Below are 72,089 nucleotides of genomic sequence, written 5' to 3'. Positions count from 1 at the left end.
CTAATCTTTTGAACCGCATGTTGAATTAGAAGTGGAAGAATATACCACCTCATATTCTTCCTTGATTTCTATAATGCTAGGATGAGATATTTTCTAGTCTTATTTTGATAATAGTGGCTCAAAGGTACTGTGATAACTCCAGCATGTGAGGCTGACTGTCATGCCATGCTAATCAAGTGATTGCTTTTTGTGTACTATAATGTGTAACCCTGCTCAATATGTAGATTACACTGTTGTGGCTGATTAAATAGTGTTTTAAAATATCCTGGCTTAGTATTTGTATGAACTATCATAAGATTATTTCCAAACTAGCTTGGTGTCATCCCAGCTTATGTTGAAAACTATCTTTATTTTACTACCATTGAGAAAATCTATTGAAAGGTGTCGAATAAATTAGATGTTTTTCTAAAAAGTCAATGAGCTTCACGTTTTTGTCACCTTAGGCCTGAAATTGTGAATGGAAGTCAACTGCAATTTAAACTTAGCTCTAGCAGAATATGCTAGTATGCATAGTTTTTGTAAGTTATGCACCAATATAATTTAGCTTATGTTATAATTGAAGGAACTCAGAAAACATGCTTAATACTGTAATTCTTTTATCAAATCAAAAGCATCTGAAACATTAAAAATGATGACTATTCAATATTTGGCATTCCCAATAGTTAAACTATCTTTTGATAATACAGGTGAAACTTGAACAATTGGAATATCGTGCAAAAGTTCATTTATTTCAGTAATGCAATTTAAAAGGTGAAATTAATATATGAGATAGACTCATTACATGCAAAGCAAGATAGTTCAAGCCATGATTTGTCATAATTGTGGTGATTATGGCTTACAGCTCATGAAAACCCCAAATTCACAATCTCAGAAAATTAGAATATTACATGCAATCAATAAAACAAGGATTGTACATAGAACATTATCGGACCTCTGAAAAGTATAAACATGCATATATATACTCAGCACTTGGTTTGGGCCCCTTTTGCGGCAATTACTGCCTCAATGCTGCGTGGCATGGAAGCTATCAGCCTGTGGCACTGCTGAGGTGTTATGGAAAACCAGGATGCTTCAATGGCGGCCTTCAGCTCTTCTGCATTGTTCGGTCTCATGTCTCATCTTTCTCTTGGCAATGTCCCATAGATTCTCTATGGGGATCAGGTCAGGCAAGTTTGCTGGCCAATCAAGCACAGTAATCCCACGGTCATTGAACTAGGTTTTGGTGCTTTTGGCAGTGTGGGCAGATGCCAAGTCCTGCTGGAAAATGAAGTCAGCATCCCCATAAAACTTGTCTGCAGAAGGAAACATGAAGTGCTCCAAAATCTCCAGGTAGATGGCTGTGTTGACCCTGGACTTAATGAAGCACGGTGGACCAACACCAGCAGATGACATGGCTCCCCAAATCAACACAGACCTGTGGAAAATTCACACTGGACTTAAAGCATCTTGCAGTGTGTGCCTCTCCCTTCTTCCTACATACTCTGGTCCTTGGTTTCCAAATGAGTTGCAAAAGTTGCTCTCATCAGAAAAGAGGACTTTGGACCAGAGCAACAGACCAGATCTGTTTTTCTTTAGCCCAGGTAAGACGCTTCTGACATTGTTTGTTGTTCAGGAGCGGCTTGACAAGAGGAATACGACAATTGAAGCCCATGTCCAGGATTCGTCTGTGTGTGGTGGCTCTTGATGCACTGACTCCAGCCTCGGTCCACCACTTGTGAAATGGCCTTTTCCTGACAATCCTCTCCAGGCTGCGGTCATCCCTGCTGCTTGTGCACCTTTTTCTTCCACACTTTTCCCTTCCACACAACTTTCTATTAATGTGCTTTGATACAGCACTTTGGGAACATCCAAATTCTTTTGCAATTACCTTTTGAGGCTTTCCCTCCTTGTGGAGGGTGTCAATGATGGTTTTCTGCACAACTGTCAGGTCAGCAGTCTTTCCCATGATTGTGATTCCTACTGAACCAGACTGAGAGACCACTTAAAGGCTCAGGAACCCTTTGCAGATGTTATGGCTTAATTAGATGATTAGAGTGGGACACTTTGAGCCTAGAATATTGTACCTTTTCACAATATTCTAATTTTCTGAGATTGTGGATTTGGGGTTTTCATGAGCTGTAAGCCATAATCATCACAATTATGACAAATTACAGCTTGAACTATCTTGCTTTGCATGTAATGAGTCTATCTTATATATTAGTTTCACCTTTTAAGTTGCATTACTGAAATAAATGAACTTTTGCACAATATTCTAATTTTTCGAGTTTCATGTATAGATTAGTTACAACTTGAGGGAACAACTCTAAACATGTATTGAATGAAGCAAATATAATTCACTGCCATAAAATATATTCCCATACAATGTATATAAAATCAATCTATAAATGCTTTCATGTATTACACTAAAATATGATTTTGTTTAATTATGGTCATTATGATTTTAAAAAACATAATTTACCTTGTGACTCAATGTGACATTGTATTCAGTCTCTCTTATTTAAATTCTAAGATATTCAGTAAATATCCATTCTTATTATTTATTATGTAACTACATTAAAAGTGTCCTGAAAAGTATTATATTTCAGTGTAGGAAGCAATATATCTTATTATTCAATCAACTTTTACATATTTCAGGTTATGCATAAATACTGTTGATTAATTATTTCAATTGCTGTACTTCTTGTGAAAAATGGTTTTAGCCTGATCTGTTATATAAAGTACCATATTAAAACACTTTGATACAAAGTTGAGAGATATAATGTATTTTTAGTAACTTAGCAGAGAAACAGCAGTTTGCTACCAAGTCTAATTTTGGTTCTTTCTTCTCCAGAGAATAAAAATGTACTCTTATTTTATTATAAGTACATTAAGTACTTCCATATTGGTTGATCCTAAAATTATTTTCAGGTGCATACATTTTAATTTATTTATTTAAGAAATGTATAAGGCCAGAAATGTACATGTTTTGAAATATAGGTATACTTTATATTTTTTACCTATAGATTACTTATGCTGACATTTACATAAAATGTATTTCTATATATATTTATATAGAATACACACACACAAACACACACACATATATATAATCTCCTATCTAACATTGAACTGTGTGCAGCTTTTCTGTCTTTTATATAAAGAGACGGATTTCAATAGTACTTCTACCTGCAAGAGTTGTTTTCACTAAAGTAAAGTAACAAAATGCAGTGCAGATGGCAGCAAATGTATCAGTATTCAACAGAAGATAAGCACACTTAAGAGAATGTAGCATCTGATAATAATTCACACATGACTTTTGACACAATAGGCAAACCCTGTTCTGAGTTAATATAGGAAATGGCATGTCTAGGAGCCCTGCCAGTTTCAAAAGTCCTCTTAGTTAGTATCTCACTTCTTCTATTGAGACATTCAGCTGAGGCTTGAAATGTGGCATTTAAGTTAGATTGAAAATGGCTTTGTGTTGTACAACATTGCCATGAAATCTGTATGTTTCTTATGACTACTCTACTTTTAGTTCATTGCTCTAGGACAGTGATGGTTAACCTTTTTGGCACCAAGTTCCAAAGCTGGAGTGCATATGCTGGAACGCTGGAACCTGAAAGAGAGCAACTGGTCCATGCGCATGCATGCAATGGAAGTCAGAAGAGCAGCTGGCAACAGCATGCATGCCCACAGAGAGGGCTCTGTGTGCCACCTCGGGCACATGTGCCATAGTTCGTCATCACGGCTTTAGGAGATTTATTTCTAAAAAGAATGGGAGAGAGGTACAACCCTAACATTTAGCTAAACATGACTAATTCCCCTTCACCTCCCATCCCAAGAAGCAGGGTCATCATTAGTTAATTTGTGGACAGAAGCTATCAAAAATTCCCATGGCTGTAGGCTATACAATACAATTTTTAAAAGGTAGCATTGTTAACAGTTGATGACAAATCACTTCCATATTGCTGTCAAGAAAACAGCATGGGCATGTAGGGACTGGGAAATGAATTTAATCTGAGGAAATTTTAATCTTTGTTTTTGGAAAACAAAGCTTTTTGTATCTAAGCACTTTACATTAATTAGAAAAAATTAGACTCCTGATTTTATACTGCCAATTGATAGATTAATCAGATTTAGCTGTCTGAGAGCAAGCAGCATGACCTAGATAGAGCTACACATGTTCATTTACATTTTTTTTAAAAGGCTTTTAGCCAATTTGGTAGTAGAATTATCACAAGATAGGCTGACTATTTGAAGTTCTTCGGTATTTTCTTTCCTCTTGTAATTGGGGAGATGGTTAGAATATTTCTAGAGCACAATCTTAATATTTATTTGAAAGTAAATCTCTGAAGCTTGTGTCAGCCTTTCCAACTAAATCCATCCATTGTTTTTTTTTTTTTTTTTTTTTCTTTAAAAAAAAACACAAATATGTCATCATTTGTCAATCATTAAAACATTGAAGTACAATTTTTTTTGTGTGTATACCCCTCCCTCCCTCCACCCCCCCACCCCCCCTCCTCCTTCCCCCCCCCCGACTTCCCAGAACCCGTACACGGTATAGAATTTTAACTAACACAGTCTAAAATCTATTGAGAAAAAAGAAATAAAGAAATTAATAACATTCTAGATTGACCTTAGCTTCTTCTTACTGAACTAACTTTAAACAATTTAAATCATTTCTGATCTTAAGCATAGGCTAACTGGAATTTCTTAGTCCCGTATTTATTTTGTATATAGTCAATCCATTTTTTCCAGTCTCGTTTATATCTCTCATTTGAATGATCTTTGAGATATGCCGATATTTTAGCCATTTCAGCTAAGTTTGTTACTTTCAATGTCCATTCTTGAATTGTAGGCAAGTCTTCCTTCTTCCAATATTGCGCCACCAACAGTCTTGCTGCAGTTATCAGGTGCAGAGTCAAATTGGTCTCTACCACTGTAAAGTCAGTACATATACCTAGTAAAAATAACTGAGGACTAAACTTTATCCTTCTTTTAAAAACATTTTGCATGACCCACCATATTTTTATCCAAAATGCTTTAACCTTTTGGCAGGTCCACCATATATGATAATATGTAGCATCGAGAGAACCACATCTCCAACATTTAGGCTGTACATTCGGATACATAGAAGCCAACTTTTTAGGATCTAAATGCCATCTATAGAACATCTTGTAAAAATTTTCTCTCAGATTTTGAGCTTGTGTAAATTTCACATTTCTTACCCAGATTCTTTCCCATGTATCCAACATTATTGGTTCCTCAATATTTTGAGCCCATTTTATCATACAATCTTTAACTAATTCTGTTTCCGAATCCATCTGTATTAATACATTATATATCCTCTTTATATGCATTAAGCTTTGATCTCTTATTTGTTTAAACAGATTATCCTCAACTTGAATAAAACCAATTTTTTGATCTATTTTCCACCTAGCCTGTAATTGCCCATACTGGAACCATGTTTGAATTACCTTCTCCTCTTTTAATACCTCTAAAGATTTTAATTGTAATACCCCCCTTTCCGAGGTAAGAAGCTGTCTGTAAGTAAATCTGTCCTGTTTTTGTGCTGTATTCATATTTTCAATTGCATGTCTAGGAATTGCCCACATGGGTATCTTGTCATTTAATTTATATTGGTATTTCTTCCAAACCCGCAATAAAGCATTTCTTAAAATATGACTTTTAAAGTTCTTATCCAATTTTTTGTTGAATAACAGGTAAGCGTGCCAACCAAATACCAGATCGTGTCCCTCAATGTTCAATATTCTATCATTGGTTAAATGAATCCAATCACTAATTACAGATAATACCACTGCATCATAATATAGTTTTAAATTAGGTAGTTTCAGTCCTCCTCTCTCACGTACATCTTGCATTATTTTCATCTTTACCCTCGGCTTCTTTCCTGCCCACACAAATTTGTTGATACCCTTCTGCCATTCTAAAAGGTTCGCATCTTTTTTAAGTATAGGTAACATTTGGAAAAGAAATAAAAATTTTGGTAAAATGTTCATTTTCACTGCCGCTATCCTGCCCAGCAAAGATAAGTGCAATTTCTCCCATTTTTTCATCTCTGTCTGTATGCTATGCCAAAGTGGTTCATAATTATGCTTATATAACTTCCCATTTGAAGTTAAAATGTTAACTCCAAGATATTTGACTTTTTTAACTACCTCACATCCTAGCATCACTCCTAATTCTTCCTTTTGTTTAATATTCATATTTATAGCTAATGTTTTGGTTTTTCCTAAGTTTATTTTAAAGCCAGACACTTGACCATATTGATTAATCGTATTCATTAAAACCATACTGGATTCCTGCGGTTGTTCCAATATTATGACCAAATCATCCGCAAAAGCGCGGACTCTATATTCTTGCTGCCTAATCTTGATCCCTTTTAAACCATCCAAGCCCCGTATTTTATTCAACAATACTTCCAAAGTTATAATAAACAATAATGGGGACAAAGGACAACCCTGTCTTGTACCTTTTCCAATTTGAATAGAGTCTGTTAAACTTCCATTGACTATGATTTGTGCTGTTTGCTGTTGGTATATTGCTTTAATTGACTGTAAAAAATTATCTCCTATCTGCATTTTTTGCAATATCTTCAACAGAAATTGCCAGTTAACTCGATCAAAGGCCTTCTCAGCATCCAAAAATATAAACGCAGCAGGGATCTGGTTGTTCTTTCCCAAATATTCTAATGCATTAATAATTAATCTGACATTACTTTTCATCTGTCTCCCTTGTATAAAACCTGTTTGGTCCGTATGTATCAATTGTTGAATGACCAACATTAACCTATTTGCTAATATTTTAGTAAAAATTTTATAATCTACATTCAGTAATGAAATGGGTCTATAATTTTTGGGTTGAGTAGTATCTTGATCTTCTTTGGGTATCAAAGATATAAACGCTGTCTTCCAAGATGGAGGGACTTTACCTTCCGTTTGAATCATATTAAATAATTCTCTAAGAGGTTCTACCATTTCTAACTGTAAGTTTTTATAGTAAACCGCTGTCAAGCCATCTGTACCTGGTGCTTTCCCTGGCTTTAATTGCTTAATTACCTGCAGGATTTCCCCCGAGGTTATTGGTTGATTCAATTTTTGCCTGTGTTCTTCTCTAACTGAAGGTATTTTCTCCTTGTCTAAATATTTGTCTATGTCTAAACCATTAATTTTATCCCCTTTATACAGTTCTGTAAAAAATTCCCAGAAAGCCTTTTGAATCTCTTCCTGTTGGAACACCTCCTTCCCTCTGTAAGTCATTTTAGATATATTTCGAGTTTTCCTTTTTTTCCTAATCTGATAAGCTAACCATCTGCCAGGTTTGTTTGCATTACAAAAAGTATTGTGTTTTGCATATAATAAATTAGTAGCTACCTGGTCAGAGATCAACATGTCAAATTGAGATTTTAATATGTTAATAGTTTCCTTAACCTTTGTATCGTCTGGTTTCCTTGTTAACTCCAGCTCTTTTCTCTTAATTTCCTCTTCCAGTTCTGTTCGTTTTAACCCTTGCTTATTTCTATGTGTTTTATTTATATTCATCAAAACTCCTCTCATATACGCTTTGCTTGCATCCCATACAAATTCCATAGATGTACCCTTATTCATATTCAAAACAAAATATTCAGATAGTAATTTTTTACAATCATTAATATAGTTTTCATATCTAAATAAATTTTCATTCAGTCTCCAAAACCTTCTTGCCTGCACTACCCTTCCCAACTCCATCCAAACTGGGTTATGGTCCGAAAGGACTCTAGCTGCAATCTTTGTTTTCTTGACCCTAGAAAGCAAATCATTAGTAGTTAGAATAAAATCAATCCTTGAAAGGGATTGATGCCTGTCCGAGAAGAAAGTGAAGTCATATTCCTCTGCATTTCTTTCTCGCCAGATATCTCTCAATTCAAAATCATCCATAATGTCAAAGAAGGATTTGGGTAACTTTGCTCGCATCTTGGTATTTAGGCGGGAAATCTTCTTATCTCTCTTAGTGTCTATCACTCCATTCCAGTCACCCAATAGTATACAGGAACTATAGTCCCACTGTACTAATTTAGCATGAAGATTTCTATAGAATCTATCTTGCTGTTGATTGGGTGCATAAATTCCCAAAAGTAATGTCTTTTTCCCTTCTAAGATCAAGTCTAAAGCAATATATCTTCCGAAGGGATCTGCTTCTATTAATTCAGCTTTCATATCTTTTCTTAAGTATACAACTATACCATTCTTCTTTTCCATAGCAGAAGCTGCAAAATGTTGACCAAGTTTTGAGTTGATCAGATATTTTTGATCAGTTGACTTGATATGAGTTTCTTGCAAACAAATTACATCGTTCTTAAACTGTTTAAGATAATGAAATATTTTCTTCCTCTTCTGTGGAGAGTTCAGTCCGTTGACATTCCATGTTAAAATCTTAGTTGTCATCTTTGGTTGGTTGAAGCATTTTTAGAGCTTCCTGCACGGCCTGTTTAACCTTAGGTTTAGCTCCTCCCACTGCTTCCAGATTTGTTGTTGTAGTTCCTTGATCGATGGCCGATAATTGTTGATACTGTTGCTTCTTAGCTTGTTTCTCCATACGTCTAGTAGTCATGCGGCTAGGTCTTGGTTCCATAGCACCTTGCACTTCTAGAGAAGAGAGATGCTCCATCTTGTCTGGTGGTTGTGTAGTTTGCTGTCTATCCTGTCCTTCTTGTGGTCTTTCTCTAGGTCCAGATGGTGCAGGGTGTCCAGCCTTCAATATATTATAATAAAAATCTCGGGCTTTCCATACAGAGTTGAGGCGGTACCTTTGCTTATCAAATGTAAATATGATGCCGAATGGTGCATCCCATCTATACTGTATCTGACGGTTTCTGAGTTCTTCGACCAAAAAAGCGTAGTCTCTTCTGGCTCTTAACATTTGAGGTGGTATCTCTTTCAAAACAGCCAGGTCTTGACCGCCAATTTGAAGCTTAGTGTTATAAGACGCTTGCAGTACCATATTTCTGAACTCTCTTGTAGTAAAATATATAACGATGTCTCGAGGAAGCTGCTTCTGCTTTGCCAGCCAGGAGTTAACGCGGTAAGCTTTGTCAATTTGCCAGCCTTGGTTGGTCCCTGGTCTTCCCATCAGGCGGTCAAAAGCTTCCGATAGGATCTGTTTCAGGTTCTCCTGTTTCTCCTCACGCAGCCCCCTTACTCTTAATGCAAGCTCCATTTGTCGGTACTGTATCATAATAATTTCTTTTTCAGCATTTTCCACTTTTTGTTCCACCACCTCTGTTTTCAATGTCAAGTTAGCATTGGCATCATTAAGAACCTCTAGATTATCTTCCACTCCAGAAATATGTTCTGTTAATACAGTTACAAGACTCAGCATGTCGTCTCTAATTTTATCAACCTTAGCCTCAAATTTCTCATACAACTCCTGTTTAAGTCCTTTTATTTCACTTTTAATTTCACTTTTAATTTCTTCTTTCATTTCTTTTATTTCCTCTTTTCTCTCCTCTCTATTATCTCTAAATTTATCTTCCATTTTAATTGTCTGTGCATTAAGAGCCTCGCTTAGATTACTCAGAAAAAATTCTTTCGTTAATACATCCCCAGCAGGGGGCGTAGGAAGCGGAGGCTGCAGCTTTGTGCCAGGCACTGAGGGTGTACCCCTGGAAGTAGAGGGTGAAGACTTCAAGTTAATATTTGGTTTTGAGGCCATTTCAAAATTTGTCTGCCTGCAGTTAATAAAACTCTATCGCCTAAATATGCAGCTTTAAGTAAAGAGGCTTTTATTTTGAAGTTTAAGGCTTGGCAAAACTTTCAGTGAGTAAACATTGTAACAAGACCGTTCAACAGATTCATCACCATTTAACTTCCAAATAACAAAGTTAATGAAGGAGTAAAATTCTTCTATTGTGAAACCAAAACATTTGATAAGCTATCTCTTTTGTTTTGAATTCTTTTGAAGTCTTGTGAGGATTAGCAAAAAGTGTTCGTTATTACCGGAGAAACCAGCCTGCTCGGCGCCATTTTAAAAGCCTCTGAGTAAATAATTTTTCGGAGGAGAAAAAGAGAAGAAACTAAAATGTTGATAAGCAATTATTGTCCTCGCAGTAAACGGATTCAGCTCGTGATAAGATTAAATCAAACAAAACTTAGAGCAGAGTGGGAGAGACCTACTTTGTCCTGCACAAGGCAGTTTGAAGTTCCCAGCACGGACAGCCGTTCTGCCTTGGGCTCGCCCCCCTTTCCTTGCAAGCACAAAAGCTGCAAAAATCGAAGAGCATTTGCCAGCAAAACAGTTTCTTCTTTCCCTCTTGCCTGAAGGATAAGAAAACCTGATAAGACGTCAGATGGAGGATCCTCTAAACAGGTACGTAGCCAGGAATTCGGAGGCAGCTGATTTTTTGCTGCCTTCACCAGTAGGCTCCTCCCAGGAAGTCCCCAAATCCATCCATTGTTGAAGCTATCATATCTTTTGGCTTAGTGTGTTGGAATAGCCACCAACCATTGTAGTATATTCATTAAAGCGTTAATGTGTAATGTACATGTGCAGCCATTATATAATATTTAAAATAATCACAAAGATTAGGTTTGGGTATGTCTGCTAATGCTGTACTTTAAAGAACTATTTAAGCAAAGCAAACTACAAAACTCCTTACTGTATGGGGCTCTCCATATACAATGTTTGCACCCCTCGGGATTGTGGAAGGGTGCAATGAACTTTGTCTCCACAGCAGTACAAAAGGAATTGCTAGAGAGACATTTTTGCAGCAATGACCCTTCAGATTTGGAAAGGGTTAAGTAGAATTCTCACCTTGCTTCACTCCTTTGTTTCTTGCCTTCTCCCTTTTCTGCTGATACTCAGACTTTTTGACATCCTGATAAGATCTGTCATTTATTTTAAAATGAGCAAGAAGAAAAATTTCAAACTATCCTCTTAGTAAATCAACACCAATAAGGGCTTATTTGCAAATAAATCATTACTTTTCAAATAGGAAGTTTAACTGTACAATGAAGTATTGTTGATTCTTAACATACTAAACTGTACAGCTCTGTGCAAGGCTGCCTTTGAAGATGACTGGGATCTTTAAAGCTGGTACAGAATGTAGCAGGCAAGCTGCTGGGAGTTATTTATATTATTTATAGAATGCCCCAATCAATTTAAAAAGCACAAATAAAACAAAAAGAAAATAATAATAAAAAACAATAAGAGCTAATTAGAACCAAGAGCATGTGCTGCTTTTATTGTCTTAGAACATTTTTATTTTCTAAGGGAGGGGAGGAGATCAAATATATCTCTTGGGGAGGCATGTTCCAAATCATGGCGCCTACTAGACAGGAAGCTTGGCATCTCAGCCGTATCCCAGTATTCTTTGTGGGAGGGATGGGATGCTTAACATGTTTATAGCAGACTGACAGATTTAACTTGAGGAAGACAGTGTCTTATGCATCTTGGTATTGCACCATTTATAACTATATAGGTCTTAACAGCACACTAATCTATTACTGGAAGCCTATAAGTGACCACTGCAGCAATCTTAACAATAGGTTCATTCTGAAATGGTGAAGTTATGTATCAGCATTCTGGCTGCCACAATTAGTTACAGGGTTCAAGTCATCTGTAGCACAGTTCCACATAATGTGTATTGTAGTAGTCTAGGTCCAGCCATATACAGGTAGTCCTTGACTTACAACAGTTCACTTAGTGACTGTTCAAAGTTACAACAGCACTGGAAAAAAGTGACTTATGACAATTTTCACACTTATGACCGTTGCAGCATCTCCATGGTCACATGATTTACATTTGGATGCTTGACAACTGACTGATATTTATGATGGTTGTAGTGTCCCGGGGGGGTCAGGTGGATTACCTTTTGTGATCTTCTGACGAGCAAAGTCATTGGGAAACCAGATTCACTTAACAGCCGTGTTATTAATTTAACAACAGCAGTCATTCACTTAACAAATATGGTGAGAAAAGTCATAAAATGGATCAAAACTCCTTTAACAAATTTCTCGCTTAACAACATAAATTTTGGGCTCAATTGTGGTTGTAAGAGAAGGACTGTCTGTAGTGATCAAATCTTGAGGGCATTTTGGTCTAAGTAGGTTCATACCTGATTCCACTAGCCATGGCCTCTACCTATTGTTTAAATAGGAGCTACAAGTCCAGAAGGATTCCCAGTTTGCAAAGTAAGTTCTTTGAGGAAGCATGATATTATCCAGAGAAATTACCAATGTGAATGTATTGCCCAGATGCTTATTAATGACCAGGAATTCCATAATCTAATTTTGGGGATTTAATTTAATCTTATTTCATCTCAGGCAGCCTCTATACTGGTTCAGATTTTCACATAATTTCTAGCTTGGATTGAGATGGCAATGTTTAGTTGAATGTCGCTGGCATACTGATACCTCACTCCAACAGAAGGGTGACTTCTTGAAGCAGTTTCATAAAGTTGTTAAAAAGCAAAGGACTTGCTATTAATTTGAGTACTGCCCTTCTAGAACTACTAATAGGAATTGGCTGCTTAAGCAGGAGTAGTTCCAATCATTATAGAACAATGCCTCAAACTTCCAACTTTACAGACAGTCCAGAAGATACCACATTCAATGATTCTGAATACTGTCAAGAAATCTAGCAGGACCAAGGGGGCACATTCAAGTTGCTACACAGGATTGACAATCATGCAGGGACTGTAGGAACAACTTCCCCCTGCATTCTATTAATCTCTGACTTCAAGAAATAATCATTGTAATCAATCAAATCAGACAAAACATGCCTACTGACTTAAAAACATTAGCAAATACCCTCTGGGATGTCTGGATCCAATGGATTATAGGGATGGAAAATTCTAGAGACTGTCACCCACAGAGAGGTCCAGGACATCCATGATTTATAGTGCAACTATGAAATGATTTTAACAAGTCAAAGGAAAGATGTCAATATCTTCCATCTTCAGAAAATGTCTCATCTCCTCTGAAGTAACAAGTAGTATAGCATGTACCTATCTAGGTGCATGGCATCACAATTGCTTGCAACCAACCTACAGTGGCCATGGAGGCCATTTATTCATAAGAATTACCGCAGCGCCACGTGTCCCTACACCCATAATACAATGTGTACGCAACCCCCCCTCAACCACTCCTGCGCATGCCACGCAGCGACCTCCCACGCCCCATTTTGGGCCTAGTAGGCCTTGCTGAAGCCTCCTGGGACCAAAGAGGGGGTACTGGGGGGCGCACCCCCCAGTGCATGCCTACACTGTTACAGGAGTTATGTTGGCCTTGTATGCAGCTTTATTCCTCTCTAGCATTCATTTCCATTGTTCAGTGATGCATTTCCTGCCTCTCTAGGATTTACCTCTATTTGCTCCTGTGAGGCACTTCCTATTCCTATGTATATAGATGGCTTGTATAGAGTTTTGCAGAGACTCGAAAATCAGCTGGCCATTAGCACATGCTTGGTGGAGCTCAGCTGGGGCTTGCGTGCCGGCAGAGAGGCCTACAGGTGGCATGCGTGCCATAGGTTTGCCATCACGGCTCTAGGGCATGGAAACTGAAGTCCTGGATACTCTAACTAGTTTCTATAAGAATACTGCTATACCACCAGCAACCTTGCCTTGTTTCTGTAGAACAGTTCCATGCAAAGACAGTCATACACAGTTACCTCTGAAGCAGTTTTCATCACTGCTAGAGTCTCATGCATGGCCATGGCAATCCATTCTCTTTGGCCTTGCCATCTCTGCTGCAGTACTTGAAATGGTTATATATTCACTTGGGCTACCCTCCAGTTATGCATGCTCATCTATTACCAAACCATTGATGCGGTCTTATTGTTCACAGACATGGCTTTATTAACAGAAACCTGAAACAACCTGGGGGCTGTTAAAGCACCCAGCCCCGTCTTAATTGTGACTGTTGTGGATTTTAAAATTGTTTGTATTGTCTTATTTATTCCCTCCCCTGTTTATTGTGAGCCACCCGGAGTCCTTCGGGAGTGGGCGGCATACAAAACCAATAAACCTAAACCATAAACCTAAAACCAAAGTGCCTAACAAACTGGCCACCTCTACCCAGGGTTGTGTTAAATGGCCTAGAAATAGGGTCTATAACTATGGGTGTCCAACCTTTTGACTTGCCTAGGCCACCGAGTGAATATGAATTATCTTGGGCCACATATAAAATATATGATATAGTTAATGTATATCAACAACAAGCTTCCTTTATTTTGTATGATCTTACGGGGCTGCATGCAGTTCATAGGCTGCAGGTTGGACATACCTGGACATACCAATAATGGAGGTCCACTATCTCTTGCAATACCTATTCAATAGTTCTCCCACTTTGCTTCCCTTGCCCATCATGGTGCTAAATTGGGCCCTCGTTGTATTTTTTCCAGAAGCCAACAGTGGTTCCAACCATCACATACTGTACTTCACCAGTCTTTGCCAACATATGCAAGGCATTTCTGTGGACCATGCCTGGTCAGATTCATTTAACTACTCACTCAACATCTTTCAATAGGCCAATTATTGCCACAACTTACATTACAGTCCTCCATTGAAAAATCCAATCCACTCTCCTTCCTTTCCTCCAGATCTTCCATATAATAGTATTCATTTGCCTGCCAGATTCTCCTGATCCCCTGCAGATCTCTCATTCAATCCTCTCATGGTTTCATCAAGAAAATATGCTCAGTCTGGTTTGATAGTCTTCAGCTTGTTTCATCTTCTCTAGCGGACTCAAAACCTCTGGCACACTTAAATTGGGCATCATTGAGCAGTGCCATCTCTAGAAACATCTATGCTCTCTTGCTACATCGAGTTGGCAAATGCTTCCTCCTGTGCCTTCTTCAAAATGATTCCACTCATCCTTTCAGAACATCTTGAAAAACCATTTTCAAAGCCCTATGCACTGATCTTTGAAACATCTTATCCTGACCTCCTATTGATGGCATTTTGCAATGACGTGAAAACTATTTGATGCAGGCAAACCTTTAAAGACTAATTCTGCCACTGTTTCTTCTTGAATGTCTTTTATATATTGGAGGGATATTATTTTATTCTGTTGGGGGGGGTTGTAATGTTTTATTGTTAAATTTTTGCACATTAGTAATATGGGCAATTAAAAATACTGTTAATATATAAATCATACAATCATTATATGATCTAAATATAGTTAATTACTTTATAGAGTTCTTAGCAATAAAGTTAATTTCTCGTTTTAAGAATCTGGCCAAAACATGATCCATTCTGTTCTCATAGCCTTTCTAAGACAAAACTGAATTTAATCTCTTGAATAATACTTCTAGCTTCAGTGTTGAGTCACTAATACAATACTTCTCACAGTCCATTATAGCAACTGTTAGAAAACACAATTTAGCGATAAACAGTATATGTGTGACATGGCCACACCTTAGTTGTGACCACTGGCTTGATTCTTCTTGAATATTGGTGCTGCATAACTCCAGAAAATCACAACATGGCAACAAAGCATGCAAAATCACTTTACTGCCATCTAGTTGTCATCCTGATTGTTGCAGTATAACAATATATGCAGCTCTAGAGTCTTCTGAAGTTTTAGATTTATTCATATGTTAATGTTGATTTAATGATATAGTGTACTTCATCAGTAAATACTAAAAAGTTAAATTGCAACTCATTTCAGATATATGGTAATTGTACAGAATTTCGCCAGCATAGATTCTTGTTCCAACTTGAAGAAAGATAAAAATGTTTTCTAGCTTTTCCGATGTTCACGCAATTACAATTCGTAGCATAGTACACGGAATTCTGGGAATTGTAGTTTCGATATATTCAGATTCCAGGCTTTTGCCGGTTTTGGTTGTAATATGGTTTTGAAATAAAAGCTTCTGCTCCTGTTCAACTTCAACAAGTAACCCACGCATCTAATCACAGAAACAATGTTCCCAATTTCAGATTACTCCACTGTTTCCTCTAATCTTGTAAACGAAGAGCAAAATGGCGGCAAAGGGATGCGAGAACTTTCGACGAGAATCGTCGCGCAAGTTTGGTTCAAGCGCCCGCCTTTCATTGAGGTCTGTCGCTTGTAAGAACTGTGAGGAAGGAGCACTTCCTGTTTCGCGATTTTCTCTCCAGGAAAAATGGTGCAGGGGGGGGGCAGTTCAGAATTATTCCTGGAGTTAATAAATAACACTTTCGCTTCATTTTGTAAGTACTTTAAAAGAACAGCTTTTTTGTTCTTTTTACTGTGCCGATTATTGTGCCATTTCAGAGCAGTCCGGTTTATTTTCTCAGGCTTTATATAAACCTGCAACTTCATTTCTGTGCAGTTTTTCTTTCTGGGACAACATTCTGCTGTTTTTACTTTTTTCTTTAAAATGTTATTGAGCTACATTTTGCAAGTAATGGCTTTCAGTTTGTGAGTTGATTGTTATTGCTGCATGCATAATTTTAAAGAGAGAAGAATAGAAATGTCTGAAAGCTGCTTAAATGATCGTCCAGAATAAAATGATTTGAGCGTGGCTGGTTCTTAAATTGGGTTCTGGATACAGTGGTCTAAAATATACTTAAGGCAAAATAAGGAAACCTGGAATTCTTCTCACTTCGTTAATAGAAGGGTATATGAGGAAAATCCCTTATGTTATCCTGGAGTCCATGAAAGAAGATAAGTCATGATTTATTTATTCTATTTGCATGGTTTCCCATCTCATCTAAGTGACTCTGTGGCTCACAACAGGAAAAAAATCCAATAAAACAAATTAAAAATCAATATACATATATATTTAAAAGCAAAAAATGTTACAAATGTAAACATGTTTAACTTATATGATTACCCAGACCATTTAAAAGCTTAATGCTTCTGCTATTTTTTCTCAGATTGCTATTTTTTCTTTTTTGTAATACTTTGTACTGCTTGCTATGTTTCTAATTGTAATTCTAAAGCCCCGTTAGAGCTTCTATTTACTGTTATTTTACAATCCTGCAGGTTTTGTTTGGGTAGTTTTCATAGAGTGGCTCATATCAATCTATGAAAAAGCTGAGCTCAGTTGGATGGTATTACATTGCAACATAAAACTGTCAGTTTTGAGAAAATTAGGATTAACTTCAGGAGTCATAGTCAAAAATATGTCAACCTTTCTTAGAATATACTGGGATGCTTCTAAGGCACTCCAGACACAATTAGACAGAATTTTAAAGGTTGTTGCTACAATAATACAGTGGTTGACATATTGAGGTTTCTGCCAGATAATAATTGGATTTGCACACTGTCCTAACCTGCCCAAGTTTTTGGAGCAAATGGGCAGATTTTGAAATCTGTGCATATTAAGGGTCCTCTTATAAATAATTGGGATGGGCATGATCAGACCAATCAGCCTGATATGGCAACTTCCCATTATTCCTGTAGTTCAGTGTTTCTTAACCTCAGCTACTTTTAAGATGTGTACATTTCAACTTCCAGAATTCCTCAGACAGCCATACTCTTAAAATGTTTTCTATTTAGCTTTACCTTGTCTTTTTTTAAAAAGGCAGGCCCACTGATGAAGTAGATAAACACACTTCCAAATAAAGCCCTGGATTGCAGTTGACTGTTCTTCATTTTTTAAAAATGTAAAAATTAAAAAATTGGGGGTCTATGTGTGACCCTAAACACCCTTAGAATACATGTTTGAAGTGGATGCTTTGTTTTGCAGCACAATTGTTTTACATTTTTTATATATTAAAGTATATTATATTCACCTAACAATTAACTAGGCTTGTACAACATTCTGTTATAGAACTAAACTACATGATTTTTGTAATTTGCAAACCTAGTCACTTTCTTTTGCTTCAGGATGTTTAAAACTTAACTTAAACTAAAGAAATAATCTTAAAACATGCCAGCTTAAAATGATAAACTGTAATCAATGACATCTTTATATTTTAGATTTGTCCTAGTCTTTACAACAGATGTCAATGGTCATGAAATATTAAAAAAGACAGTCGCCTGGGTCTTTTGCAATATGCCCTTCACAGAAACATGCGCACGGGCGCGCACACATCCTACAGTTCAAAAAACATCTAAGCCAGGTGTTGTACCCATTAATGGTAGAAGTTCTAGTCTCCAAAGATATGGCTACAAATGTCACATTTTGGTGGCATCTTTTCTATAGAAACATGGAACTGTTCCATTATGAAAAATCTTAGGCAAGCCTGTATTTTTTTCTCCACTAATGCCTCATTATAATCACTTTTATAAAAATAATTAGCCATATTTTACAAATGCATATTGATAGGATTCCAAAGTGATGTCTTCAAAGTTCGCTACTCACATTTCTTTTCTTTCTCAGGATGGATGCCAGAGACAAGCAGGTTCTGCGCTTCTTGCGCCTGGAGCTGTGTGCAGACCTGCTGGTTGAGGGTCTTATTATTCAATATCTTTATCAAGAAGAAATTCTAACAGACAATCATGTGCAAGAAATAAGGGCCCAAGTTACTAATCAACGGAAAACTTTGGTACTTCTTGACATCCTTCCAACAAGAGGGCCTAAGGCATTTGAAGCATTTCTAGAATCCTTACAAGAGTTTCCATGGGTGAGAGAAAAACTTGAATCAAAGCGCAATGAAGTTATGCTAATGACTTCTGTAGGTAAGATTTGTTTACATAATTAATAGTCTTACTATTATAAAATGTACAATGTAGTTCTTACTATCAAAAAACATACCAACATGTTTTTTGTAGTTCTAACATACATTAGAATTACCGTATTTTTCGCTCTGTAAGATGCTCCAGGCCATAAGATGCACCTAACTTTTGAGGAGGAAAACAAGAAAACAAAAAATGGTTTTGTTTCAGCCACGGTTTTGTCTAAACCTTTTAAGACTTATCTTCAGTTGCTTCTTGTAACATGCTGTTATACAGAATAACAGAACTGGAAGGGCCCTTGGAGATCTTCTAGTCCAACCCGCTGCTCAGGCAGGAAACCCTGCATCAGCGATGGCGAACCTTTTATGGCTCACGTGCCATGGGGGGGAGTGCATGGGGGTTGTGCTTGGGCATACCGCACCCCTAATGCAATGTGCGACCCCCCCAGTGGCGCATGTGTGCATGAGAGGCGCTTCCTCTCATTTTTCCATGTTTTTTTTCGCCCTCCCCAAACTCCAGAGGCTTTATAGGAGCCGGGGGAGGGGAAAAACAGTCTCCCCTGTCCCCCCAGAGGCTTTGGGGACTCTCAGGAGGCTTCCCTGAAGCATCCGAAGGGCAAAAAACGACCCTCCGAGCAAACCGGAAGTCACTTCCGGTTTGCTCAGAGGGTTGGTTTAAGCCCTCCGGAGGCTTCAGGGACCTTTAGGAAGCTTCCCTGAAGCCTCCAGAGGACTAAAAAGGACCCTATGAGCAAACCAGAAGTCACTTCCAGATTGCTCGTAGGGTGGTTTTTAGTCGTCCAGAGGCTTCAGGGAAGCCTCCTGAAGGTCCCTGAAGCTTCCAGAGGGCTTAAACCGACCCTCCGAGCAAACCGGAAGTCCATTCCCAAACTTCGAGTTTGCCCATAGGGCCATTTTTTTTGCACTCCGGAGGCTTCAGGGAAGCTCCTGAAGCCTCTGGAAGGCCTCCGGGAGGGGGGGGGGAGGCTCTTTTCATCCTCCTCAGGCTCCCATAAAGCCTCTGGAGCCTGGGAAGTGCAAAAAATGGTTTAAAAAAAGGCTGAACAGCGCCTCATGTGCCCTGACAAATGGCTCCGCGTGCCACAAGTTCACCATCCCGGTCCTATATCGTTTCAGCCAAAAGCTCTTGAAGCTACGGAAGAAATTTCTTATAGGTGAGGCTGTTCCCACAATGGATTTTTTCTCCTGGGACCTGGATCTATTCTGTTGCTGCTGCCACCTATCATTGTCATTGCCGCCACTTGCCTCCTGGAATACTACTGATCAGCTGTTCCAGATGGCGGGGATCGCCGCTGCTGGTTGCCGCCACCGCTGTTCGCCGCGCATGAACAATGAATATGAAGCTTCTTTCCTGCTTTGGATGCAAATAGTTTGAATATTTTTAATATGTACTCATTTGATCCATATTATGGTCATTTATTTAATTTCTGCTTTTCAAATCTTCAAATCTTGAATGTACATAGTTTGAGTGAAGAATTCCAGGAGCCATGAATCTAGTTTACTTACATGTCATTTAGCAAAACAGGTCACCAACTTGAAATTCTTTTGAATGAACTGCTATTTGCATCTTATCTGTAGAGTTGTGGTGGTTTAAAATGAGTTGGTGAGACTTGGTATCTGTCTTTGTTGACATTTAACAGGTCCTTAATGGTGAACACCTCAAGTGGTGCCAAGTTCACACTAGTCTTCTGATGAGCGAAAAGCATAGCAGGTTAGGAGATTCTGGATTCTGGAGATTAGGAGATTCTGGATCAGTAGAGACAGGAGTCAGAGGCTTTGAATTAATAATAACTGTGACTTGTGCCAACTAGGTAGTCAAAACATCATAACTGAGCTGAGTTCAGGATGCAGTGGGCAACACTTTGAGATTCCACCCATCATTCTTATAGTTGTAATGATGTTGACCATGAAATGTTAGTGGTGGTGTTTCTTCTGCCATTATTGCGATATACAAGTAAAATGATTAATACAGTGTTTTTTAAAACAATATTTTTATTAGAATTTTACAACACAATAAAAGTATAAACATGAAAAGAAAAAGGATAGCAAATAAGAAAAAAGTAAGAAATCAAATAAAAAAGAAAGGAAGCATAGAATTTTGACTTCCGCTGTTCTTTCTAGCCAGTAATTGCCATCTATTTCCCTACTCTATTAATCCTTTTAATCTCCATATTCCTCAGTCATCAGTTCTATCTTTTCTTCTTTCAGTTCCATCATGTCTTCTTTCAACAAAAAGTCCATGTAAGGCTTCTAGTCTTTTAAAATAGTTTTCCCCCTGACCAAATTAGTCACTTTTGCCATTTTTTTGCACTTATAAAATTAAGTCAATTCGTCTGTGATTATTTCATTATTTATTTATGATCATTTCATTTATTACTCTTCATCTCTGTGTGTCGAATATTCTTGCTGCTGTTATCATATAGTTTCCCATATTTCTTTTTAATTCAGCACTCAGAAAATCCAATAATAATTCTGATTTGATTGTAATATTAATTTGCAGTATCTTTTTTTATCATGATGTGAATTTGCGTCATTTGCGGTACCATTGGTATATCATTTATATTAAATAATGTTAACACCTTTCCCACATTTTCTCCAATATATTCATATTGTCAACCAAAGTTTATAGGCTGTAAAATTTTAATATAGTGCTGACTAGATATACTAACTGAATTTGGTCCACTCTTGTGTGGTTTGGCATTATTGCTGGCTTTCAATCTTGATGATTTTTGTACATGGTTGGGAGATAACAGCATTCCTTGATTTCTTTTTTTTGGCGATGCAGATTCTGCATATCCATTCTCAAATATATTTTCCATGAATTATCTTATACTGGAACTACATTTAGGAACTCCTTACTTTTTATTCTCTTGATCAGTGTCCTATGCATGCTGTAGGGCAGTGGTTCCCAATCTTTTTTATACCAGGGACCAGTTTCCGGGGAAACAATTTTTCCACAGACTGGTGGTGTTTGTGTGTGTGTGTGTGATTTGGTGTACTACCTTGACTCCATGCATGCACAACTGAAGCTTCCCTGGTTTGCACGGCCTGGTTCCTAATGGGCTGTGGACCAGTACCAGTCTGCATTCCAAGGTTCCAGGCCTCCTACTGTAGGACAGAAGGTATAACTTGAATCTATAGAGATTTCAAGGGGTCTGATCTTGGATAGGGAAAAAATATTCATTAAGCTTAAGCTGATTTACTGTATTTTTCGGAGTGTAAGAGAACCGGTGTATAAGACACACCAAGATTTTCAAGAGGTAAATGTTTTTAAAAAGGTTTCTCATTCTGCAGACCTGCCAAAGCCTCTGCACGCCTAAGTTTTTGTGAAAAACAGGGCATGCAGAGAGTTTAAGAGGCCTGCAAAGTGCTCCTGGGGCTGAGGGGCAAAAAGCCAATTTTTCGTGAAAATGGGCCTGTTTTTTGCCCAAAAGGGGCATGCATAGCCTTTAGGAGGCTTCTAGAGTGCTCCTGGGGAAGGCGGGGGTGGGTGGGGAAGAAATGAGCCTATTTACGCTTGTTTTTGTCCTCCCTAGCCCCCAGGAGCACTTTGCAGGCCTCCGAAACCCTCTGCACATCCATTTTTGCGAAGGGGGTGGGGTTTTGGGAGGCCAAAAATGCTGTATTCGGTGTATAAGATGCACCCAGATTTTCACCCTCTTTTTGAAGGGAAAAAGGTGTGTCTTACAATCCTAAAAAGATGATAGCTTGTCTTCTTATTGATTTCATGGCTTAATAAAAAAAAACTCACATATCCTGGTGCATATGCTCTCAGTGTACATAAAAGAAAAGATGCATTTGTCATGTATCATAAAGTACAACACTTAATGATAGTCATAGGGTACAAATAAGCAATCAAATCATACTAGGAAACAATGTAAATCATAAGGATATAAGCAACAATTTTAGACATACAGTCATAAGTGGGAGGAGATGGGTGATAGGAACAATGAGAAGATTAATAGTAATAGTAATACAGACTTAGCAAATAGTTTGACAGTGTTGAGGGAATTATTTATTTAACAGAGTGATGGTGTTTGGAAAAAACTATTCCTGTGTTTAGTTGTTCTGGTGTACTCTGCAGATTCCATAAATTTAATTTTTTTTTATGTATTTGGTAATTAATTTTATACAGTGTAGGGGGAAATCTGGCTTTGTAAGCCATGCTGTCTATGTGTACGCACGTTGTTCTTCATGTTCTGATCTTGAAGTGTGGTTAATACTGCTCAGCGGAAAATATAATGCCACTATTGTAGTTAGATTCACTTCTTGATGCATTCAATCCTGTTGCTTATGTATACATAACAGTTTTCTCGTTGGTTGGTTGCAGTTATACACCAATACAATTTAGTGATCAGTGTAAATCTTTACTATGTTATACTGAATGTATGTATCACCCCATATTAGCTATATTCTGTCTTGAGCATTGCAAATCCAATTTGGAATAGTATTTTCAGACGGATTCGCCCATTTTACTTTATTGAGAATCAAGCTTACATGGTATATTCGGTTCCACCACAAATACGCGGTAGACTAAAGCGCGCTCGACGAAAGCGCATACGTGACGTCATCACAGCGCGACGAAAACGGCACGCTGTGAGCGGTAAATTTAAAATTAACACGAAAACCTTACCCTAACCCCCCCCAAACCTAACCCTAAACCTAACCCTAAGCCTAACCCTTAACCTAACCCTAAACCTAACCCTTAACCTAACGCTAAACCTAACGCTAACCCTTAACCTAACCCTAAACCTAACCCTAACGCTTAACGTAACCCTAAACCTAACCTAAACCTAAACCTAACCCTTACCTTTATGTGAATCGGCTTGCTTTAATTTTATTTTAATTTTAATTTTATTTATTTTTAATTTTATTTGTCGCGCTGCTGATGACGTCACGTACGCGCTTTGATCGGGCGCGCTTTAGTGGACCGCGGTTTTGACGGGTCACGGGTATATTCCTTATGTATCAATACTTTTCAGATAAGTCACTGCTGAAGCATCTGAAAAGATACCAAATTAGTTTGTGTGCAATGTAGTGGGAGAAATGAAAGCATGAGCATAGCAAATGAAACCTAGAGCTGTTCAGAAACTTACAGAAAGTTTCCACATTTCCCTCAGTTCTTCTAAGCATTGATGATAGACTGTTATCAAAGGCATAACCTTCATTCTGTGTTCAGTTATGGTGTTACATGTATCAAATAAGCCAAGGTGGCGCAGTGGCTAAATGCAGCACTGCAGGCTACTTCAGCTGACTGCAATTCTGCAGTTCGGCTGTTCAAATCTCGCCGGCTCAGGGTTGACTCAGCCTTACATCCTTCCGAGGTGGGTAAAATGAGGACCCGGATTGTTGTTGGGCGCAATATGCTGACTGTAAACCGCTTAGAGAGGGCTGAAAGCCCTCTCTAGCAGTATATAAGTCTAACTGCTATTGCTATAAATAGTCAACACTATTTACAATCCGTGCAGATTCATTCTGTACAAGCTGAAGCTCCTGAATGGCCCACAAGGGCAGCCACATGTAGTATGCATTGCAGTAGTCCAAATGGGAGGTTGCAAGAGTATGAGTAAGAATGAGCAGAGCCTTCCTATCCATACATGGATGCAATTGGTGCACAGCTCAAAAGTGTGCAAAGGCCATCTTCACCACACTTACAACTTGCTCTACCAGCAGGAGACATAAGTCCAAAAGGCTTCCCAGATTGCACGCTAAGTCCGCCTGAGGCAATGTCACCCTATCCAGTATAAGAAGTGGAAAAACTTGGTACCAAAAGGCCCAAACACCCAGTCACTTAGTCTTGCTTGATTTGAGCCTAAGTCCTTACACTGCATCTAGGCCTCTTAAGTCTACAGCCTTTGAGGTAGGGTGTCCATGGCATCACTCAGGCAGCCCTGGGTAAAAATATAAAACTGGATAACATTAACATATGGATGATACCTCACCCCAAAGGTCAGATGAGTCACTCACATCTGTAACTTGCCCTGGGTGTTTGCAAATGGTTAGGAAATGCCAGCATTCTTTGACTTTGTTGTTTAGTGAGACAGATTCTGCACGCCCATTCACAAATGCATTTTTCATGAAAGTTACAAAATTATCCATCTCTGGCTTCTTCTCTACAGTGTAGTGAAGAAAGCTGGAAGAGAGAGCATTCTTCCTGTTGTAAGGAATTGGCATATGGGAGAATGAACTGGAAGTGAAGCCACCTGCTGTCAGAATAATATTTGAAGAACAACTTATCCATTGTTCATCCATTATCTTTAATAATTGTTAGTTGTATAATGGCCTTTTTCATGTCACAAGAGGCCCATGCTTATGCAGCTTCTACTTCAGGAAAACCTTGGCAGTTTCTCCATTTCTTATATGCATATTTGATTACGGGCATTGCTCTGCATAGATAGTCCTTGAATTACAACATTGGAAGTTATGTTGGTACTGAGTGAATGGTACATATATCCACAGTCCCTGAAGTGACAGGTTTTGTACCTTACGTGATCAGAATTCAGATGCTCGGCAGCCCATTTACACTTATGACCGAAAGGGCACTTCAGCTCTTCTCAACTTTCTATCTCCCATCATCTGTGGCCTTTTTACCCCCTATACTCTGCTGCCCCACATTGCACCAATCTCTTTCCCACCTTTCTTTCTGATCCTCTTTTTCCTGCTGCTGCTTGAGGCATGCCAAGACTGGCCCTTCACAAGACAGCTGAAGAGACGTGCACAAGAGTTTCTTCCTGAAGATGTGCACAGCAATTTCCTCATGAGACTGGGGAAGAAGGCCTCACATGGCCAACAGCCGCCTTGCAAATGTCCAGGCTGCGCATGCCTAGTCAGCAGTGGCAAATGTCCAGGCTGCGCATGCCTAGTCAGCAGTGGCAGCAAGAAGGTGGAAACTCAGGCAGCGGCAGGAGTGCAGGACAGCAGTGGCCTTGGAGTGTAGAGTGGCTGGGGCTTTGCGATTCTTTGCTGGGTTGAGTTTCGGGCTTCCTGGGACAGTTTTAGTTTTACATGTGGTTGGAACTTCCTGGGGCAGCTGGGGCTTTGCACTGCTCTGTTGAGCCAGGCTGGGGCTTCTAGAGGCGGCTGTGGGGAACTACTTGCATGGAGTTTGCAGTTAGCCTTTCAGGGACCCTCCTTATTCCTCCTTCCGCAAGGCATCCCATGCTCCTGACTTTATTGCACTGCGCCCTTCGCTTGGAGACCAAAAATCCTACTTAGATTTTGGCTCCCTCTCATCTCTGGGGGTTGGCTAAAAAACCTCAGCTCTGTGCCTGGTTGCATGAGGCCCTTTTGGCAGGTGACAGCAATTTGCAACCTTCCATACTGACTTTCCGATTCTGAGGCTGTCATAATTCCAGACCATCATTAAACAAATGGTCATAAATCGACGACTACCTGTACCAGTAAGCAAATAGTTGGAACATGCACAACAGATTTTCAATCCAACAAGAGATAACTTAAAGCTATATATTACAGACATTCTTTTGCTCTACTTTATTTGGATTATAACTGTTAGAACATATAAACACTAGTTACATATTTCCTTATCCTATGACCCCATTTTAATTCCATTATTACATTGTCCAAACCAGGTTAATTAAAACATCAGTATTTCTATTATGAGATTGGGTAGTTCCCTGCATTGCATACTTGGCTAAACAAGAAAAACATCAGAAAAAAATGTGTGATGCTCATAAACATCTTGATTTCAGGTTAACAAGTAGGCTTCAGAAAGACTGCAGTTATCAACAACAGAAGATTTCTAAGCAATTTCACCTCTGCTTGATCCATCTAGTGGGTTATGTTCACTATAAAAAACAGTTTCGTAGTGTTAGCCAATCAGGCGGCAAGATGACTTCCTAACTGAGGATTTATTTGGAGGAATACTGGCAAAGGCATAATAGCCTGAAAGCCTCTGCATAAAGTTTACAGTTTTTAAAAGAAGTTGTGGCTGTTGGCAGAAATGTTTAATTCTTTCTAGGAACAGCAAGTTATAATAACGCACTGTATGTTTCTGTAAAATGATAACCGTGCTGGGGAGTGGAGTTAAGTTTCCTGTGGGATGTTTTCTTTCTGTTTCTTTCCTTCTTCCCTTCCTCCCTTTGTTCTGCTCCTAAATACTAACTCTATTGATGTGAGTTTAGATTTAATGCTGAGAAAAAAGTGGATAGATCTGTTCATGATTAATGTTCCGATAGATAGATAGATAGATAGATAGATAGATAGATAGATAGATAGACAGACAGACAGACAGACAGACAGACAGACAGACAGACAAAGAGAGACAGAGAGAGAGAGAGAGAGAGAGATATAAAATCAATGCATATAGGAAAGTAGCAGTAGGAAAGCAGTTTTACCCTATTCTTCCCTGTTTTATTTTGTGAATTTGGATTAATTTATTCCTATAGCTATTTTTGTTTGAAGGGGTATTTGGTCAGATTTGACAGTTAATCTTGTTGGAAGAAATGTCTATCTGGGTTCAGTTCCAAGTGGGGAGAAAGACACTGGAAACATAGAAGATGCTTGGAAAGATGGTTTAATGGTGGACAGGAGATTCTGGGCAAAAAAGCACATGGGTGGGGAAGAGGGAGATATTTATACCCTCTCTTGGTCCCTGTCTTGGCACTTCCTGCTCCTGTGTAAGAAATGTATTCTGATTGGTTGTCAGATTCCCATGGGACCATGTAGGGGTAACTTGAATCCCAAGCTTGGTTGAATCTTGCTGGGTGATGTAATCTCCCCAGATGCCATGTGATGAGTTCTGTTGCTAGATGAGTAGAGGGCTAATCCTACCTTTGTTGGATCTCAATAGACCTAGCAATCTCTTTATTTCTTAAGTGCTGACATCTGCTATAAGCTATTGAGGAGGGTGGGGGCTACTAAGAGTGCTTCCTGCATTAAAAACATGTTTCTCAATTTCTCATCCAGGGAAATATAATATTCTGCCTTTTTAATATTTCCTAGAATATTTCATTCTTCTAGGAGAGGGGCGGGTGTTACTTTCCTACAATTTTTTGAGAGATAATCCTAAATCAGAAGTGGGGCAGCTTGGTATCTCCCAGATTTGTCACTACAGTATTGCTCTTGTCAACTACAGCTGCATGGCTAGTGTCACGGGATTTGGGATATTATACTTCAGAGTTAGGTGGAGAACACTATTGCATATCCATGGCCTAAAACAAAGTATGCAAAAGCAATTGAACGAGCATATGATTCATAATACACTAGCTAATAAAGTTAATATCTAATTGTTGTGAATATGGCCTGGTGCCAATCCCCATGCCAAGTTGGCAGTCTACTCTTTCAGCTGGAAGGCTGGGGAAAAAATGAGACTACAGTTTTCCCTGTAGTTTCTGATTATAGAAATGGCTTCACATTTTATATTTTGACCTTTGGAATGCCAGAGGGACTGCACAGGTGTTGTATGAAAGGCTAGTCTCTTTGGGCCTCTGTGTGCTAAGTGCACACTCTTATTGAAGCTTCTATTTCTCTTTGAATCAGAGCTGTGCATTATTATTAATTTTTGCTTTACTATAAATGCAAGTTACAATGACCACATACTAAAGTCCTCTTTTTAGGTATGACTGTTGCTCTCAGCTCTCACTTTTCATCATCTTGGATTGATGGAACTTTATATTTTCTGTTCTGAAAAGGAGTTGTTTTTCAGTGCCTATGACCTCTATTTGAGGTAGATCAGGAGATAGTTTCCTGGGCATGAATGCTGAAAATGTAAATTACCAATAGCCATCTAGCACAGTGAGAGAAGGGTAAAGCAGAGTTTCTGCTGAAAGATTTCTTTATACTTTTGAATGCAGAGCACATTCTGAATAAAAGTCCTACATTCCTGCTGTTTTCTTATCCTTTTGATGAATTTAAAGTCAATGCATTGCATTGCAGCCTGAGAAAATATCAACAAAAATCACATCAAAATCACCTATTTTAGTTGTTGTAGATTCTTAAATGACTACCGTGTTTCCCTAAAAATAATACAGTGTCTTATTTTCTTTTGACCCCCGAAATAAGCACTTGGCCTTATTTTCGGGAGGTCTTACTTTTGAGGTGCAGGAGGCGGCGAGCGTGGTCACCTCATGGCTGCTGCCTGTGTTGCAATATTTTTGGTAAGGGCTTATTTTCGGGGGTGGGCTTATTTTAGCACATGAGCTCAAAAGCCTGATTGGGCTTATTATCCGGGGAGGTCTTATTTTCAGGGAAACAGGGTAGAGTACACAATAATAACTAATATTTTTATAGTTTGATTACCTGAAGATTATTAGCCCATTTTGGAAAGAAAGACTGTTCATATTTCCTTTCATATTTTAAACATTTAATTTAAATACATAAAACATCACATTTAAAAAAATCTAGCAACATAAGACTCTGCCTATTATTAAGCCAAATGCAAAGTAAGAACTAATAATATCCTACCAATACAGGGGAGGAGTAGTGGGTGGTGATGTTTATCGTAGAGTATGTTTGAGGAAGAGGGTGTATTTCCTGATAACAGCTTCAAACCTTCACATACAAACAGGCTGCCACCAACCTTGAACTCTGAATTGAGTGGCCTCCATGGATCAGGGATGACGTAGAAATGCTTCTACAACTGTGGGATGGTATGAATGTATTAGCTTAGTTCCTGGAGTTTTAATCTGGAGTTCAAGTGATATCTGATCAAATATGAGGTTTTTTTTACTCATACCAAGAACAGTAGAAATCATTCTCAAAATGTTAAGAACACATTTCTAATTCCTCCGTACTGTATATATTTGGTTTCTATGTTTCCATAAAATCCCAGTTTTCTTTGCAATTGGTTCTCTGTCTTTCACTTGTTAGTGTTTTACACAAGCAGTTGGAGACACAACAATATATTTTTGCCAAAATGTAATTTGACATACGGTCATCTGCTATCCTTTTGGTGAAAATTGGAAGAGATTTATCCCTATTTGCTGCCAATTCTTTGTTTTTGTTCTCTTTCGCTGGATTACTACAGAAAATGGTTGAATACTCGGCATTATAAAAGTTGTAACATAATGCCAACCACTTTCCTTGACACTCTAAATAAAACTTAGATAAGATAGAGCAATTTGGGCATAGTTTTAATACTACAATCACATATATTCCAGAGATATCCTTGGTGTTAAATTTTTCAGTAAAATGAATAAATGGATCTCCTGCTCCGAAGTGTTAATCTTTTGTTAACACCTATAATACTAAAGTAATCTTTCTTTTAAGGTTACTTAAAATATTCCTTTTAAGGAATATTTTCTTCAATGATGACAGGGGCAAAAAACTATGTATTTCTTCATTGCCTTTTGACTGCAATATTAGTTTTTTATGTGATGGTTTTTTACTTGTTCTGGAGCAGTTCTCCACAATCTTTTTTTCTAGCTAGAGTTTGTTTACCTGCTGTATTTAGATGAAAACTGATTTTTTTCTTTGTTTTTCAAAACCCTGAAACAGTGAGACAAAACTTATTTTTGCAATTGATTTCACTTCCATTTGGATAAATATAGGAGTTCAGTCATCATCGTCTCCCCTTTGTATTGTCAGTTTTTGGAACAGCCAAGGAGTAAGGATGCTTTCTTTTCATTTATCTATTAGTAGCTTTAGAGTGGGAAAGCTTTTTAGTAGCTTTTATGTTAATTAATTCTGTCTTATTATTGCTGGTTTGGCCTTGAGGAAGATAGTTTTCTTTGTATGCAATTTTCATTTTTTTAAATGACCTTAAGTGATAGGCTGTTACCCCCGTTTTTGCCATCTTTATTGCCTATATCCCTAGTGTGTTGTCAATTGCTTTCAGCAATTCATTCCCTGTTGACTAACAATCTCCCTGTTTTACTTATTTTTGAAATATTATTTCAGTTTTAAAAACATGAATGGGAGTTTTGCATCCTGCAAAAAATAATAATCCTCAAGCTTGATTTCACTTTCTACAATGCTTTTGGTCCTCATATAGGCTATTGCCTTTTTCCTCAGGTTAAAATGATTTGCCCAAGGTCACTTTCCTAAGGGAGGACAAGATTCATGGTCTCCTAGTTTCTAGTCTTCATGCCTTATTTAACTATCTAGGATAACACAATGTTAATTACTTTGAAGATATTCATTATGTGTGGCTCCTGGGAAGTCAGAATTCTAGTTAACAAAAGAGTAGGTAAGTGTGAAAGACATGATCACAAAACAGAAATACTCGTAATTTATAATTGTTATAGTTTTTAGATCTAAAGCACACAAATAATATGACTGTCTTATATTAGTTAAACTAGATGCTTTATAATGAAAACATCCGTTACATTTCCTAAATGTTTCTAGGAAAATATAATCAAAACCATTCTAGGCAAATTCATGGAATTGTAATGCTTTATCTTCCAAATTCTGTTATGCTTTTAAAGCTTTTAAGGGTTATTCTTAGTTCTGAATAATAAGACTTTTCTTTACTAGGAATGGAGGTATGCAGTCTTTATTTTATTGTGACCCTATTTCTAGAGTGAAAGAATAAACTGAATAGCAGAAATTAATTTCTATAAAATTTGAAAACTTTTCTTCATGTCTTTTACTTTTATTGTTCAGAGTTATACTCCTTTTCCTTCATTAAATGTTTTCTATAAATTTTTCTCTTATATAAGTAACTTACATAAACAATTTTTAAATATTAATTTCAAATAAGTAATCTCAAGATTCTTATACTCCAATATTAATGAAAATTAAACCCAAGATATTCTATGACATGGTTTGGAGAGTGTAAAAATCTGGTGTTCTCAATAGCCTTATAAGTTCTGTATTTTTATACTCGTAAGATCCCATTTGGTCTAGTGGTTATGGCACCAAGTTAGAAAGCAAGAAACACTGAATTCAAGTCCAGCCTTGGACATGAAAACTAGCTGGGTAACTTTGGGCCAGTCACTGTCTCTTAGCTCAACTCATCTCACAGGTTTGGAGTTGTGGGAAAAATAGGAGGAAGAAAGCGTGTTGGATTTGTTCAGTGCCTTGAGTTATTTGTAAAAGTAATAAGGGCAGGATCAAACAAACAAACAAATAAATAAATACCTCATATGTTCCGTGCTTTGACTTATTTGTAAAAATAATAAGGCAGGATCTTAAATAAATAAATCAGTTTCTCTATTTTTAACAGATAATAAATTCTATTTAAAAGAGAGGGGGGGGTTAACAAATAACATTGAGACCTGATTTTATTCTCAAAAATACTGGAAGGCAATTCGAAAAAAATTATAAGAATTTTATCTTTAAATTTATTGAATTTTAATCATATACTGATAAAAAAAGCATTGATACTAAATGAGTAGGAAATCAAACAATTTATGTATCATAATTCTTTTCTAGTATCACAAGGTCTACATTTTTCACATAGAAGCTCTATAATCATGCAAAATTACCAATAGTTGCTATAAGCTTTTTTCCAAATATACTCAGCCTTTATATTCATGAAAATGGAGATCCTGGACATAGTTCAATATATTTTAGGAGGGGGAAATGGCAAAATATTTATAAATAACTCACAAACCCATGGGTAGTCGAATCCCATATTTATGCTGTGCTATTTGTTTTTGTCTTATGTGAATTTTTTTCATTTTCTTTCCATCAACTGGATTTCATATTTTGCTTGTTATTGACAAACAGTGCTAGAGAAAGAAAGCAAATGTTTTATCAACAGAATTCACTGAATTATGTACCATCATTGGGAAATATCCCTAACCTTTGAAAATATGTTTATACAAATTTTAAAAAAGAATATGAAAAAAATTCAAGAGGAAAACAAATCCAGAAAAGCAGCCCAACTAATTAATAATAATAAGCAAAACAGAAATAAAAAGGGGGAGAAGAATATAAGAATAGCTTTTTTGCTATAAAACATGAAATCGGTAGCAAAGAGAAATATAATACATTTTTTTAACTAGATAGAAAGTTTGCATTTTGAGAAATGGATAAATTACATATCTCTTGAATCCAATTCTTAATATCTATTGTAGAATCTAGACAAACCTTTTTTTGCAAATTCTTAAAATAATTACCTTGGCAATTATCCTTGACAGAGATAAACACAATTCTTCAAAAACAATAAAATATTTCTCCGTTAATCTACAAACATATATATATATATAGAGAGAGTACCTCGTAGGATCCCTGCTCCGGAGCTTGTCGGGTGTGAGTCCCTGCTGGTGAAGTTGGACCTCAAGGGTCAAGTGGGCCTGCTGTTAACGCTCCCAACAGCGTTGCAGCAGCCCTCCCCTCGCTCCTCGAGTCGGTAGCCGAGCTGGCAATTGAGTTCCCCAGGCTTATGGTCCTGGGGGATTTCAATTTGTCTTCGCTCGGTGAACACTCTGATGGAGCGCAGGAGTTCATGGCTTCCATGACAGCCATGGGCTTGACCCAAGTAATTCGGGGCCCAACCCACTCGGCGGGTCACATGCTCGACCTCGTATTTCTTTCGGAGCAGTGGACTTGTGATCTTGGTCTGAGGGGTAGTGAGATCGTACCCCTGTCGTGGTCAGACCACTACCTACTGAGGCTTGACTTTCGGAGACCAAACCCCCACTGTAGGGAGGAGGAACCGACCAGGTGGTTCCGCCCCAGGCGACTTATGGACCCTTTGGGATTCCAGACGGAGCTTGGGGTTATCCCTGATACCCTCGCCCGCAGTCCGGCGGAGACTGGTTGCTGCCTGGAACTCGGCAGCGACGGAGTCTCTTAACCGGATTGCGCCTCTACGGCCGCTCCGAGGCAGTGGATCCAGGAGGGCCCCTTGGTTTACTGAGGAACTCCGGGAGATGAAGCGCCGAAAGAGACGCCTAGAGCACCAATGGAGATCCAGTAAATCCGAATCGAACTGAGCACTTTTAACATCCTGCATCAGAGAGTACATCCGGGCAATCAGGACGTCAAAAAGAACTTACATTGCCACTCTGATTGCTTCCACTGAGTCGCGCCCAGCCGCCCTGTTCAGGATAACCTAAATAGGAGGGATACGGGTGATCCTTTGCAGGGCAGGGCTGAGGACTACGTCCAGTTTCTCGCGGATAAAGTTGCTCAGTTTCGGGCGGACCTGGACTCCAATCCTGCAGAACCAGCCGAGGCACTAAGGGATAATCTGGTAGGTCATCGCTGGATTGATTTTCAAGCTGTTACCCCTGAGGACGTGGACAAGGCCATGAGAGCTGTAGGTGCCTCCACATGCGTGCTGGACCCGTGTCCCTCCTGGCTGGTTGTTAACAGCAGAGAGGTGACATGGGGCTGGATCCAGGCGGTTGTTGCCGCCTCCCTTCAGGAGGGGGTCTTTCCCCCCGCTTTAAAGGCGGCGGTGGTGAGACCCCTCCTGAAGAAACCATCTCTGGATCCAGCCGTTTTAAACAACTATCGTCCAGTCTCCAACCTCCCCTTTGTGGGGAAGGTTGTTGAGAAGGTGGTGGCCTTTCAGCTCCAGCGGTCCTTGGAGGAAGCCAGTTATCTTGATCCATTCCAGTCTGGCTTCAGGCCTGGCTACAGCACAGAAACCGCTTTGGTCGCATTGACTGATGATCTCTGGAGAGCCAGGGATGGAGGCCATGCCTCCATCCTGGTACTCCTTGACCTCTCTGCGGCTTTCGATACCATCGACCATGGTATCCTTCTGCAACGACTGTGGGAGGTGGGGGTGGGAGGCACTGTTTTACGGTGGTTCTCCTCTTACCTCTCGGACAGGTCGCAGTCGGTGTTAGTCGGGAGGGCAGAGATCGACCCCTAGGCCCCTAACATATGGGGTGCTGCAGGGTTCGGTCCTGTCCCCTCTACTTTTTAATATCTACATGAAACTGCTGGGCGAGATCATTCAGCGGCACGGGATAAAATACCACCAGTATGCGGACGATACACAGTTGTATCTGTCCGCCCCGTGCCAACTCAATGAAGCGATGGACGTGATGAGCCAGGGCCTTGAGGCTGTTAGAGACTGGATGGGGGTTAACAAGCTTGTACTCAATCCAGATAAGACCGAGTGGCTGCTGTGCTTCCCTCCCACTAATTGGCCAAGTGTTCCATCTCTCAGGCTGGGGGGTCAAATACTACGCCCCTCAGATAGGGTCCGCAACTTGGGAGTCCTCCTGAACCCACAGCTGACTTTTGAACACCATTTGTCAGCTGTGACCAGGGGGGCATTTGCCCAGGTTCGCCTGGTGCACCAGTTGCATCCCTACCTGAACCGGGAGGCTCTCACAACAATCACTCGTGCCCTTGTGACCTCTAGGCTGGAGTACTGCAATGTGCTCTACATGGGGCTGCCCTTGAAGAGTATTCGGCGACTTCAGCTGGTCCAGAATGCAGCCGCGCGAGCGATCGTGGGTGCACCTCGTTTCACCCACGTAACACCTATCCTCCGCGAGCTACACTGGCTGCCTGTTGATCTCCGGGTGCGCTTCAAGGTGCTAGTTGTCACCTATAAAGCCCTCCATGGTATTGGATCTGGGTACTTGAGAGACCACCTACTGCCAATTACCTCCACTAGGCCAATAAGATCCCATAGATTATGTATTGTCTTCATGTGTGTAACTTGTTTTGTCCTTCCCTCCCCCTGAATTGTGAGCCGCCCTGAGTCCCCTCAGGGAAAAGGGCGGCATACAAATAATAAACAACACAACAACACAACACAGATTTTAAAAAAGAAGCAAATCTGTCTATATAAACATGAAAACACTCACTCAGGAATCACAAAATCTCCAGAACCGTAAAGCCTACAAATTTGAAATTTGGCATGTATGTTCCTCTTGGCTTCTAGGTGCTCAGTAACAAAGGATTTTTTGAAATGACCATCAGGTAATTAGTATTTCATATATATTATTATTAACATGTTCAGATGCTAAGGAGTTATACTCCCTCTCCCAACCTGAAAACTTGGATGTGGGTGTGTCCAGCGCATCACTCATCTGGCCTGCTAGCTGGGAGTTTGGAGAGGAGTCTGAGGAAGAGAAGGTGATAAGATAGATGAGGCTTCTGTGGGGCAACCCTGAGGGAGAGAAGGTGATATGATAGAAGATGTTTCTGTGGGGCAAGGCTGAGGGAAAGAAGGGGATAGGATACGGAAGGCTTCTTTGGTGTAAGGCTGAGGGAGAGAAGGAGAGAGGAGAAGTCGATAGTAACTACTCATTAATTTTCAAGTTGTAAGTGTCGTTTTATCAAGCCCGGTCACATAGTTTTGTTTTGTAGCCAGGTATTCAGCTAGTAAGAAATAATCTTAACTTGAAACAAGGTCTGATTTACAGTATCAGCAAATAGCAGTACTTAGGTGTGTACCATAGCTTTGCTAGAAGAATGACAATGAAGGAAATACTCCCTATTTTTTGTTTCCATTGTAAATTTTAGCCATCACTTTTTTAAAAATATTTTTGAAATGTTACCAGTGTTGTAAACACAAACTGAAACAGAAAAGAGCAGAAAAAATGTTTTAATAAAAATAGCTTCAGAGTTTTTCATTAACGGTTACATTCCAGGACAGGTGTTGTATATAATCCTACTAAGAATGATCTGCTTCTTTTTCCAATAAAAATTATTGTACAATTCAAGATTCATGGAGGTTGTCCCCAACTGATTTGTTTTTGTCCTATTTCTGCTTTAAATTCACTTGCACAAAAAAGACTGTGATTGACAAACAAATATCTGTCTATCACTCTGTATTCCAGGTGGAGATTTTTGAGGCTGTGAGATATACTTCAGAATTACATGGCATAGTGGTTTTGAGAGCTTCGTGATAATCTCTACTACTCCAAATGGTAAATTTGAGTTTAACAGCATACGTGATGTGGCATGATTTATTTACAAACTATTTCTAATAATTTCTAATTAAAGATAATACAAAATGTATCTATTATAGCTAGAATTTGAATTGAAATCAAATCTGCTTCCCTATTCCCATCTGAATCAAGACCCCAGTATGTGCAGGGGACAAGATTAACCTTCTCACTCTTCAGGTGAGCATGAGGAAAAATGGATGCTTCCATTAAGGAGGAGCATGTGTTGCAAATGTCCTATATATATGTCACCTTATTATTGCAGAATCTGTCTCATTGAAGCATCCAGGCTGAAACACTTCACTGGTATATTGATTTTTTTTGTTAATTGGTGTATAATTCATGTAGTGTGTAGGAGCAGATGACAGCACAAAAATGATAGAGGGGAACCAAATGTTTTCAAAAAGTATTTATGAATAGCAAAGCTAAAGCCTGGATTTTTGAGCTGAATTAATTGCTCATGTTTTTGGGTTCCTCTTGCTTAATTCATCTACATTTGTGTCTTGCATTTGGACTGGCAGATTAACAGTATGGTTTTTGGTTTTCTTGTGTGTTTGTAAAGTTTTGATTTGCTTTATTTTTGTTTTACTATTTAATAAGTAAAGTGGGACTAACATATGCTTTTGAATTCAATCTTAATGCATCCTTTCTTTATTCTATTAAATATTGGAAAGAATGTACATACAGATCTTTTAGATATCAAGAACATTAATATAGGTGCAAGATGGAAATATGTCCAAGCAAAATATTTTTCAAAAGAAAAAGATTTTGGCTTTTACTAAAAAAGTATTTTTTTCACAATCGTCACTTAGTCCTTTTATGTAATCCAAACTGATTTAACAATAAGATTTTTCCAGGAAGACAGGATACCGTAAAAGAGCTTGGTTTTCAAATGTCCCCTGTTTTAGTTTATAAAATCCCTGTGTTAATTTAATGATTCTATTGAAAAAAAAAATCTTTGTTCCCTCCTCCTTTTCTTAGAATACTCTCTCCAAGAAATTCAGAGGGCTACAGAATACTGAAACGCTTGTGTTCAAAAAAAAATATTTTGATACTTCCTCTTGGTTTTTTTTTTTAAAATGATATGTTTAAAAGCAGTTAAACAATTGAAGTGCTGTATTTTTTTTAAAAAAGTGTTTACTCAATAATTGGCTAACAATACTTTAATTAGGAGATTAAACTGAAAGACTCCAGAAATAATGGTAAAGATTTTAGGAAAAGTGTCCAAGCTACTGTCATGTGACCTTTATAAGAACTTTAAAAACTTTTAAAAATTTGCAGTTGTCATATTGGAAATTTAAAGCTTAATCAGATTGGATCCTGAAAAGACACCAATTATATTTACTATTCACTTATGCCAGTGATAGGTAACCTTTTTGTCCTTGCGTTCCAAAAGCGTGCGTGTGTGATAGCGCACATGCGTGTGGCCACGCCCATAATGCAATGCACCCTGGGACCAAAAACAGAGTGTGTGGGGATATGCCGCTATCCCCCCACATGTGCGCATGACACCCACCCCCCACTAGTCCCATGCATGTGCATGCATCTCCTGCATGTATGGCAAAGATCTGAAAATCAACTGGCCGGTGATAGGTGTGCGCGAACGCATGGTGGAGCTGAGCTGGAGCAATAGCTCGCGTGCCTGCAGAGAAGGCTCCGTGTGCCACATGTAGCATTCGTGCCATAGGTCCGCCATCACAGACTTATACTATTCATATATTTCGCACAATGTTCAAGCCAGTGTATGTGGCTCTCTTTAGTTGCTACTGATACATCCTTGTAAACTGTATAGGCTAGAGTATGATTGACTCCTTCTAAATATTAATTTGAATCCTTGTCTTCTCAGTCTTAACTATCACTATAGAAGATTCATATCCTCACGTTTTATTTGACAGGAGCTTGGTTATTTATACAGTTATTTATTTTGACTATTACTATACCAGTTTTATAATGCATTTTTAATCTGTTGCAATCATTATGAATTAGCAATCAAGTTGTGGATTCTCCAGTAGGTCAAATAACAAGCTGTATGTAAATTAGACAATGGGATGTTGTAGAGCCTTATTAAAAAGCAAATATTTAACTCTTTTCTCTCTCTATGGCTCAAAAAATATCACCATACTATCTTATCATCTTGTAATTAGAATTTAATTTAGGATTCTTTGCTGATTTTTAATCCTTGATCAGGAAAAAATACCTGCCTTGCAATGGTGACACTTTAACCAAATCCTTCTTTTGTGACTGGTAGAATCTTTGCAACATTTATATTCAATGGCTCATTCATGAGTCCATGACTACTCTTTGTTTTTACCACATCAACTTGTTTCAGTCTTTCAAATGTGCATCATTAGCTTCCAGGAAATTTTACGAGGCTCATTATTCCCCAGTCATTCTGAGCAGGAAGAAAAGACAGTAAATAAAATAGCATAAATTAAACTTAAGAAAGAATGGAACTGAATGATGGTTTAACCCAGCGGTATCCAAACTTGGGAACTTTAAGACTTGTGGACTTCAACTCCCAGAATTCCTAAGCCAGCCAATTCTGGGAGTTGAAATCCACTAGTCTTAAATTTCCAAAGTTTGGACACCCCAGGTTTAGCCCAGAAGCACCTGACAATTGTTACAAAACATGATGGTTAGCTATGACAGTTCTGCCATTGTCAGCTGGGTGTCATCTTTGGCAGACATACTACATAGCCTAGCAGTGTCACTTTTAACTTAGCATTAATTGTATGAAGACTGAGAGAATCATTAAAAAAATAAATGCAATTATTAAGATGTGGGAGCAGCAGTTAGGTGCTGTTTATCCTGTCAAATCTGTGTCTTTTTCCAGTTAGCAGAATAGCATCTTGACATTCCTTTTTTCCCAGTTAATAAATGGATTAACCCAAATTCTTTTGAATGGTAGCTTATGCAATGTCAGCAATAGACCTCTTGGACAGCATTTCACAACTTGGAACATAGCCAACATATTGCAGCACAGCTGTGATCTGTTAACAGGATGCTGGAAATGCTGTTGTTGTATGCCCTGTTAGCTACCCCTTTCTGAATGGGTCAGGTTGCCCCCTGCTTGGGCCTTTAATATATCTATTAACAGGGGAGAAATCAAGGTAAATGCAGATTGCTCCTCTTGCTTTTTTTTATTAATTAAAGGATGATAAACAAAAAATAGACAATAGTGCACCAGCACAGAGGTTGTTCAAAGACATAATGTGTCTCTGCTATACTGAGGACTTAAGTTCTCAATGATACAAGCTGTCAGGCCTGGAAGCCATCTTGGGCATTGGATCTTCAGACCTGCCACATTTAGTCTGTGGGAAACTGGGAGGGGGGGATTGTATGGCGCTGGGGAGATATATAGTCATAATAGCATTCCTTTCTCAGAGAGTCAAGGACATTCTGCCCTATACCTGGAGGGCTGTGACTGGGAAGCATCTCCAGTTGAGACGGTCCTTTGATTGGACCATGTGATAGACGTGTGGGTGCTAGGTGGGTGCTTGGACTTTCTTTTGGGTGGGGAAAACCTGAAAGCTTTCAGATTTCGCTTTTCCCAGATGTGCCAATATGACATCTCTAATAAAATGGAACTTTGAGGAACTTCAAGCCTCGGAGTCTTCTTTCATTGGGGGTATTACTTGGAACCCTGACACAAGCTTTGTTTCTGCTCAGGCCTAATACACCAATATGAGACACAACTTTGCCAGGTGCAAATACAGGACACGTTATCTGCATTGTGCTAAAGTTTCCCAAAGGGATATTGCCACTTATGATACTAAATCTTCGGAGATTAACTGCTTTATATAACAGTTCCACTAAATGGCAATTATTTTTATTACCAGAATGAGCAGCTGTGACAGAAAATCAAAGTCCATGACTCCAGGTGTTTTAAAGCTGTTATCTGTGTACCTGCTTATTTAGAAATAGTCTTAATGAGAAGTCCTTTTTGATCTGCTGTGTGCTTTTGCAAATATTCCATTCATACATTTGAGAGGCTATAAATAAAAGAAAAATAAAGGAAGAAGATGAGGATTAAAATTCAGAGCCTTTCATTAAAATATCCAGGATGGAACAATTCTAATATAATAAATATATCCATATGGATGGCATTAATGATAAAGGCATTGTATGCAAACAGCCCCTCATTAAATTGCTTACATTTTGAGGTAAGGATGGGAACTCTCCTGCTAAAGGCTTGGAAAACTTTTAATCAATTTTACTAATTTTGGGTTAGGTAGACCATTGGCTAAGAGCAGTTTCTCCTAGAGAAAGTATTGGAAGTAGAGGTATTTCTAGAGGTAATATGTCATTTCTTACAGTTGTCATTGACTTGATGGCACATTATTATCACCATAATTTTGCCAATTACTTCATGCAGTAAAGGGGATCTTCTAGATAAGTACAACCATTTATGTTATCTTTTTCTCAGCTTTTGTCTTCTATTTATTTTGTGTTAGCCAAGTCAGCCAAAATTTTCAGGGATCTGGTCTGGAAAATCTGAAAACCACACTTTAAAAGAGGTAGAAAGCAAGCATGTGTAATTCCAGTTAATTTTAAGTGTTACTCATCACCCTGATAAAGTAGTCATGACAGTGATGTCAGTATTAAGTGTGGAATTACTCTCAAAATGAGTTTATCATGTCATAAATTGCCGGGAGCAGAAACAGAACAGAACAGGGCTTTCCTGGAAACTAAGCAAGTCGTGAGCAGTTGCTATAGCTGCAGTATTTCAAGTAACATACGGCATTTTAAGAATCATTTGGGGCATTCCCATTATGTTCCATTAGCACCAATAGTGGCTACGTTTGTGAGCATAACCTCTTTTCAACCAGTCTGCCTTTTTATTCATGTGCCTGGCTTAGAGGGTGCTACTTTCGCAACCAAAATTAGAAATCAATGCCCAGATAAAGGCATAGAAGATGGAGAGAAGCAAACCATCTCAACAACTTCAGCATTATTACTTGGTTCTCTGTTTATCGGTTCTGTTTCCATCCATTTTTTTCATAGAATGTACAACTTCCTTAACTGCATTTTTGTCAGCTTCCCCATAGCCCCCCATGGAACAAAACAGTTTTGAGCATAGAAAGGTTCATATAAATTGAACCAGATTCAAAGTAGAGCAATACAAGAAAAATAATTATGTGAATGTATACTCAAAATGGTATGTAAGAGAATAAAAAAATAAAATGTTCTGGGGGGGAAAAAGAATAGAGCAGTAAGAATATTTAGGCCTTGGAAAGTGTACAACATATGAAAAGAGGTTGCAGAAATTGGGAATGCTTAGTCTTAAGGAAGAAAGACAGGAAAAACTTTTCAGATACTTGAAATAAAGCCATACAAAAAAAAAAAAAGTCAAGGTCTGGTTGAATGTCTGTGGAGATTCTCAGTAATCCAGGTCATGGCTGTCCCCAAAGGTGCTTTTTTCAGGAGGCAACTGGATTTCCTAGTTTTTTTATTGAGATTTCACTTCACATCCAAGAAGCTTCTTCAGCTCTAACTGGATGGTGGGAATGGAAGGATTTATATTGCTTGCAGACAGCTGGTCATTTGCATTCCTGCAAGGAATATAAATCTGACTAGCTGTCTGCAAGGAATATAAATCCTTCCATTTCCCACCATCCAGTCAGAACTGAAGGAGCTTCTTGGATGAGAAGCGAAATTTCTTCAACAAAAAAAACAAGAAAGCCCAGTTGCCTCCTGAAAAAAAGCACCTTTGGAACAGCCTGGTTGAATGTTTATGAAATTCTTAACAGTAAGAAGAGATGTGCAGAGAAATGGTAGTTTTTCCTTCATTGGATGTGTTTAAGAGGGTGGTAGACAATTACCTGTATACTTTAATTTGGATTTTTATAATTAGCAGTGGGTTGTACTTTAGTGCTGTTTTTCAGCTATGTTTCTATGACTTCTAAAAGGACGAGCTGTTTCCTTTGGAATAACAGTAATGTCATATCCAGTCTATTCTCAGTAGTCTATCTACTGTGCTTTATTTACATATGTCACGAAGTGCTCTCTAAAGAGTGTTGTCTAAGGAGTCATAACTTGATCATTGCTGCTCTGCGTAGGTTTTATATAAAAACATTTTGCTTCATTTAACATTATGAGAATAGTGTGTATTGTGCTGTTTGAAATACTTTACAAAATAACAATGGTACTCAATTCCATAAAGAAAAAGATAAATGGAATATTTGGGGGATGTTTAATACCCTTCTTTTTAAGAATTTTGACTGTAATAATAAAAACTAATACAAACTAAACTTAAAAAAATAAAAGAGAATAGGAAGAAAAAAGAGAAACATAAGAATACAATTAAAAAGTAAATAAGTAAGTAAATAAAGAATATACTAAGAAATAACTTCTGACCTTCATCACAACACTTATAAACAAATTTAATGACTCTTCGCTCCCTCTAAGGTTATAAACATTTATTACTTCATCCCATATACATTTCTTATCTATAAACAAAACCATGAAATATTTTTTCACTCCTGGTGTCAGCAGAAAGTCCATAAAGGATTGGCAGAAATAACAACATAACTTGTTTTAACATTAATCAAATAAACCAGAGATACCCTATCCCTCCAGGCTGCAGCCCACTATTGGGCCTTGAGCCATTTGGAACCGGACCGCAGAAGCAATGGGCAAGAGGGGAACCATCCCCCCTCCCCCACCAGTCTGCAAATCCAAAAACTCTAAAATAAATTGTCTTTATATTCCTCTTTATAACTTCCAACAGTCTCAATCTTTATCACATTCAAATGTTATGGGATTTGATTTCATTTCTTCTTTGTTCCTTTGCACAGAGTTCTTCAAGGCTTTAACAAGTTTCTGTCATAGATCCAATAGGACAAAATTATTGAAATCACTGTTTTGGTTTGTTATTTGCAGTTTACTTTTAAATTTAGAACCCCAGCCAGTTTCTTTTGTAGATCCAGTGAAATATTTTTTTTCTAACTCATTCTCTTGGCCCATGAATTATGAACCCACTTTAATATTTCTATATTGTCAGATAAAAATTGTTCTACGGCGGTCATTTATTCCCTAACATCTTTTGGACATAGTCTATCCATGGAAGCAGACATCATTATTGACGTTATTGATGTTGTAACTATTATTTTCTTATTCTATTCTATTCTATTCTATTCTATTTAAAAATCTCCTTCATTATTTTCATTATTACAGTGTTTTGCAATACTTTACAGGCTCGAGTTCTTTCCTCTTCCTAAAAGCCTTCGTCCCCTCTAGTGTTCATGTCAGGAAATTGCTTATCTTTGTTGTATCTTGTAAAAACCAAAACAGAATCTATTCAGAATCTATATAAAGAACAGAAGCTGTTCTTTATAATTACAGGTAGTCCTTGACGAACAATATTTCATTTAGTGACTGCACAAAGGTACAGTGGTACTGAAAAAAGGGATGTATAACCATTTTTCAATTTTACAACCATTGTGGCATCTCACGGGATCAAAATTTGTATTCTTGGCAATTGACATATATTTATTATAGGTGTAATGTCCTGGGGTCATGTAGTCACCTTTTTAAATCTTCTGACAAGCAAAGTCAATGGGGAATCCAGATTCACTTAACAACTGTAGTGATTTACTTAACAACTATGGCAAGAAAGGTCGTAAAATGGGGCAAAGCTCATTTAGCAAATATCTTGCTTAAAATTTATTCAACAAGCATCTGGCTTAGTGACATAACTTTTTCGCTCAGTTGTGGTCATAAGTTGAGGACTATCTGTAATTGTAAAATCTTTTATAAGTTTAAATATTTCAATTTTTCTTGGACTCCTGTTTATAACTTTCTAACAACCGAATCTTATTTAGTTTTTTGCTGTTTATTCTGGATTCTTAAAATTCTTAAGGTTATGATTAAAAGTTTATTTCCTTTAGCATTAAAGCCAGATTTACTCAGTATTTCAAACTTGTTGAAGGAATACGTTAGAGGTATTTAATGATCAATTTCTGCAAGTGATAAGAAAGTGAGGTTAGTGAACCTTTAATAGTCTCCATGTTTGCAAGCAATATGGTTAATATCTCCCAGGACTGATACCTGTGGAAAATTACTGCCCTGCAGGGATCACCTGTCCAGGATACGTGGGCATGAGGACAATCTCCCATTCTCACCTTACCTAGAGAGGTTCTACTTACTGGTTCCTTGGTCTTTGCTGTGTTTGTTGAATCTGTTTTCACAGAACCATCTTCAGTTCACCATACTTCCTTTGGAAGTTTCCTGGATGTTTAATAACTTTGTAAAATAGAGGCAAGATGCTTTTGGCTCTCCAATTATTTTCAATAACTGTTCCCATAATATGTGACTATCAGTGGTGGGATTCAAATTTTTTTACTACTGGTTCTGTGGGCATGGCTTGGTGGGCGTGGCAGGGGAAGGATACTGTAAAATCTCAATTCCCCCCGCCCCCTCCAGGGGAAGGTTACTGCAAAAACCCCATTCCCTCCTGATCAGATGGGACTCAGGAGGCAGAGAATAGATGTGGGCGGGGCCAGTCAGAGGTGGTATTTACCAGTTCTCCAAACTACTCAAAATTTCCGCTACTGGTTCTCCAGAACTGGTCAGAACCTGCTGAATCACCTCTGGACTATGCTCATTAGAATTAATCCAATATATCTATAGTAGCACTCTATTGCTTACCCTTCCGTAAAGCAATTTTATAGTACTCAAACTGCAAAGCAGAAAATGAGTGTCAAATTCGATAAGTAAAAGTTTCCTTGAGCCATCCTATACAGCAGAGATCCCCAACTTTTTGGTTCTGTGGACTGGCGGCAAAGGTTTCAGCAGTTTCAACAGCAGGAGCAAAGGGTTTTGCATACACAACCTAAATCCCACGCATGAGCAAATGAAGCTTCGCACACTCATCCATCAACGGGCCACAGCTAGGAGTTGGGAACCCCTGCTGTACAGTGATGCAATTCCTATTTTAGAATGCATGTGATGGGAAATAACTTACAAAATTCAGTTTTGGTATCTAATGAGTTTTGGCTTTTAAATTACAGCTATAAATAATTTTTTTAACTTTTTTATTATTTAATTCAGAAGTCTCCAAACTTGGCAACTTTAAGACTTGTGGACTTCCAACTCACAGAAGTAGAGCTGGCTGGAGAACTGGGAGTTGAAATCCACAAATCTTAAAATTGCCAGGTTTGCTTTCCCTTGATTTAATTGACATTATTTATGAGTGTTACTATCCTATTTCATTATATTGAATCAAAACCACATGGTTTTGACCTGCCTCACTCTGTCTGGATGAAATTGAACAGAATTAGGTATGATACTGGAAGAAGTGCCTCTGCCATGTATATGTGGAGGTGGAAAGGTTTCCCTTGATGCAAATTGGTGCTGATATGCAAACAATTAAACATACTGTGCAAGATTGTCTGCAACAGGCATTCTCTGGTTTCCCAGAAGATCTGCTCAAAGCAATGCCAGAGGCAATCATCTGGATAGCTAAATTGGACCTCCAATTATGAGGCCACTACCAGACCTCCATAGAAGTTTTGTATATGATTGTGTGTATATGTTTACTTCTCTTCCATCATATTCTCCTCATATGTAAAATAATAAATATGATTATATTGAATCCTTTTTTGGCCAAGTTCCATTAAACAGAAAAGAAATTTGTATATTTTGGTATAAAGGGCTAATCTAAGTTTTGTTTCTGAAACTAATGCTTTTGGTAAGCATTAAAATCTGAGCCTTTTTTCCTTTTGTTTGTTTTAGATGATCAGCTACTCAGATTTCCACAAAAGATTTTGAAGAAATCACCGACTGATCAACAGATTAGCAAACTTGCTCTGAGACTTGGACCTGAATGGGAGTGCATTGTATTGTCTCTTGGCTTGAGCCAAAATGATATCTACTGTTGTAAAGTCAATCACCCATACAATATCAGATCACAGATTGTAAGTGCCTTCATTTTATGGAGACAACGCTTGGGGAATAAAGCTACTATAGAGAGTCTGTGCACTGGTTTGAAATTTGGAGAAGTAGATTCTTCAGTAATCCAGCAGCTGTTTCAATGAGCTTCTAAACTCATCACAACTGGATTCAATCAAAGGCGCATCCAATATTCTGTCTCCACAGGGCTCACTCAGAAATTATGGAAAGTCTACATCTTGGCACGACTTTAGCAACCATCCAGTATTCTCACACACATCGCCTATCAATTGGCCTTAACATGAGAACGTTGATTGCTACAGTAACTATATTGCCCTCATGATCACTGTTGGTAATCTTTTTCTCTATGGCAGTGATGGCTAATCTTTTTGTTATTGTGTGCCAAAAGTGCGCACATGCATGCATGACAGCATGTGTGTGCGCACCCATAATGTAAAGCATGCGACACCCACCCCTGCACCCCATTTTGGGCCTGGAAAGTCTTCTGCACCAACCTGGAAGCCAAAATGGGGTGCAGGGGTGCTGTGTGAAACCACAAAATGCAATGTGAGCCCCTCCATGCATGCACCATACATGTGCATCCCCCACATGCGCCCCATCCCTCCGCACATGCGTGACAAAGACCCAAAGACCAGCTGGCCAACGGGAGGTGTGCACACATGCGTGGTGGAGCTGGGCTGGACCGACGGTGTGCCCGCAGAGAGGGCTCTGTGTGCCCCCTGTGGCATGCATGTCATAGGTTCGCCATCACAGCTCTATGGAGTCTCTAAATGCCATGCCTTCATATGGCAAAGCCACTTTTAAGATGAGATACTGTGGAGGATACTGCGTATTGCATGGGATTTTGTAATGAGGATGAGAAATTAGTGTTGACAACCATACCAATGCTGTGCAAACCTTCTGCATTTCCAAGGCACTCTCCTCTTGGCCTTAATTACCTTTATTAATAGCAATAAGTTGATCCAGTAGCAAATCATAAGGAATGGGCTGTCATCCCTGAACAGCTACCAAGGATAACAGCCTCACTATTAGAAATGCAAGGAAACAGAACAGGTACTTGGAGTTACTATTTTGTGTTATCCATCCAGCAAGTTGGTGACTGTGCTTTTTTATGTAAATGTCTAGGAATGTTATAATGTCCTGTTTATTTTTAAAGCATGCATATTGTGTATTATTACAACCATAAAAAAGAATAGTCCAAAGAATCTACATTTTGTTATATGATTTCTGACTACTTATTGTGTAAGTTACTTAAGTCATCAATTGGATCTGATCTTATTTCTTGATGATGCGCACTGGAGTGGCCCTGCTCTGTATTCTATACTTTGTATATAAAGATTAATAACACTGATATGCACTTGCCTGCAGTTTCATTTTAGACAAAGAGGTGTCTGTTTCCTGAAGTTAACGGATCTAAGCATGCCTATCTTTGCATGGTATGTCACTAGTTTGCAGAAAGTTCTGGGTCAAAAAACCCCAAATATTTCTAGTTCAAAAACAAATATTGGTGAAGAGCATACATTTTCAAACCTGACTATTTGTGTCATGTTTCTCTGGATATGTTCATTTGTGATTCAATAATATTGCCAAGTTATTTTCTACTTATTGGATTGAACTTTGTAGATATTCTTAAAAGACAGTTTTCATATTTGATTGATGTCAGCTTTCATTCCTCTTTAAATCATTTACCACCCAAGGATCACCTGAGCAGGTAGGTTTTTTTTCTCTAGGATAGTTGAGCTCTTGTCCTCTGCCTTCTGGAAGATTCTTATCAGAATTTGTATAAATTTTAATTGTCCAGTATTATCCTGACTATCACCAACCCACTTTTACCTGATTTGAAAGTTTATTATATTTTGGTAGATTGTAAAATCTCTCATTTCACTCTCCCTTTGATTTTATGGCCTAATAATTTAGAATTTTTATTTATTTATTCAGACCGGGGGGATTGTGAAGCCGAGTTCCCCTCCAATGCCTCAAAACTCTGTTTTGAATCTGTTTATCCCGAAAGCTAATATTATCACCAAGGACAGAGTTGCAATAGTGGGGCTAAAAAGACAAGGAAAAGGAAACTGTTTTTAAAATCTCTGGTGCCATACTCTGTAGTAAGAAAAGGAAGTTAGAATTAAATGTTCAGTAAGTCTGCCTTTCCAAATTAGGATAACCATTATGCTAATCTTATTTGACTTAATAATGTTACTTTTGAGGTTTGAGAAACTTCATTTGAACAGTGGTGTGATATTTTCTGATTTTGATTACCTAACCTGGCCTTGTCCTGATTTCTATGCGAGAAAAAAAAATCCTGCAGTTATTGAACTTTTTAAATTAGTACGTCAAACTCTAACAATGCCACATTCAAGGAGAAGTTTGAATCATTCAATTTAAGTACTTTTTTCCTTTATACAAAACTACTTTAATCTGTGTTTCAAATCTTGCTTGTATATTTTCCATTATGGATCTCCCCCAGACGAACTTCCACCTACTGCTTCTTGTCCTACCCTCAGATGTTAGGGAAAATAAATTGATGCCTTCTGTTCTGACCTAGGCTTCCCAAGAGCATGAAGCAAATCTTTGTCCTGACAAAAAACCCTTTTATTAATTTACTGTGAAGTCTGCTCATTCACATCCAGCAAAGTCTTCCAAGGGAGGATTTACAGTCACAGACCTTATCTGGCTTGGAGAACTGAAAGGCCGATATCTGCAAAACACAAACCAATTAAGCGAACTAATTGTGCCCTGCAAACTCCACTCCCCTTTCGCTCCTCTCTTATTTCCTCTGGAAGGGGCCAATCATCAACCACCTGTGGCCTTACTCCCAAGTCACCCCCTGTTCTTTAACTGTTCCCTTTGTCTGGAAACTCTGTGCATGTGCACACTGGGGACAGGCTCCAGCTGTTTGTCTGCCTCACTGATGTCTGACTCTGAAGGCAGCTGATAACTGGCATATGGCTCTAGCCCCCTCTCTGCATCTGACACAGAACCCTCATCAGAGCCTTCCCAGACTCCAGGACTGGCCCATGTTCCTCCCCAACCTCCTCACTGTCCGAATCTGCTGCCAGCTCTACTGGCCACTGGTGGGCCACAACACCTTCTTTCATTTCAAGTATTGGAATATTGCTATCATGCAATATTACAGCTTGCTTTATTGGACACCTGAGTTATTCTTCATGCCTTGAGTGATCATTTTAGAATTACAAACCCTTAGCATCATCTCTGGCATCCTTGGTTCATCTCTTAAAAAAAAAACAACAACAAAAAAAACTACCTAGTCACCATGATGAAGCAGCAAAGCAGGACTTGTGTGGGGCTTGCAGATAGGAGTTCCAAAAATAACAACTGCAGCTTTTCCTTCTCTGCCCACACTCTGGGGTGAATATGTAATATTTTATCATTCTTTTTTGCATCATTTTATTGCACATCCTCTGGAGAATTCTTCACCCATATATGGCTCAGAAATAGGTAAATACAAAATAGCTCCTACAATAAATTATTTAATTCAAAAACCTATAGTGCATTACTCTACATTATGCTACTGTTTGTCCTTCCTTCCTGCCTTCTTCCTCTTCCTCTGAAGAGGTGATTCAGGTACTGATTCCTGTAAATGACAGGCCTTTCCAGGCCCTTTTCAAGATTAGCAAATCCATATGTGCTCTATACACTCTTAAAACGTTATTTGCTTCTTACATTGAACTACTACTCCAGAAGAAACAGTACAGGTAGTTCTTGACTTAAAATGATTTGTTCATTAATACAGTCAGGAAATGGGAGTCGGGCACACAACCGAGTCTTCACAGCTTGCAAAAGGCCAAAAGGGTTGGGGTGGTCCTGATATCTGGAAGGTGAATATTTCAGAGGGCGAGGACTAGGGCATATCTTCAGGTTCCTGCCAACTAACTTTCTTTAGTTGATGGCCTGCAGCATGTCCAACCTGCCTGACTAAATTGGAGACATAGAAACAACTGGAAGAAGATTGTTTCTTAGGTAACCCAGCCTCAAGACAGGAAGGGCTTTAAAGATGATAACCAGCATCTTGAATTGCACCTGGAAATATTGACAACCAAGGCAGCTCTCCAAGCAGTGGTGTTACATGTGTTAAATACCCAATACCCTTTCTACTACTTGTGCAGCTGCATTCATCACCCGTTGAAACTTCAGAATGCTTTTCAGGGACAGCCCCATGGAGAACACTTTGTAGTAGTCCAGATAAGAGGTAACAAGGTCATGAGTGACTATGAGCAAAGACTCTTTAAAGGAATCTTGTCTTCAAATCATTCAGGTAAAAAAAGAGGTAGAAGGCTATTTATTCAGGGAGGGGGGTTGGGGCCAATCATTTCCAGTGGACTATATGTGAGCAGCATATAAAACTAGGAAAAACATGTTGGAATCTATATGATAATTATCTGTAAACTAATAATATACCTGAAGATTAAATATGGGACATTGTATAAGCTTTCTATAAAAGTATTGAATTGTAATAAACACTATAATATACTATGCAAGATCAAAAGAGCATTGAATTGGTAGGCAGAAACAATACCATTCTATAAATGTGTGGTTTTTATGATTTTTTTCTTTGAAGTGGATTTTCATGCAATTCATTCAAAGAAATAATTTAAGCTAGCATGTTACTGTACAAATATTGATTGCATCATTAGTATCTATAATGATGATGACTAGATTCCATTAAACATGACATGTTTATCACAATGGCATTTGCCAAAGTACTTGCAGTTTATAAAACATCCTACGGTATGTTCCATTTCAATGTTAACGTCTGATTATTTATAAGAACTCATTTTATTTGGATACAATTTAACATTCCTAGACTGTTTGCTTAGCTAATGCCTACAGTTATTTCCAATATTTGTTTGACACTCTCCCTAATGTAGAATTCTTAGCAACCGTTCATAATCAAAAGAACAATTCCCCAAACCAACATCTCCTCCTATAGAGCTCCATCACTATGGGTATTCTTATGGTATGCAAGACAACACAAAATATGCATACCAGTGTACTTTTCCTAAGATCCATCATGTGAAACCACTTCATACCACTCACATTGAGTGATAAGAATTAAATGTATTTTTTTTCCATGTAATGTTGTAGAATGATTCAAAACATGCTGCTATGTCACCTTACATTATTGGGGAAATGGAAGAAGTTCAGAATAGACAGTGGACTACTTCCTTTGGGTGCTACCAAAGCTTGTGGTTTCTGTGTTGTGCATATGGGAAGGTCATGCAAATGTTATTGCTACCATGCAAAGTGTAGATCATACATATTGGAGCCAGAAAAAAATAAGAGAAGACTTCTCTAAAATTAGCATTCGTTTTTAATTTCCTCATTGCTGTTTTGATGAAATGTCACTGCACATAATGGGGAAGCAACTGAGCTGGTAAAGTCAAGCATCTGTTCTTCCTTGTTTATATTTTTAGAACAGCAGGGCATAGTGAGAATATTTTGGAGTACTATGTGCGTCAGTGTTTCTTGGGGTGCTGCATGCACTGAAGATTGAAACCCAAGGCAGCAGCTGCAAAAACCAAAGGAAGATGCAGATAAACCCTACACAGGGCAATTTCTGAACCAATGTGTTATTTTAATATTGGCAATTAAATATCAACTGATGCTGAGATATAAGAGATGGCGATGGTAGAAATTCCAGTATATTTAGAAGGCACCAGGTTGGAGAAGAATTATTTTTAGCTCAGTGTGGCCAAAATTCAGTGTATGTTAATGAAGAGGCAATTAAATGAATGAATAATTTTAAATTAGTATTCAGTGTGAGTACTTAGAATAATGAAGGCATCACTGCTATTTATAACAATTGTTAGATGGCATATTGATACCATTCTGATCAACTTTTTAGATTATTGTTTTTTTCACTGATCAAAAGCAGTTTTTCTAATGCCTATTTATGAGAGTGGCAGTATTAACACCATTCATCTATGTCGGAAATCTGCTTTTTATTTTTTACTAGACTGTCGGCTTCTAGTGTCCATTCTTAAGAGCCGAGGTGGCGCAGTGGTTAAATGCAGCACTGCAGGCTACTTCAGCTGACTGCAGTTCTGCAGTTCGGCTGTTCAAACCTCACCGGCTCAGGGTTGACTCAGCCTTCCATCCTTCCGAGGTGGGTAAAATGAGGACCCGGATTGTTGTTGGGGGCAATATGCTGACTCTGTAAACCGCTTAGAGAGGGCTGAAAGCCCTATGAAGCGGTATATAAGTCTAACTGCTATTGCTTAATGTAAGAGGTGGCATTGATGCCTGTCCCAGGAAATGCATGACTATAGTTCTATCAGTAAGAAAAAAGAGTGAATGGGACAACAGTATTATATATCTATTTTTTATTTGGGCATGGGGCAGTGGTGCAATTCAGCCGGTTCTATCTAGTTTGGGTGAACCAGTAACGGCTCCACCCACCTCCCAGACATCATCAGACCCCTTTTTTAATGCTCTGCTTGCGCGGAAGGTCCTGCACATGTGCGGAGGTGGCGTGTGTGCTCACATATGCAAACTGGTAGCGAAGTTAAGTTGATTTCACCCCTCGTATGGGGACTAATTCTTGCTTTGTCTAAACCTGTGTAACTGCTATTCAGACTGATCCAATAGGATAGGGCTAGAGAACTAGTATATTCAGATTAAATCAGAAGGGCTGTGCACTGAAGATGCAGTCACATAATTCTTCATTGCCTCATTATCTAGGGACCACAAGGAAGCACTAAGCATAGAATATAAGGGCTGTCATGGTGCAGTGGTTAGAATGTAGTACTGCAGGCTACTTCTGCGGCCTGTCGTCTGCCAGCAGTTTGGCAGATCGATTCTTACTGGCTCAAAGTAGTTTCAGCCTTTCATCCCTCCAAGGTTGGTAAAATAGTAAAATTTTGGAGGCAATATGCCTGACACTGTAGACTGCTTAGAGAAGGCTGTAAAGCACTGTGAAGCAGTATATAAATCTAAGTGCTATTGCTATTGCCATTAAGGAGGGACTCTTGGTACCAATGGTGGGTTGCAGGTGGTACGCCCTGGTACGGGCGTACTGGTGCCTGCCCGGAGCACTGGGTACCGTTCTGGTACAGTGCTCAAGAGGGCCCACCCACCTGCCCGAGCTCCTTACCTGTATTGGAGCTCTTCTGCGCACGGAGCGCACAGTGCCTCCATGATGTTCCACCCATAGGGCAACTGGAGCGTCATGGAGTCTCGCAAGAGGTAAGTATGCATGTGCGCATTCATGTGGTGCACGCCAGGCCTCTTTGGAACTGTACCGGTTGCAACAGGATCCAGAACCCACCACTGCTTGGTACTCTCTTGGTAGTTTTCTTATAGATGTTTCATTACCCATACCAGATAATATCACCAGTGCTAGACTATTAGAAGAAAATTAAGGATTTACCCTTTTTATCCCAATAATTGAAAATGCTTATTCACACTGAAAATATTCTAGAACTTGCAAGAAGTTGTGTCTATGCAATACAAGGGGGAGAATCATAGAAGTAGAGCAAAAATAAAACCTGAGGAGCTGCAATGATATAGAAGCAGGGATAACCTTGGTTAAACTGCTTCCTATACTGTGGATTTAAGATTTAGATTAAGGCAAAAACATTTGAAAACACTCTCACACTAATATGAAAAAAAAATCACAATCCTCAGAATGCATCTCTTGAAAAAGCAATATAATAAGCATCCGAAGAAAGGAGAGAACCTAAATCTGAATATGACTCAAGATATTACCAGGCATCTGAAAAAGCAAGCATGATATGAAGAAAAGGAGAGGGGAGGGCTGTTAAAAAGTATAAAATTGGCCTAAAATGGGTCTTGATTTAATTCACGTGGACTATTCCATGTTCATCTGGGACAAGCATATGATGATCTAGGAAAAAAAACACAAGGGAGGTAGAAGAAATATGTAGACAAAATGGCTGATTGGAATCAAAGAGATCACCAAATGCCTTGGATGAACTTCAAGTTATTTCTAAACATAAATTAAAATGGTGAGCATTTGCCAGCATAATAGAGCTCAAGTTGATAGCACATAATCAATTACAGATTTATGATATGGAGACTTTTGTATGAAATAAGTAAAATGTTTTGCAGTACAGTTCACAAAGTCTTATTATACCAATGCCATGTACATTTAAAGAGACTTACTTCCAAACTAATAAATATAAGCTTGTAGGCTTGATAAAGCAATGAAAGAGTCACTATAAGACAGTAATGGCTAATCTTTTCTGGACTGAGTGCCCAAAGCACACATTTCCAAACCCCCAAAATGCAATGTACACACAGCCCTGTGCATGAGTCCACCTTCTGTGCATGAACGTCCACCCCCTGCATGTGACCCACCGCACATATGCATGTGCGCTCCCCGTGTCCCATTCCCATTGCATGTGCGGCAGAGAACCAAATACCAGATGGCCGGCGGGAGGTGAGCATGCATGCGCAGCAGAGCTGAACTGGGGCGATGGCTCACATGCCATCAGAGAGGGCACTGCATGCCACCTCTGACATGCATGTCATAGATTTGCCATCACAACTATAAGAGAATGGGAAAAGTTTTTATTTATTTATTTCGAAATTTTATGTTGCCACCTACTCGCACATGGCAATTCAAGACAGCTTACATGAATATATAAAAAAAGAAATAAAAATAATAAGAAAAATAATAAAATATAAAATTAAGGTGGAAATTGTATAAGAAATTTATTTTTTCTGTGAAGCAACAGGTGTTTTTTTTAGCAAAAGTGTCCCCCTCCTGACACTAATATCAGGATTGGCCACTATCTTTTCATACTATTGTTTTTGAAATGATTAACTTCCATTGTAAACAAATTATTAAAATGCAGCTGGGACTTCAGAGAGGGCAACTTCCCATTAGTAGAGTTCCCTTCTTATCCTGCCTCGTGGTTTCTGATTTTTCCTGAGGTTCAGCATTCTTTTGGTCATGAACTGAAAGACAATTTTTAAAGTGCCACACCCAGCAAGTGGCCAGATTTTCAATTTTATTCTCTGCAAAAACGAACAGTGAATTCCTAACAACAAGGAGATGGCAAAGGCATTGACTTGATGCCATTTTTTATGCCTTCTGATTGGTCAGTTGAAAGAAGGCTGAGAAGTTCTCACTATTGATGTGACAGCTATTTGTAGGGCTATTTGAAAAATAGATTCCCTCTTGCAGTTTACTGCAGTTTACAATCCTACTCTGACAATAATATTCATTTTTCCCCTTAGCTTCACCACTTTGTTCTTACTTCATCCTTGGTAAGCTTTAAGTAGCATCATTAGCTATAAAAGTAGCATTTTCCTCTTATGCCAACAGCATTCATAGTTGTCCCAAAGTGTTTTCTACAACACAGTATACAGAAAAGTATGTTGAACTTTTGTTCTTATTTGCTGGTTTCTTTACATTTCTCAGTTCCTACATTTCTTAGTTTCAATCCCTTCCTCTAGAGAAAAATATCTGATTACTCAGCAGCTATTCAGTTTCAGCTACCCACTTCTGCATAAAATGGTCAGTTTTATACTGTCTGTCTCAACCTCCCTAGACTATTCCGGTACTGGACTCTTCCCGTATTTATTTTACTTCCTTTTAAAAAAAGATGGGAGGTTCAAATTAGCCATGTGTCAACCATCTGAGTTAGTTAGACAGCAAAAGAAACTCCTGAGACATTTTTTAACCGAGTGTATAACTTTACTGAAGTTTCCAATTGAATACAGTAAAAAAGCCACTTCTAACGATTTCACCCAAAAACAGCATAGGAAAACTTTCACTTTCCCCCCCTGGACCTCCCATTGTCTATTGTCCACAAATCATTTGTATTCTTTTTGTTTTGGGAACAATCTGGCTGCATTGGACTTCCCTAGCTGGCAACCTTGAGGTGTTCGTTTTGTCTCAATCCTCCAGTTGACACACTTGCATTCCAAATTTTCTGCCAAATCTCCTTTACATTCCAATGCCTTCACCACCACCACCCATCCCATTACAGATGTCTGGTTGCAAACGGGACTGCGTAGTGAGTCAACCATGACACCATGAGAGGAAGTTTGACGAACCCACTCAGTCCTGTTGTGATTCACAGTAGGAAGTGGATGGTTTCTCCGTTGATCTATTAATGAGCTTAAGGAAGATGGCAGCTAAGCCAAAGGAGAAAAGCCATATCATGCCTCAAATGAGTGGCACACTGCCAGATAACACCATTCAGCCACAACACAGAAGCAACAAAGGCAATCAAAGCAAGACAGCGATTTGCAACATGGGCAGCAAGTGTTACACTGGGACTATTTTGCGATGAACTCAAGGATCACTAGATAGGACTTTGAGCCAATAGTGGGAAAAAGCTATTATAAATAAGTAATAGCTATGCGGAAGTACTCATAAGATATTTGCTTTATGTGCTTTCAATTTGACCACCCTTCCTTCCTTGCTAAATACAGCCGTTTATATTATTGTATTTTGAACTTAAACATCAATTATTTACTAGATGTGTTTATGATCTTAGCTCTAGGCAATTCACTTAGTCTATGTTGGCAACAACAAAACGAGTTGATACTGTGCTGCCAAAAGAGAAAAAGAATTTGACGCTTACTCTTCTGCACAGGCAAAATGCTACAGATTATCTGTTGTGTTAGATTATTATGTCTCTAAATCTGGAAGATTTAGACAGAGGCTGTAAGTATTGGGTGGAATGAGTAACAAGATCTGTTCTGATCTGTCAGTCAACACGCTTTTCCAGAAGAAGACCTATTGAACATTTCCAGGAATAGCTGTGCCAAGCTTGTCAATTGCTTTCTTGGAAATACACTCAAGAAAAATGGCTTTAGGCCAACAGCGATGGAAAGAAATCCTGGACTGGATTGAAATGTGATGATAAAATAGCTGATATGTTGACATTTAGAATCATAAGGGGATTAGTAATTTTCTTAAGATGTGTTTTTTCAAATTCTTTTCACAGAAATATCATAATTTCTACCTATGATGACAAAGAATGCCATGCTTCTTATCTTATACTTTTGCTTTTTACATTCTGTGAAGGAGAATTTTGCAGTGGCTGGAGAAGGAAAGAAAGCAACATTTTATTCTCAGTATTGTTACTGCCATCACAAATTTAGGAAAACAGTATGTCTGGCTATTTAGTTCAGTGTGGAAAGTTTCATCACCAATGACTTAAGATTTATTATGCTGCTTTAGTCAGCTGGTGATTTTAATTTTATTTTAATTTTTTCCTATTGACTCAGTTTAATAACCTACTACATTTTTTACCTTTATTCTTTATTCTGAAAGCAATATTTTTAATTGCTAAATCTATTATTTCTGTTATGAATAGCAGTTGCCTTAACCTCCCAGATGAAAAGGTAATTTGTGTGTGTGTGTGTGTGTGTGTGTGTGAATATAACTTGCTTTGCAGCAATTATTGAGCCAAGTTATAACAGCGGTTTCTAACCCCCAGGCCGTGGCACACTACCAGGCCTTAAGCCATTCAGAACTGGGCTGTGGAAGTGGCAGGTGAGTGCACTCACGCAAATGAAGCCACGTGTATATGTGCCCTTGCCTATTGCTCTTGCGTAACCATCCTCTCTAAATAAAAGAGAAAAGAGGGAAATAAAAACAGGCAAATTATTACATACTTCCATATAAAAAATACAGAATAATATAACCACCTTAATCAGAAGAACTTCAAATATACTCGACTACAATTCACATCATTCATTGCTAGTGAATTTAACACTTAACACATCTAGAAAGCACTTGCTGGGGACAGTTCCACAACCGGACATCATATTGTACACCAAAGCAAATTACCAATACATATTTATCTGAATTATTTATATGAATCCTTCACTTCCTAAAGTGGGGAAAATGTTAAATAACTTCTAAATTTCTTCTGTACAGATAAAAATATATAGTAAAGTATCTACAGTATTACTTGAAATTAAAACAATACCACAAAAACATCATATAAAAATATACAATCCAAATAACACTAGAATTACACATTGTGACAAAATAATCTCTTTTTTAGCTTCTAACTTTTCCCATTTTGTTTCCCTCCCCCCAATTTTCTCCTTTTGTTTATTTTGTATTTTATCTCTCTTTGAAACATAATAATGTTGCTTATTTAAAAAATGAATCCGTCATTACCTGTGGTCTTCAGTATATCCATATGTGTGCCATCTTTTGTTTCTTTTTGAAGTAATGCATTTGTCAAGTAGATGCCATATTTTTTATTTCACCCTGTGCAACTGTGTTCCTATGCTGTGAACTAACACTTGTCCGCAGTTCTCCTGGATACTTTACTGTGAGCAAGGCAGCCCCCCAGATTTGGAGCTGCAGTATCTGCTTTTACATCATGAATAGGATAAGGTGAGGTCCTTTGGAAAACAGGGCAGTGAAAATGAACTTTTAGAAGAAGTTCTGCAACACAACTAAAGTCTGTTCAAAAGAAAATAGTGTTGCTCTTTCTTCAGTCCTGCTCTGAATCCAGGAAAGCTTTGCATGTGGAAGAATCTGCAGTGACAGAGTGCCTCAAAAGAAGTATTGTAGTACACTTTTCCTATTGGATTGATTGCGGCCATCCTAGATTCTAACTGCAGATCTTCAGAAAAACTTTAATTAATGGCTGCTATAATTTATCATATAACTTTTGTTGGCCTCTGTACGCACTTGCTTCTGAACAATAGTACTCAAAAAGAGGGTTAAGTAGGATAAGTTAGAACTTCACTCGGTGAATACGAAATAAGAAAAATGATTTTACTTTTTTAATATATATTTTTATTTTTTATTTAAAACGAACACAATCCTTCTTTACATGCTGTAGAAAGTGTGTCAGTTGGTTACAAAAAGACTTTTGTGCATCTCTTCCACAGTCAACAAACATAATTCATATTAACTCAAGCATTTAACTCAAATATTTAAACATATCACCATCATCATATCTCCACTTTCATTTGACTATAATTGTCCTTCATCATAAAATATACCAAAATTTAATAGATAACCACATATTGGCCTTTCAATTACTATTTCTAAAATCCTCCACTAACACTAAATCCTTATATTCTATTCTAGCTAAACATTCATAATATTTAATAACAAAGTTTTCTAATCATCCTTTCCAAATCACTGTTTAAAATTTACATCCAGTTTCCTTATATTATACCCATATCTATCTATATGTTGTTATTCTTATCCCTCCTTTATTTGACTATATCCTGTATCATAACATTTTCCTCCTAATAATCAAAACTTTAACTGTATCTTAGTTGGTTCCTTTTTTTAAATTAATCTTCATGTATAATCCAAAGGGATTTCTAATCTTCCTTACATGGGTACCATTCAGTATTCATACCCAATTATACTCATCATAACACTACACATTGTATACATTAGTAACATTATCAATTATTTATTTAAACTATATCTATTGTCAATAAATTTCACTAAGTTTAACTAGTTTTAAATTATATTCTTCCATCTATCAACCTGCATCTTTCCAATAGCAAAACAGTCTCATATCTTCTGCCATTTGTGGTGCCAGTCCTCTAATCATCTCCTTGATCAACTTTGTATGGACTCCTCTTAGCAACTCCTTGCTTATAAGATCTCTCGTGTAATCTTGATGCCCTTCTTCTGTTTCCTTAATCATCTTATCTTTGATTGTCAGTAGTGTTATCCATGTTATTGCTAATAAAATTTCTTTCTTTAAATCCATAGATTCTTTGGTTTTTTCTTCTTCTGTATCTTGCCCTCTGGGGTAAATTTTCCCGCCCTTTAATTCCTCTTTCAGTATTCCACTCTTTCCATTTTCAGAGACAAACCAATCAAATGATTTTTGTGATGGCTTCCTTTCATAGGCAACGGACTGAAAACTTCCCAGTCCTTGTGAAATTCAGTGGAAAATTATTCCAGAAAAGCCATAATTGAGAATTCAGTGTGTTACTGTGACATTTTCCTTATTATATTTCTTAATAGTAATCACTCCCTAACAGGAAAAGATGATCAGAGAGAGAGAAAAATGAATGGTTTGGCTATTCTTGGGAAAGAAGATTTAAAGGCAGGATTAAAGTCTACCAGATATTAAGTTGAAAGAGCTCTGAAATTCCCCTGCTTTGAAATTACTTCTCTTAATGCATTAAAACCAATTAAATGATTTCAAACTACCAACACTGAAGAACCTGAATAATTGGTTCCTTTGAAAAATTACCACAACCTGTTATAACTGAGGAGATGGAAGGCAGGACAAGTTAAGAGTTCTGTTACCCTGCAGGTTGTGGAGATTTCCAGTCAGGATGCCTATTTTATTTATTATTACTTTATTGTAGGTTTTATTCTCTATTTTCAGATACTTTGTCTCCCAAAGCAACTCACATCAATTACAAAAGTGAGACAGACTCTGACTCCCTGTTGCTAAAAAGAGAAGACATTCAAGAGATGGAGAAGGTAAGAATGGGGAGTGACATGTTGCTTCTTAATTATCTTGGTCTCCAAATTGATGGAGAGTGTCAAGGGTGCTCTCCTTCAATCTTTGACTTGCTGCCCAGGTCACCTGGGGTTTCTGGAAATGTAATCTAGTCTACATTGGAATTCTGACATCACCTCAGTTGTAACCATACTGAGAGTATCATGCATCAATGTAAACTTACAAACAAACTAAACCTGAAAAGCATCTACTTTCAAAAAGCTGGTTATTTCTGAAAATATCTCAGAGTCAACCAGGCTCTTTTGGTAAGACCCTCCCAGAAATTTGTAAAAAGTTAATTCTTGGCAGTGGTGTGGAAATGGTTGCCACTGCCTTTTTTCAATTTTTTAAAAAAATCTTCAGATCTGGCCTGCAGCCCAGGGATTTGTCACTTCACAGCTGTCACTTCAGGTTACTAGTCTGCTCCAGTCCTGATTAGCTTTTAAAGGTATAGGTACTGCCACCTGCTGTCTGCTGTATAAATATTCAAGTGGAGTGTCATTGCATATTGTGTTTACCAAAAAGGAAAATCTCTTTTAAGATAAGCTGCTACTCTAGGAAAGATTAGCCAGAAAACATTTTCCAAGAATTACTGTATTGTAAACACAAGCTTACAAGTGTAAGCTGACCCTATTATCTGAAGGCAAATAATCAGGAAAAAAGTCTTTCCTTTACGCAAATACAATAGTTCAGCCTTTCCCCCCCCCTGAGCCTTGTGATCCTACAACATTTGCAAAATATCATGAAATTGACTTTGACAACTGCTTGGTTAACATAGAGTTATGTTATACTTTACTTTGTGATGATTTTCTATTTCTTGCTATATTATTTATGTTTATCCAACTTTCTCTTAATAGGCCGCAAGACACACACCTAGCATAAGAAGGAAGGGCAGTGCTATGAGAGCTTACAAACTAAAAATTTCACACCAGGGAAAAATCTGTATTGTTGTTGTTATTGTTGTTATTGTTGTTGTTATTATTATTGTTGTTGTTGAATTATTAGATTAAAATTTTATATACTGTATTAGTTGCATTTTTATTCCATCTTTCATTAGTTATATTTCTATTTTCTGCAAGAACTCAAGGAAATATACAAAGCCAATTTTCTATCTCTACAACTTTGTTTCTTGATTAAGAATTCTGGATTATTACTATGATTTGTTGGATGACTGTATTTGGCATTATTTTTAAAAATCCAACTATTAGCTCTTTCCCAAGGACCTGGGATAGGCAGGTGTAGTTTAATGATGTCAAAGATATTATCCACAGGATGTAAGCTATTCCAAACAAAACTGCTTTTGCAATTGACTAATGGGGATTGTATCACTGCCAATAATGTTCAAGTTTGTTTTGGGCCTGTACCCAAGGCACCTAGAAGTATTGGTACTATCTTTGTTCTATTTTTATTTGCATGTCTTTGTATTTTGTGATTTTCTTCAGTTCTTTCTCTTCTCTTCTATCTTCCAAGGTGTATCCATATATTTTTGGCTTTCTTATTGACAATTATTAAGTCTACTGTGTTATGTGACAGGTGTTTTGAATTCCCAGAACACTTTAGCTTCTTCATTTTCTATTTATCTATGTTGTGGTACCACCAGTTCTTGGTTGCAGACTATTATTATTATTATTGTTGTTGTTGTACAATTGTATCACAGCGGCCAGTTGTTTCGCCGGATTTGGCATTGGTTACTAGTCGGGCCCCACCCAGGGGCCTAGGACGTCGTAACGTATTTTCGTAATATGCGTGCAGATCCAAGCAGTGCGGCTTTTTGCATTTGACTGATGGTGATTTTGTCAATTTTTAACTGTTTTAAATGTAATTCCAGTGCTTTTGGAATAGCACCCAGTGTGCCAATTACCACTGGAATTACCACTGCTGGTTTGTGCCATAGTCGTTGAATTTCGATTTTTAAGTCCTGGTATCTTGCGATTTTTTCATGTTCCTTCTCGGCGACCCTGCTATCACCTGGTATTGCGATGTCTATGATTGTGACCTTATTTTTCTCAACCAGTGTGATGTCTGGTGTCACACAATTATTAAGTCTACTGTGTTATGTGACAGGTGTTTTGAATTCCCAGAACACTTTAGCTTCTTCATTTTCTATTTATCTATGTTGTGGTACCACCAGTTCTTGGTTGCAGACTATTATTATTATTATTATTATTATTATTATTATTATTATTATTCGCATAGTTAGCCAGATGTTTAGTCTGGATTTGCATTTTTATCCACCTATTGAATTATTTCCAAGGAGCTAAATATCATTATTATTAGCTAACAGGTTTTGTGGGTGAAAAGGTTTGAAAATCCTTGAACTGGAATATCATTTTCTCTCACTTTACAGCTATCTTTTTAATACATTTATGGCAGTAAATAAGCATTTCTGAGAATATGTAAGTATGATTAGGATTTGAAGAAATATAGGGTTCAAAGGTGCTGGAAACACTAAGCCTTGTTACACAGCAAAGTTTACTTCCCTCCAACTGACTCCTGCAAGGCTATTCAAAAGTGCAGCTGCTGGAAATTCACTTTGTGCCCATGTCTAATATGGAGTGAATTCTTAATCTGCCTGCAGACTTCAGATAGATTAAAGTGAAGAGGAAATATTTTTTTGATTTAAAAAGCTAGGGACTTGGAACTTGTCTACTGACTTAAAAAATATTCTTTAAAAATAGTGATAATAAGAAAATGATTGATTTGGAAACATTCTGAAATAAATAAGTAAATAGTTAATGGACAACAAGAATAGAATAGAACAGAACAGAATAGAACAGAACAGAACAGGATAACAGGATAAATTCTTTATTGGCTAAGTGTGATTGGACACACAAGGAATTTGTGCATAAATTCTCTGAAGAGCCTCACATGAACACTGTCTGAAAAAACCTTATCTGGTGATCCTTTTTTGGATCAGAATCCCCCAGGAGGGGGGGGGGCAAGAATAAGGTGACCAGATTTTCAGATTGGTAAAGAGGGACACCTTTGACCGGGGATTAAAATTTTTATACGGAGCAACAAAAATTTTCATACAACGCAAAAATAGTATTGTAATGTTTTTTTTTATTTCAACATAACTACAATTTACAAATATAAATTGTAACTTGCCAAACATCCAAAATTTGGTCACGTGACCATGAGGATGCTGCAACGGTCGCTAAGTGTGAAAATGGTCACTAAGTGTGAAAAATGGTCATCAGTCACTTTTTTCAATGCCATTGTAACTTGGTCACTAGGCCCATTATACCACCTTTCTTGCCACAGTTCTTAAGTGAATAACTGCAGCTGATAAGTTAGTAACATAAGTGAATCTGGTTTCCCCATTTGACTTTGTCAAAAGGTGATTATATGACCCCAGGACACTGAAACCATCATAAATACGAATCTGTTGCCAAACATCAAAATTTTGATCGCGTGACCATGAGGATGCTGCAATGGTCGCTAAGTGTGAAAATGGTCGCTAAGTGTGAAAAATGGTCATCAGTCACTTTTTTCAATGCCATTGTAACTTTGGTCACTATACCACCTTTCTTCCCACAGTTCTTAAGTGAATCTTAAGTGAAAATGTCATATCTTAAGTGAATCTTAAGTCTTAAGTGAAGATGTTATACAGTAGAACCTCTGGTCACGAACGCTTCTGACCAAAATATTCACATTCCCCCCTCCGCTGCTGATTTCCCCTTCTGCACCATTTTTTTTGTAAGCGCCAAATTTCCAAAATTAGGTTTGATTCATGACCAAATCAGTTTGCGACCAATGTTATGGAACGAATTATGGTTGTGACCAGAGATTCTACTGTATTCATGCCTTTACATACTCTATATCACCTCAAAATGTTGCACAGCCTTCATAAGTTTCTAATACAGATAAAATTAAATACAACATCAAAACCATAAAAAAGTAAAATTAACCTGGCTGGAAAATCCTATGCCTGTCTTGCTATTATTACTGACACACTTGCTGCAGTATTTGATGGCTAAAAGAAAAAAAATATTGTTAAGGTGTGTATTATGTTCACTCCCATGTCTTGTCTACTGCGTTGATTTTGAATTCATTAAAAGAGCTTATTTTACATCAAATACCTCTCATATTATTCTCCTATGTTCAATAAACCCTAAGAGACAGCATACTATACATGAAATTCCTGTAACTGTATATTTAGTAAATTGTGGAGCTGAGTTTATCCAATTAACTCAGTTTTTGGACTTGAGTAATCACATACAATAAAGGAAATAAAACTATTTAGAATGAAGTGTAGTTGGCTATTTGTGATTAAGGGTGTCATGCAGAAACAATTATAGTTTTGATCAGGAAAATACCCTAAAAAAACCCTTTTGTTCTTTCAGGGTTTTTTTAAAATGATTTTTCCATGGCACATCACATATTGTTTTGAATAAAAAAACAGCAGCTGCACATTTTTAAAAACCTACATTATTTTAAAATGCATTAAAAAATAAAAGAAAAAAACCCAGCACACTTACCAGCAGGCAGAAACTCCAATATTTTTCAAAGAAACTTTCCCACCATCTTGGAGTCCTCCAACCTCCGTGCCCCTCCCCTCCAGAAAATCCAGGAAGTAACACTGGTGACCTCTCTAGCCATTTCCTGCAGCTCTATGGTACTAGATCATTTTTTTCTTATAAAATGAGGTAAACGCGACCGGTGCGGGGGGTGCGGGGGGAGGTCCGTTTTGTTGCTTTAACGTTTTAATATCTTCAATGAAAGTACTGAGACAGAGAGAGAAGTTAGTTAGACAGGGTGTCTTTTGTCTTGCCCCGGTTAGGATTTCTTAAGCAAATCCACTGGGCTTTCAACATGAAGCCAGAAAATCGGGACTTTTTTAAAAGGCGGAGGGACACGGGGAAAATTGTTATAAAGCGTGCTTATCACGCTGAAATCGGTACGTCTGGTCACCCTAGGCAAGAAGGGCAGCATCTCATCAGACCCAGAGGGAGGCAACAGGTCCCTCGCAGGTCGGAGATTTGCCTTATGAATCGGAATGGGGCGGCAGCCTGCAATATGGCTGACAAGATGCTGACTTCCAGTCTAAGTGAATGAACATGACGGTGAGGAAGAGATGCAAGACCGGTAAGAAAATTTATGTAACCACAGCCATAAATCAAACCTGGAAAAGGCAAAGAAATCTTGAGAGCACAAATAATATTGATGGTCAGATCGGGATTTTCTCAAAAAGAAAGAAAGCAAGCAAAGAAAAATGGAGGGTTGAAACATCACACACCCCCCCCAAAAGCTATTTTGCTTGAAATAAATTCAGACAGAAAAGGAGAAAGCAGAGAAGTGACAAACCCACTCAAATATAAACTCTAAATTTGGTTTTGGATTTGAAATAGAAACCAAACATTCCAAAGGATTTACTTCATTTTGAACTTTTTACAACTAATATATCTTAAGCAACTCCCCAAAATCAAGAAAAAAAAACTTCTTCTCACTGATAACTGATAACCTAACCTTGTCTGTGCAGGAAGTTTTAATTAACCAACTGCCATAAATCAGAATTTAGAAAAGGAGGAGGCAAAAGAGAAACGTACCCGAATCTGGCTATTTGCAAGTTTGTTCCAATTGATATATTTTGAGCAGCTGTGGTTGACCAGAGGTGGAGGGTGACAGTGGAAAGAATAATTACAGAACCAAGAACTGGGAAATGCGTGGGGTTTTTGCCCCCCTCTTTTGTCCTTTTGTCAAAACAAAGAAAAGGGAGAAGACAGGAACAGAGAAGTGGAACAAAAGATTTACTAGGAAAAAAAATCAAACAACTAGAAACTTTTATATGGGAAAATATAAAGCTAAGATAAGGGCTTTATTCCTAAATATGACAATAAAATGGAGTTGCTAATTGGTTGAATATAATAACGGAAAGATAATTAAAGGTTAAAATATATGGAATGTGGATAAATATGGGGAGGTTGTAAAGCAGAGATTTGTGATTCACTTTTATACATGATAATTAAACTGAGTTGTGAATTGACTGAATATGACAATAGAAGGACAACTAAGCATGGGTTAAAATATATGAAACATTGACATATATAGAACTTTTAAGATGATGAATAAAGTGAGATGTTTACCACTTGCTATTCTATATAATAGATTAACGGAATTGTGATAAACATTGAACAGAGAGGATTGCCATTTATAGACAATTAAGGGTAACCTAATCTAAGATATGGAAAAATGGTGAGGTAACATGAAATACACCTACAATGGGAAACTATTGAGATTTAAAGACAGAATCACTAACTGGGTGTTGATTCTGATTACCTGGGCTATCGAATCTCCCACAAGGGGATAGAAATGGACCCCGCTAAGGTCAGGGCTGTCACCGAGTGGGAGGCCCCACGTACACGTAAGCAATTATCGTCAATTTATTCCCTCCTTCGCTAAGATAGCTCTCCCTATAACTAACCTCCTTAAATCGAAAGGAAGGGCTAAGCCTAAACCTAGCAAACAGTTGGACTGGACTATGGACTGTCAAGCTGCTTTCGAGAAGTTGAAACACCTCTTTGCGAAGGAACCGTTCCTCAAGCACCCTGACATGGACGAACCATTTGTGGTCTAAGCTGATGCCAGTGATGTGGCAGTGGGAGCTGTACTACTTCAAGCAAATAGCCAAGGTAAATTACAACCCTGCGCTTACACCTCTCGCAAACTGACCAACACGGAAAGACGTTGGGCTATTTGGGAGAAAGAGGCTTTTGCTGTTCGTTGGGCTTTATCAACCTGGCACCATTTTCTAGAGGGCGCCAAGCACCATTTCGAGGTGTGGACTGACCATAAAAACTTGGAGGCATTGAGAACCCCCAGAAAACTTTCTCCTAAGCAGATGCGCTGGGCTCAGCATTTCAATAGATTCAATTTTACCTTGAAATACATTCCGGGAGGGAAAATTTTTATGGCTGATGCTTTGTCCAGACTCCCTCAATACAACTGTTCAAAGCTCAGTGTTGTCCAGCCTGTCATTCCCACAAAGAGCCTAGCTGCTCCTGTAGTTACTAGAAGTCAGACAACTTCCAAATTGGAGGTCACTGAGGACTTTCTATCTAACCTAAAAAAGGCCCTTACTGAGGATGACTGGTTCCAGCAACACATGGATGAATCCACTATAAAAGATGGATTGGCTTGGATTGGGGCAAAGTTATACATCCCTGGGTCCATTAGGACCATTGTACTTCAACGGGCTCATGACTCCCAGATGGCTGGACACTTTGGGTTCGTTAAGACCCTGCACCTTGTTAAGAGGCAATTTTGGTGCCATCGCTGAAAAAAGACATTGAGGCTTATGTATCTAGTTGTCCAGTTTGTGCCGCAGCTAAACACCCTCCGGGTAAGCCCCAGGGGTTGCTCCAGGCGGTGGCCCGCCCATTAGCCCCGTGGAAGGAGATCTCCGTGGATTTCATTGTTGAACTTCCGGAAAGTCAAGGAAACACAGTAATCTGGGTTGTTACTGACTTATTCTCCAAGCAAGTTCATTTCATCCCTTGTTCCAAGATCCCTTCCGCTAAATCTCTCGCTAAGATGTTCATCTCACATATATTGCTTACATGGGGTACCCAACTGCATAATTTCGGACAGGGGTGTTCAGTTCACCTCCCTATCTGGAAAGAATTCCTGAAGCGGATTGGCTCCGCCCAGGGGTTAAGCTCCTCCCACCACTCTCAGACTAATGGGGCCTGCGAGAGGACTAATTCTGTGCTGGAGCAATATTTACATTGTTTCATCAACTACCAACAAGATGATTGGGTGGACTTGTTGCCTACAACAATTCCGTACACAGCAGCACTGGCTTTACACCTTTTCGTGTGGTGTACGGCCAGGATTTTGTGCCCATTCCTGAGATTCCTCGCGAGCAGCGTAAGTGTCTTCGCTGTCCGAGTGGAGTGATTGCCTTCGGGACTTCTGGCCTTTGGCACTCCAGACTCTAGATGTTGCGCACCGCGCTCATAAGAAACAGGCTGATAAGAAATGGACTAAACCCCATGAATATAAGGTTGGTGATCAAGTTTATTTATCCACTAGATTTCTTCAAACGATGCAGAAGTCGAAGAAGTTGGGCGCCAAGTATGTTGGCCCGTTTCCTGTTGTCAAGATCATCAACCCTGTCTCAGTCCGTCTCCAGTTGCCTAAGCATCTCAACCGAGTTTACCCTGTTTTTCATGTTAATCTCCTGAAGCCTTAACTCACTTCTTCCTTGAGAGCACCTCTTCCTCCTCCACCTGCCCCACTTTTGATAGAGGGAGAGCAGCATTTCGAGATCTGTGAGATTTTGGCCTCTTGTAAGCGGCGGAACCGTGTCCAGTACTTGGTGGCTTGGAAGCATTTTCCCCCATCTCACGCTGAATGGGTTGACAAGTTCCATGTTCGAGCTCCTCGTCTGCTCCGCAAGTTCTACTCTGACTATCCTGACAAGCCCTGATTCTTGGACAGTCTGCTAATTTTCCTTTTTTTGTTGTTTTTTTCTCCCTTCCCCTTTCTCTCTTTCGTGTCTTCTTGTCTGTCTGTTTGTTTGTGTTCTTTTCGTTTCTGCAGGTCTGACTGCCCTTTTCTGGAGGAGGGCCGGATGTCAGCCTCTGCTTTGCTGCTGCTTCGGCTGCCATTGAAATGGGGAGGGGGGGGCATGGTATTTGGGAAGGGAATCATTATGTGCTGGAGGAAGATTCTAGACGCTGGCCTGACCATCTCATTGCGCATGCGGAGGAAGGGAGTTTCCCGCCAAGGTTAACTGTCCAGCATTCCACCCTGATGATGTTTTTTGAAGATATCTCCCACCTGACAGTTGGGTGAATTATAATTGGACTATGGACTGGGGTGCCAAGGGGAGGGGATTGAACTATACATGATATTCTTTGCTTTCGCGCCTAATTAACCAGATTCAGCTTTGCTTTGCTACTATTCGTTTGTAATTAGTAAAAGTACACTCAATTTCAAGCAAATGGAGTTGAGTGGTTTCTTTCCTGATTATTAAATGAAGTAGCATCTGACAATGGGGGCATGTAAGGATGTATAATTATATAAATATAATGATGAGAATAGCTGGGAATTGTAGCCAGGTCTACATCTCGGCTAAAATTAGGCTGGCGGGGGGGGGGGGAGGTTAAAAGCACAATGACTATATATGTATACTTTTTTGTTCTAATTTTTTTTAAAGAAGGAGAATACATGTTAAAATTAAATATGTGTATTGAAAAGGAATTATAAATATCATCAACATAAAATGGAGCTTGCTCAGAAGCTAAAATACACCAAGTAAATGAGCTGAAGAGTGGGAAATAGAGGAGAGAGGTAAAGGAAGAAGAGAGGGATAGGAGAGAGGGCAAGTGGGGGGGGGAAGAGGAGGAGAGAAATTAGGAATGGAAAGGGGAGAGAGGAGAAGGAGAGAGGAAGGGGAAAGTAGAGAAGGGAAGGATGACAGAGGGAAGAAAGGAGGAGAAGAAAGGAAGAAAGGAGGGGGAGGAGAAAGGGATGGATAAGGTACAAATATGGTATATGGAGAGCAGAAGAGCCAATAATTGTTTTTGAGAGTTGATGGTAAGATGAATTGATGTAAACATTTAATAATACAATATGATGTAATAGTATACATGTGATTATACGTTATGAAAATGAAAAAATAAAAAACTTTATAACAAAAATAAATCATAAGATACAACTTAGTGATAGTCATGAGATACTAAATAAAAGCAATCAACATAAATCATAATACAAAGAACAAAGTGATAATCATAAGATGATAAAGGAGTAAGTCATAAGAAAATGAGTAGGATAATAGTAATACAGTTCTACAATGTGGTTTAACCTCTTAGGGCATAAGACAGTGCCAAAGCTAGCATAATCACTGAAGCCTTCAATTTTAGAGCATTTGGTGCTTACAGCCTGATGTGGACTAGAGTACTGAAACTATTTAGAACCAATAAGAATTATATGAGAGGTTAGACTTTATGACTTTTCATTTCTATCCGTGTCCTATCTATGTATCTCAGTCCCTCAGTCCATCTATAATCCTTTTTCTAAAGCTGGAAGAGAGATGTAAAACAAGGATTTCTATCAAAGACCATCTCCATCAGATTCTTACTTCTGATGAATAACCAATTGGATCCTGTATGAATAACAGAATTGGAACAGAGCTTGGAGGTCATCTGGTCCAAACCCCTGCTCAGGCAGGAAACCTTATACCATTTCAGACAAATGATTGTCCAATCTCTTCCTAAAAACTTCCAGTGTTGGAGCATTCACAACTTCTGGAGGCAAGTTGTTCCACTGATTAAGCTGTGAAACTCTCCAGCAAACCATCATGCAATATGTTGCTCTAAATATATCATCAGTAGAATGTGTGGGAGGGAGCTGTAGCATTTGCTTGGCCTTTCAGAGTGAAGTTGCCTCTGTAATAATCAGCTGATGGTACATGCCAGGAAGAAGCCTCCAGAATATGATTCTTTTAGGACATCCTGAGATTAGCTTTTTTTTTGAGGCACAGGAACAGTTTATTACAATAGTTTATAAACCTGCAGAAAAAACATCACCAAAAGTACTAAATCTATATGCATGTGAAGTCCACAAGCTGATTAAATATTAAAACATTCTGCTCTGAACAAGCTACAAAGGACATAATTGCCAATTTAAGATCACCATTAATCACCATGTAGCTTTAATTTCCCCCCTGTATTGTTATTTGAATAGATGCCTTCTGTTATGATTTCATAAGCAAGAAATTAATAAAGCACTTAATTTTCATACTCTGAATTAATTAACATATAAATTCAGATACTCTGGGGTGGTACAGATTATGAAATGTTACTCATGTGGCATCACAGTTCTGGGTGATGAAACATTTCAGTGATGCCAGTGCTTACTCAAGAGTTCCACTACCTTGGAAGATTTTTTTGGGGGGGTGGCTTTTAATGTCACATGCATGTTCATGCTGTGATACTTCATTGTACAATTGTCTATATATGCCATAGTATCTTGCATCCCCAAACTATATTTTCTAGGCAATAGAAGACACAGTGACACTACGCACATAATGTGCAAGTGATACCTAGAAGTCACAGTGACACCACGTCTTTGTGCAAGTGATGCCTAGGCACAGATTTCGTGTTTTTCATCATTTGCAAATAATTTCATGTTGTTTTATTAAGATAATGTTTCTCACTGTTTGAATGACTGTTAGGCAAAAAAAAAAACCCAAAAGAGTCATTTTAAAATAATGCATACTTCAATATTATTAAGAAGATGAATCAAAATTAAGCCTTTATTCAGTCTAGTTTATTTGAATAGCAATAGCAGTAGACTTATATACCGCTTCATAGGCCTTTCAGGCCTCTCTAAGCGGTTTACAGAGAGTCA

The 72,089-nt window shown here is 38.3% G+C and overlaps 2 protein-coding genes across 2 annotated transcripts in view; both read left to right on the top strand.

The window, feature by feature from the left end:
- The window catches only part of SOCS2 (suppressor of cytokine signaling 2), a 6,922-nt gene extending 6,659 nt beyond the window's left edge, over positions 1-263 (top strand). Inside the window, exon 2 of the mRNA XM_014056496.2 lies at positions 1-263. This exon is cut by the window's left edge and continues 3,604 nt beyond it. The gene's annotated coding sequence lies outside the window, so the exon portion shown is untranslated.
- Positions 264-16,022: 15,759 nt separating this feature from the next.
- CRADD (CARD and death domain containing adaptor protein) lies at positions 16,023-47,632 on the top strand. Its single transcript, XM_014056476.2, has 3 exons — positions 16,023-16,168; positions 18,289-18,587; positions 46,105-47,632. The coding sequence occupies exons 2-3, from the start codon at positions 18,290-18,292 to the stop codon at positions 46,404-46,406; spliced, it is 600 nt and encodes a 199-aa protein (XP_013911951.1). The 5' UTR covers positions 16,023-16,168; position 18,289; the 3' UTR covers positions 46,407-47,632.
- The last annotated feature ends 24,457 nt before the right edge of the window (positions 47,633-72,089 follow it).

The sequence above is a fragment of the Thamnophis sirtalis genome, unplaced genomic scaffold (genome assembly GCF_051295495.1).
Source record: "Thamnophis sirtalis isolate CommonGarterSnake01/CBP01778 unplaced genomic scaffold, rThaSir2_p1.2 scaffold_9, whole genome shotgun sequence".
NCBI lineage: Eukaryota > Metazoa > Chordata > Lepidosauria > Squamata > Natricidae > Thamnophis > Thamnophis sirtalis.
The sequence above is the reverse complement of the archived record's forward strand: the minus strand, read 5'-3'. Positions and strand labels throughout refer to the sequence as shown.

Excerpts from the sequence above, each read along its gene's own strand:
- CRADD (XM_014056476.2), top strand. The coding sequence starts at position 18,290 with ATGGATGCCAGAGACAAGCAGGTTCTGCGCTTCTTGCGCCTGGAGCTG. Across the intron at positions 18,588-46,104 it reads TATGCTAATGACTTCTGTAG|ATGATCAGCTACTCAGATTT; the intron begins GTAAGATTTGTT and ends TGTTTGTTTTAG.